Here is a 72089-nt window from a genome sequence, read left to right on the forward strand (position 1 = left end):
AGTTACCTTACTGTTGAATGGAAAATCAATTACTTTTCTTTGTGATACTGAAGCATGCAGGACCACCTGTAGAGAAACAATCCCAAATTCCAGACTTAGTGATCAGCAAATAACAGTAAGGTCAGCTAGTGGGAAATTGACACGAGTCTGTGAGTCTGAACCAGTTTGGATAAGAGATCCCAATGGACAGTCGTGTCAGCTATCTATTCTAATGTTCCGAACAAACCACCCCTAGACATAGGGACAGCTTTATTAACAGAAGGAAGAAATGTCATTACTCGACTACAAGATCAGATAACACCAGATGATCTACATATTACCATGTGGCATAAAAATACTCCTGGACCAGATAAAACTTATGAAAAAGCATTAACTAAAGTAACCCCTACCAAAGTCATGGTAACTTAAGTTTATGCAGATGGGAAGAGTACGTCAGTTGCTGAAGTAGTGTTAGCGGAAGACACTAGGAAGCTCTGCAAAATGTGGACACCTCCACACATATCTTTATTCAAGGATAAAGAACTCAAGTAGCAGGACATGGGAAGAATAGTGCAGAGGGGAAAAGATGCCACAGACTGGTTTTGCAACAACAATGAATACAGAAATCAGTACATCCACAGGATTAACTAGGAAGCCATTATTCTGGACAGTGACAGTGCAGGAAGGGATAAATTTGCATATAAAGCAACAATGAGAAATATTCCTTACTGAACAGAGGAACAGTTCTTGAATAAAGTCCCTGATAAGTTATGGTCAAAAGACCCTACTGATGTGGGTTTAGTAAAAGGAGCATTACCTGTCCAAATCAGGGCAAAAACAGAATACAGGCCCAGTGTAAAACAGTACCCTTTGAAACATGATGCACATGAAAGAATAAAACCAGTAATAAAGGATTTAATAACTCCAGGGGTGATAATAAAATGTGAGGATTCACCAGATAACACCCCCATTTTTCCAGTTAAAAAACAAGCTCCATCAACAGGATGGTGCATGGTACAAGACTTACAGGCAGTTAATAATGCAGTTGTTCAGAGAGCACCATGTGTTCCTGATCCTTATACATTATTAAATTCCCTAAGACCAGATGATAGAATATTTACTGTAGTTGATATAAGCAATGCATTTTTTCTCTGTACCTATAGATAAAGATAGTCAGTTCTGGTTTGCATTCACCTTTGAGGGACAAAGATATACTTATACCAGACTACCTCAAGGCTACTGTGAAAGTCCAACTATATACTCTCAGGTAATGAGTGCAAGTATGGCCAAGTTTGACCCTCCAGGAAGTAGTCAGGTTTTACTATATGTTGATGATGTGCTATTAGCCTCTCCTGATGAGGAGATTTGTAAAAATGACACAATAGCATTATTAAAACATTTAGCAGAAGAAGGACACAAAGTCAGTAAAAGTAACTTCAGTTGTGTAAAAATGAGGTTAAATACCTAGGCCACAATCTTAGCGCAGGGGGACACACAATTGTAGAAGAAAGAAAGACTGCAATATTACAAGTTCCAAAACCAGTAACAAAAAATCAAATGGTGTCCTTCCTTGGACTAACTAATTATTGTAGAAACTGGGTGCCAAATAATGCAGAAATAGTAGCTCCATTAAACAAACTAATGTATGAGGAAGAGCTGAAAATGACGTCTGAACTGAAATGGAGTGTAGAAGCTGAAGAAGCATTTACCAACTTAAAACAAGTTCTAGTTTCCAGTACTGCTTTAGCATTACCAGATTATAGTAAACCGTTTGTTTAGATGGTAGATTCCAAGGGACATTTTATGACTTCAGTTCTGGTTCAACAACATGGAGATAAAATGAAACCAATAGCTTATTTCTCTTCAAAACTAGACAGTGTTGCATGTGCGCAACCATATTGTGTGAGAGCTGTAATTGCAGCCTCAATGCCAGTTGAAGTCAGTGCTACAATAGTGTTGTTTCACCTTTTAACTTGAAGAGTTCCCCATGCAGTTTCAGCAATATTACTGCAAACAAATATGACCTTTCTATCACCTGCTAGACATTTGTCCTGCATGTCAACCTTACTGTCACCACCACACTTAACTATAGAAAGGTGCACCACTTTAAACTCAGCAACATTGTTACCCACGCCTGAAGATGGAATTCAACATGATGGTCAAGAATTAGCAGAAAAAGAAGCAAAAACTAGAAGTGATTTGTAGGATCAACCTCTGGTACAGAGCGAAATACAAAACATAATCCACAAGGGAATTTTTACTAAGGGGACAATTTCCAAAATCAAGATACCCCTTTCAAACAATTCATATGGATTTTATTGAGTTAAATCACAGTGAAGGGAAAAAAGTTCTGTTTAGTCATTATAGATGCATTTTCTAAACGGATAGAACTATTTCCAACTAAACATTACAAGCACCTCAGGGTTAACACCCTATGAAACGTTATTTGGAAGACCATACAGATTACCACAGTTCAAAAAATCAGTGGGAGTTAGATGAAGAAGCTAACCTAGTTGATTATATGAGGAGTATGTTAGAAAAGCAACAGAAACAAAATCAAACTAATGAGAAATGTTCTATTTCCCAGCAGGAAAACCAACTAGTGGAACCAGGAGACTGGGTGTTAATAAGGAGTGTAAAGAAGAAGTATTGGTATTTCACCATGGTGGGAGGACCCATATTAGGTATTACTAACCACTCCTATAGTAGTAAAAATAGCTGAGAGATCAACCTGGATTCACCTTACACATTGTTAAAAGGTCATTTTGGTTGAAAGCTCCATCAGGGGAAGTGATTTATAGACTGATAATAGGGTGGACCCAGACATTTAGAGGCTGGAGAGACCCGAAAGTCAGTGAAGGAAATTAAGGCACTGGAACCACTTAGAGTAACATTTGAGCCAAAATGACTCTTAGATGGATGAACAATGCTTCCTGATGCTGGGTGGTTATATTTTTCCTCATATTGATTTTCTTATTTTTCTGGTATTTCTGGGAACCAGTCAAGATAAATCAGAATGTAACAACACCTGCTATGAGTCATATGAAACAAGTAGCGCTAAATCAAGGAAGGCAAGATAACCTAACTATGTGTACTAAACAAACTTCTTATACTTATGGCATTCAAGTGTTCGTGAAATCTAAAACCATAGCTGTAGTGCTGATCCCACTCATTAGCTTGACCAAACGAGAAAGGAAAGGGCAGGATTATAGGAGTTATAAATGGTACTTAACTAATGATAGAAGAGACACCTCATGGTCCATGATAGTAGCTGATGAAAGAAATAATTGGACACCAGAGCGGTGCACCACTGCTTATGCTAGTTATTAAAAGAAGTTGTTTAAGTTCCATAAAGCTGATAATGCAATCCAGGTAACAAAGCGAAGAGAGTAAAAATTATGTTAGGAAACTTAACCACAGATGACTAGTTCCAGGTTATTACTGGAATATCAGGAACAAATAATAACTGGTTATTGATGGTAGAGCAAGCGGCTAACATGACTAAAAGAGATTGTGTTGTGTGTTTGGATTCAAGGCTTTTATTATAAATAATTCCAGCTGTGATACCACAACCCTGCATGATGAAAGTAATGAATCAAACTAATTTTAATGAAATGTGTCAGCACTGGGATTTTGTTTTTCCTGTAATTAGAGCAGATAAGGATAAATCAGTTTTCCACAAGCTAATCACCACTGGAAACTACACATGTATAAATATGACAGAGAGAGGCAATAAATTAGGAAATCTCACTGCAGTATGGTGTACTATAACTGTAAAAGTAAATAAGTATTTTAAACCAGTCTCTAGAGGAGACATTTGGTGGTGGTTGTTTGATTGATTACCTTCAAAATGTAACGGGAGTCTGTGCTCTAATTACTTTATTGTTACCAGTTTTAGTATATCCTATGTCAGAAGATGATCTAGTGTAATCCCACATGATTGGCGTGATAGAAAGTGCAGAGCAGTAGTTTAGCAGACTGAGGGAGACTCTACATACATAAATGCTGTAGATGAAGATAAATTAACTGATCAAGTAGCTGCAAGATTTGAATCAAGTATCAGTAAGTGGTGTACGATGAACAAAAACGTAGACAGGATCAACTATATTCACTACAATGTGCAAAAACTAGGAAATTGGACACAAAGCGGGTTTGAAGCTGTCCATGACTAATTGGCTTCAACTTCCCTGATGGCATTCCAGAATAGAATTGCTTTGGACCTGTTGTTAGCTGAGAAAGGAGGAGTTTGTGCCATTTTTGGAGAAAAATGCTGCACATTCATACCTGACAACACTGCTGCTAATGGCAGCCTCACTAAAGCCGTAGAAAGTTTGAGATCTTTAAATGGCAAAATGAAGGAGCATTCTGGAGTAGACACCTTGATGTGGGACTCCTGGCTGGATATGTTTGGAAAGTATAAAATTTTAGTATCATCAGTAATAATTTCCTTTGCAGTGTTTGCTGCAATTTTGACATTGTGTGGATGTTGTTGAATTCCCTGTCTTCGTTCTCTTCTTAACCATCTCATCACCACAGCTATTTCTCCTACTGAAGACAGAGTTACCCAACTCTATCTTTTATTTAAACATCAGGATGATGAAGATGATGAGGATGCAACTGACCACTTTTCTGGCCTATACCCAGATCCATTTCTATATGATTCTGTGATTTAAATGTCAGTAAGTGCCTCTGAGTATAATTGTCTTTGTACTCATGAAAATAATCTTATAGTTAAAAAATCTGAAAGAAGTGGCTGTTAAGTGATATGAGAATATGAGCAAATATAAGATAAACAGGGAGGAAATGTTGGAATAATTGAATATAGATTTATTTTATATATTTTCCTTTTCTTTAACTTGACTATTTGATCTTTATAATCTTTCATGATGTTTGTGTGAGTATGAGTTTGTCTGCAGGCAAGGATCAAAGGTGGAGCTGGGAAGGAAGCAGTCACAGATGAGGAGGTCATAAAGATAATGGCTGATTGTGCTGAACAGATGACACACTGATCTTAAGATGGGGGGAGACTGTGGAAGTGTGTTGTTACAAGATAATGGTTTTTATGACCTGTTTACGATGCAGCTGTTTTTCCCATCCTTATAGAATCCTTAGAGAGCGACATTCATTGTAAATAGGGACCCACTAAAGATAATAAAAAGAGAGGTACGGACAGATGGTTTTCAGAGCGGTAGGAGATTTGTAACTGGAAGCACATCCCTGTCCGTTCTCCTCGCGGCGAGTAAAGTAACAAATTATTTGTCTTTCTCTTCTTTTTGTGATGTTATAAGTATTTCAGATTGTTTAAACCTGACACTGTAATTGTAAACAAAGGTTTCTTTACCAAATACTAAGTTCTATTTTTCTATACTATCAAATATTTTTAATTGCAATAAATTGTTAATTAATTATTTAAACAGACAATGTGATTTTCTCGACTTATTTTTAGGTTCTGTCTCTCACAGATTAAGTGTACCTACAATGAAAATTACAGACCACTCCAGAAGCAGAAAACCTGCAAAATCGGTAATGTATCAAATACTTATTTTTCCTGCTGTAGGTATATATGCAAAGGCTTTATTGATTTCTTTTTCCCTTACTTGTTTTCTGATCATTTTTATCAGCGTTGAACAATTTCTCAACTGCTGCTGGGAATCCATGTGTTCATCTGTTTGCCTATGTGCAAGCAGGAGTTGGACAGGGCAGTAATTGGGGTAAATGTGGGAGGTTGTCCCCAAAGCCAGGGCATAGAGGATAAAAGGAGGGCTCAGCAAAGGCTTGGTCTACTGGCAGCAGATCAGAACCAGGTTGGAGGATGAGAAGAATTCTGCTGCTGCTGGCCTCTCTGGCCTTTGCCTCCCTGGCTCCTCTGGCTGATGGAGCTAACCTGTAAGTATATACTATATATATATACAGTATATACAGGGATTGGACAATGAAACTGAAACACCTGGTTTTAGACCACAATAATGTATTAGTATGGTGTAGGGCCTCCTTTTGCGGCCAATACAGCATCAATTCGTCTTGGGAATGACCTATACAAGTCCTGCACAGTGGTCAGAGGGATTTTAAGCCATTCTTCTTGCAGGATAGTGGCCAGGTCACTACGTGATACTGGTGGAGGAAAACGTTTCCTGACTCGCTCCTCCAAAACACCCCAAAGTGGCTCAATAATATTTAGATCTGGTGACTGTGCAGGCCATGGGAGATGTTCAACTTCACTTTCATGTTCATCAAACCAATCTTTCACCAGTCTTGCTGTGTGTATTGGTGCATTGTCATCCTGATACACGGCACCGCCTTCAGGATACAATGTTTGAACCATTGGATGCACATGGTCCTCAAGAATGGTTCGGTAGTCCTTGGCAGTGACGTGCCCATCTAGCACAAGTATTGGGCCAAGGGAATGCCATGATATGGCAGCCCAAACCATCACTGATCCATCCCCATGCTTCACTCTGGGCATGCAACAGTCTGGGTGGTACGCTTCTTTGGGGCTTCTCCACACCGTAACTCTCCCGGATGTGGGGAAAACAGTAAAGGTGGACTCATCAGAGAACAATACATGTTTCACATTGTCCACAGCCCAAGATTTGTGCTCCTTGCACCATTGAAACCAACGTTTGGCATTGGCATGATTGACCAAAGGTTTGGATATAGCAGTCCGGCCGTGTATATTGACCCTGTGGAGCTCCCGACGGAGAGTTCTGGTGGAAACAGGAGAGTTGAGGTGCACATTTAATTCTGCCATGATTTGGGCAGCCGTGGTTTTATGTTTTTTGGATACAATCCGGGTTAGCACCCGAACATCCCTTTCAGACAGCTTCCTCTTGCGTCCACAGTTAATCCTGTTGGATGTGGTTCGTCCTTCTTGGTGGTATGCTGACATTACCCTGGATACCGTGGCTCTTGATACATCACAAAGACTTGTTGTCTTGGTCACAGATGCGCCAGCAAGACGTGCACCAACAATTTGTCCTCTTTTGAACTCTGGTATGTCACCCATAATGTTGTGTGCATTTCAATATTTTGAGCAAAACTGTGCTCTTACCCTGCTAATTGAACCTTCACACTCTGCTCTTACTGGTGCAATGTGCAATCAATGAAGACTGGCTACCAGGCTGGTCCAATTTAGCCATGAAACCTCCCACACTAAAATGACAGGTGTTTTAGTTTCATTGTCCAACCCCTGTATATACATATTTTATATATAATGTGATTTCTTTTGTATTTTCTTTTGCATTAAAACCTTGGCAAAACAATTTCCTGTGGGATCAATAAAGTTTTTATCTTCAGTAGATCTAGGGGTTTGAAGGGTGACAATAGTTAATTACCACATACATAATTAAAACCAGTGCTTAAAGATGTGGTTTTTCTGTTTTCTTGAATATCTGAAATTTACTGAAATTAGTTGGTACGTTTTATCTAGTATTTGTACCTTAATTTATATCTGTACATATCTTGTGTAAATCTCTGTGTGGATTTTATAGGCTTCGCTAAATGTTACTGGTAGTTTAGTTTTATCTTTAGTTGTTTCGATAATGGAATGCTGTCCATTTATCCCCTTTTGTTACTTAAGGTTTTAGACTTAAGTGGTGCCAGAAAGGTGACCTAAGTTTTTTTCTGTGTTTGCGTAGCCTTGCCTTGCTCCAGACACAGCAAACAGAGTCAGTTGTCATATGATCAGTAGCTTCAATGATCCACTGCTGGACCTTAATCAAGATAATCAATGGCTCATTCATTAAGTATAAAGTCCAGTCTGCAGATCACAATCCTTTACTGAACAAACAGGTTAGAAAACATTGCACAAAACTAAAACAACAAACAAAACAGTTTGATCAATTCTCAATTTGAGAGTTGTCACCCTCTACAGTTTCCAGAGTTTGAACTTAAACAAGTGGAAAAATTATGTTAAAGCAGTTTTGCATTCTGTCTTTTTCTTAAAAAATACAAGATTTTTTTTTTTTTAAAGGCCAGGAAATATTTTTGCATTTGCAAGGTCACACACAAGTGGTGCATGCAAATCACTCTTTATTTTTTTCTGTTCATCATTCTATCTTATATTCTAAATTTATGAAAACGGGGATAACTCAAGTATCACTTTTCTGGTATGTATTCTGCTGCCTAAAGCAAATGTAGGGGAAATTATTGTTTTGATAGGTTGCCTGTAATACAGAGATTTGAACTTTAAAAATAACCATGTACTTTTTCATCTGCCTGCAGAAAAGTGATGTCTGCCCCCAATCTGATGCGAGTGGGAACAACAGAAAACATCTTTGTTGAATGTCAGGACTGCGCTGGAGGGAACATTGATGTCAACATTAATGTGATGAACCATCCAACCAAAAATAAGAAGCTGGCTGGGACTGCTGTGACCCTCACAAGTGAGAATAGTTTCCAGGGTCTCGGAAAAGTAACTGTAAGTGAAATACTCTTGCATTATGTTTCTGCCAAAGGGCCTTGAAGCAAAAGTATGTTTTGCATGATATGCTCCCATTACAAGTTCAGAATTAAAATCATCAATTTTATTTATTTAAATGACAGATCCCAACAGGAGATTTCAGCAAGGATCCCTCTGTCAAACAATATGTTTATGTGCAAGCTCAGTTTCCAGATCGATTGCTGGAAAAAGTTGTCTTGGTGACCTTCCAGTCTGGGTACATCTTCATACAGACTGACAAGACGCTCTATACTCCCAACAGCAAAGGTGAGTATAGTGCTCCTTTAAAAAAGCAAGACAAGGCAGGTACACATCTTGGGTCAAATGCACTGAGGGCTTGTGGCAATAAATTTTAGCTTCACAAAAATTAAGCATTGGACTTATAATGTTTAATATTTGTCAGAATGTAAAACAATTTACATGAAAACCAATAAAAAACAATAAATATTAAAACAGTCATATGGACATTTGGACCTGTGCTGCCCCAAATGCATATTTTTTAATTTCCCCACCAATCTTTTAAGGCTCAAAATTTCAACATTTTCGACAAAGGCTTCCTGCTGAAATCTTAACCCCCAACATAAGAGTTTAAATCATAACATATCTTTTTTATTTTCTGAAAATTGTTGAATATGTTCTTCAGCTGCGTTGTAACTCTCAACTGAAGCACCAAATAGATTTTAATAAAGAAATACAAATACAAAGAAATACAAAGCATACATCCCTGGAAATAAATTATTTTTTTCACTGCCGATAACCTGAGGCATAGAAAGTACAAATCCAATCAGTGTATTTGAATCCATTATTGTACATATCAAAATAAGGAAAATGAGTTTGTATTATTTAGAAATGCTTCTGTTTCTTTCACTTTAACTATTACTAAAATATCACAAAAATATTTTTTTCTCTCTGTCAGTTTATTACAGGATGTTTGCCTTGACACCACAAATGGAGCCTGTGGAAAGAAATAATCAGAACCAAGTTGACGCTTCTATCGACATTGAGATTATGGTATTATGTTTCATTGTTTTAGAAAGCCTATTCCCCACAAATGGGTCCCTTTGGTCAATCAGTTCTACATTTGAATCCTGCTGCTCCCTTGTGGTGAAAACTGGGAATGCACATATTAGCTAATGTGATTTGTTAGGCCAGTTATTTAATAAAAGATGTTGGACTGACAGGTAAAAGTTGTTCTTTGTTTTTATTTTGCATTTGCTTTAGACCCCTGAGGATATCATCATACCTGTCGATTCAGTCGCTCTTAATGCTGGTATGTTCTCTGGAGATTACCCACTTGCTGAAATTGTTAGGTGAGTCATTTTTTGCTTGTTTTTTGAAAATCAAAAGCCGATTTAAGTAACTGAATGACATTTAACTGTATAATTACTGTTAAAAAGCCATGATCTATATAATTTTGCTTTACACAAGAATAGGAATTATGATTTAGGAATCAACTTCAGAGCTTTAGTTTTTATTCAAAAGGGATATTGGAGCACTTTCTCATAATGAATTGAATGTGTGTGCTCTTTAAATTGAACACAATCTTTTTTGTTATTATTTTGATGGTTAAAACCTAATAATATGCAAATTTTACTCAGCCTTCCTCATACATTTTCATGAACAAAATGAAACAGAAATTCATTAGCTCAGGAACAATGGCATTTATTCACTGCGCTCAGTAATTAATAAGTAGCAAAAGCTTCTGTTTCATATTTAATTCTCAACTGATTGTTGTAAATTGTGTGCATGTCTTTCCTTAGCACTGGACTGTGGAAGGTGGTGGCAAAGTTCAAGAGCAACCCACAGCAGAGCTATTATGCTGAATTTGAGGTCAAAGAATATGGTAAACATCTGTTTTCACACCTGTACATAATTCACTTACTTTTTGCCAGGTGGAAAATAAAATAAAATATTTTCATTTGGCAGTGCTTCCCAGTTTCGAGGTTAAACTGCTGCCTGAGGTCCCTTTCTTCTATGTCGACAGTAAACAACTTACCGTCGACATCAAAGCAACGTATGTAAAAGCTTGTCATTAGTTGCAAAATAAAGTAAAAGGAGGGTCTTTTTTTCCTCACAGTATGGCCTTAAGAGTGTTTTTCTTTTGGTTGTAGGTATCTGTTTGGAAAGGAAGTTTATGGGGCTGCCTATGTGGTTTTTGGTATCATGGAAGAAGGCAGAAAGAGAAGCCTCCCAAACTCTCTCACACGAGTCCCGGTGAGCGCTTGTACTTTTTCGTATTTAGTTACCCGTTAAATATACTTTTCATATAAACAAAAAGCCAGACTGACCATAATGTTGGCTGTTGGATCACAGGTTACGAATGGAGAAGGGCAAGCCACACTGAAAAGGAATCAGATCACTCAAACCTTCCCTAACATCAATGATCTTGTGGGAAAAGCCATCTTTGTGTCTGTCAGTGTGCTGACAGATAGTGGTGAGCAACAGCGACTGGATTTACGCACTCTAAATAGTTTTGATCTTGAGTTATGTTCATTTATTAGCTATACAAATTGGCTAGTCAATTGCATTTAAAAAAGAACAACAAAAAATGATTTATTTCAATTGTACTTAAAGGTCTTTCTTTAGACCTGATGAGAGACAAAATTGTGCACGTTACCCAGAACCAAGTAGGCTTTTTGTCAGTGGAATGAATCCGGTACATTTTGGTTGTTCTATATTTAATAAAACCATGTTATCCCAAATGACATGAGATAAAGCAGCACTGCTCTCTCCATGTGTTTGTTTTCTTTATTATAGGCAGTGAAATGGTGGAGGCAGAGTTCAGAGGCATCCAGATTGTCACGTCACCCTACAAAATCACTTTCAAAAGAACTCCCAAATTTTTCAAACCAGGAATGTCCTTTGATGTTGCGGTACAGAACCAAATCTTATTTTTCTTATTTTACTGTTTAAATGTTAACTAATACCTCTAAACTTTAGAAAATAACTCCTATTCAATGACACATCTTAATTAAGATGCAACTTTTACACTGTACTCCTACTGCATGCTATTGCAACTATATGCATCGCAGATTTAATGCCATTTGAAGGATAAACCAATCTAATGCTGTTAAGATGTTCAGAAACTAATTTATTTTCCTACATTGATTGGCAGGTTGAAGTGGTAAATCCTGATGGCAGTCCAGCAGTACGTATCCCATTGGTGGTCAATCCCGGTCAAGTAAGGGGATTCACAGCTGCCAATGGGATGGCAAGACTTACCATCAATACAGGAGGAACGGATTCTAAGCTGAAAATCACTGTAAGCAGGCTCAAAGAATACAGATTTCAGCAACGGCTTAATGAAAAGTCAAACAAATACAGATTAGATAAATATAATTTCAATGCAGTCCATCTCATCTGTTTATATTGTGTGTCTTGCCAGCAATCTTTTTAAGCATTTGATTGTAACTTCTAATACCAGCAAAAAACGTTTTGCAACACCAATAAAAAAACTCTAAAATATATCAACAGTTGTCCTCCCAAGTCTCACCAGGGTTGGGATCTCTGTTTTGTGGCTGATACAATACGTATCATACACGTAATCCAACAGATGAAGGATACTTGAGTGGTGAACACCAATTCGAACAACATCAATAAACACTCAAGTACTATTCACTCCAATTTATTGTTTTGGTTCAACAAAATGCAATACAATATGATGTGATATGATAAAATACTATTTAATGTTGACTAAAATAGTTTTAGCTAAGCAACAGAAACAACGTTGCTGGGATGTAAATTGTAGACAATGATAAGGACCAAATTGTAAAGCTTAAAAATGGCCTGTGTACCTTTTTAATTACAGGCAAAAACGGATAGACCTGATCTTACAGCAGACAGACAAGCATCAGCTGACATGGAGGCTTTACCTTATTCATCCAATAGCAAGAGTTACATCCACATAGGTGAGTCATACTATAAAACCCCATCTGTCCACGCAGTCAGAAAACAACATGTTGACAGTGGAGAATAACTGCATGTTTTCAACCTCATCTTTTAGCTCTTAACACTCTTGGCAACTTCCTAATGCAGGCATAGACACAGCTGAGGTGAATGTAGGAGACAACCTCAAAATAAACCTCAACCTCAATAACCCACCTCAGGCAAAGGATATCACATACCTGGTGAGGGTTTTACATAGGTGCTAGTTCATCTGTACATATTTGATATCTACTAATGTGTTATTTTGTGAACCCCAGATCTTAAGTAGAGGCCAGCTGCTAAAATCTCAGCGTTACAAAACAAGAGGCCAAGCACTCATTTCCCTGATTCTTCCCATCACTAAAGAGATGTTGCCCTCGTTCCGCATCATAGTCTACTACCACCTAACTGATAATGAAGTGGTGTCGGACTCGGTTTGGGTGGATGTCAAAGACTCCTGCATGGGTTCGGTGAGACTCTGAAGCTGCAAAGCAAATCTTGCCAAAGCCTATTGTGTAGATGTTTGGCGTTTTGAGGAAATATTTTGTGCCATTTTCTTTACATGTAGTTGACCTTGGAATCAGCAAGACCGGTTTCGTCCTATGAGCCTCGCAGGATGTTCAGCCTGAAAGTAACAGGAGATCCAGGAGCCACAGTGGGACTCGTCGCAGTCGACAAAGGCGTCTACGTCCTAAACAACAAGCACCGTCTGACCCAGAAAAAAGTATATGCTACAGTATCTAGAAATGTTGAAATTGATTATGTGTGTTTGACTTTAACTCTGTAACTCTAAGCCTGGTCTTTACTTCTGTACCCTGCAGGTGTGGGACATCGTAGAGAAGCATGACACAGGCTGCACACCAGGTGGTGGGAGCAACAGTATGAACGTGTTCTATGATGCTGGTCTGGTTTTTGAGTCAAGCACTGCTTCAGGAACTCCCTATAGACAAGGTGACTTCATTTCACCTTTTAGGAAACATGTTATTTTTTCTCATTCCAACCAATTTCAATGAGGTTATACCAACAGTTTAAGAATCAAATTGCTAAATTATATTTTATGTTAAATTATAGTGTTGGGCATATTTATTGGCAGACATGGAAAATATTTGTAAAAGAGCTTAAAATATATCAATCTATTATTACAGGAGCATAGTCTCACACTAGTAATTATTGAAAAAAAATTACTTTACAGTTAGAAGTTAGTAAAATACAACCTCTAATTTGAGTATAGTTATTCAGTGACTGAATCAACTCTATCACATAATCGTTTTTAAGAAAATCACCAGTGACCCAATTTTTGTTCCCTTACTTTCAATACTTTGTAAAACTCTCAAAAGGACAGCAAATAGTCTTATCCTGTAACAATTCGCAGGGTTAGGGCATTCAAAGAGGGGGACCATTCCAATTTGCACAATTTATCCACGTGGTCCTGAGTCCTGGTTCCTCTTACACTCTGTTTTCTTTAGTTCACCTTCAGGTTTTCTATGAGATTTGGGTCTTGGGATTGTTATGTCCATGAAAGAAGGTTAATTTTGTGTCTCTGGTGCACCATTAGCTGTTAGCTGTTATAGAGGATCATTATACTGTTAAAATCCTGAATGATGACCTATTTTCAGTTTGCTGTTGGAGACCAGCAAATGTGTCTTTAAAATCTACTATCTAAACGTTTATGAGGTTATGTACGTAAGGAAGGCTTCCAGGGCCATTGAAAGAGGAGCAGGCCCACAGTATCACAGATCCGCCACTATACTTAACAATAAGTAGGAAGGGTTTTCCCAAATATTCACCCTTTGTTACATGCAAAACCAACCGGGAATATTTTCTTTAGCTGACTAACAGTGAACTTTAAATATACTAGTTTTGGTTGCAAGATAAATAGTTTTGGCTACGTCCTGTTTATACCTTCGAGAAACAAAAACTCATCAATTGTAATCCAAGAAAATAACTTAAAAGACCATGATATGAATAAAAGGTGGTTCTGTTTAATTTAAAGGAATTGTTAGATGTGTATATTAGTGCGGCTGATGATTTAGTAAAAAAACCAATAATGTTTCATATGGGATTTCATTTCTACTCCATAAATGTACTCAAATTAACAGATGAACCTTTCTAAAAAAAGTTTGAAGATTATGATACTGCAACTAAGGATACATTTATTCTAAGGCTTTTTAAGTGCATGAGTGCATATAAGAGTTACTAGCACTGGAAATTTGATTACATTAACTTGAAAAAAGTCTTAAAAATTAGCTTTTTGTAATATTTTTTTGATTGCAGATTGTTTCTGTGGGCCTCCTAAAGATTTAGTTTGTGTTCTCTTTTAGACTTGAAATGCAAGACGAACTCCAAGCGGAAACGAGCCACAACTATCATGGAAGTGAGAACTACCCTATGTAAGAATCCCAGATCTAAAGCAATCAGTAATATTTATTGTATTGTTTATTCAGGTATCACAATTTCAAGCCTTGCCAGATGTCTTTGTTCAAACTCCGTTGTTTTTACATATATAATCTTCCCTTTTTAACGCTTAACCTTTCTTGGTTTTTCACAGTGAGTCAGTTTAATAATGACCTACAGAGGGAATGTTGTTTGGATGGCATGAAGGAAATCCCAGTTTCATACACCTGTGAGCAGCGTAAAGAGTACATCGTGGATGGTGAAGCCTGTGCTGATGCCTTCCTGCAGTGTTGTACTACTATGCAAATGCAGCAGTCTGAGAAGAAGGAAGAAAACCTCAAATTGGCTCGTAGTAAGAAACAGGAACAAATCATTGGGAAACAATATTCTTAATTTCGTACAGAAAATTTAATGATCCCATATATAACTACACTTCAGGTGAATCGGATGACAGCTACATGGACAGCAATGAAATTGTTACCCGAACCAAGTTCCCTGAAAGTTGGCTGTGGACAGACATCCAGCTTCCTCGTTGCACAGCACAATCCCCCAACTGGTGAGCCATTTGAAACTTGTACAGATCCAGTACACTATAAAAGGACAGTTTGGTCTTTTAATTTGCTCAACCTTTACATCTCTTTTTGCTATTCTGTGTTTCAGTGAGGCCACATCGTTGGTAAGAAATGTTCCTCTGCAAGATTCAATCACAACCTGGCAGTTCACCGGCATCAGTCTGTCAAGAACACTTGGTAAAGACTCTGAAGCTACATTTTATGTTTTCCTCAACATTTCCGCTTTCTTTTGGTGTTTCAACTTTTAGTTTCTTCCATCTTTAAGGAATCTGTGTCAGCGAGCCATTGGAGGTAATTGTCCGTAAAGAATTCTTCATTGATCTCCGGCTGCCGTATTCTGCTGTCCGAGGGGAGCAGCTTGAAATTAAAGCTATCCTTCACAATTACAGCCCCGAGCCTATCACTGTAAGTTAAAAGGCAACTAAAAAAGTAACTGAAACACTCAGTCATTTAGGAAATTAAGGATTACAACAATTTTATTAGTGAAATTAGTTAACAAGATCAAACAGTTCTTGTCAGATTAAAGTATTTTCATGAAATACTATACTACAACGTTTGTACAATAGTTTGCATTTCCTGTATGCAGTTCAACTCTATATTAGATATTAGATAGATCTAATTCTCCTTCTTTATTGTGTTCTCCAGGCTCGTGTGGAATTGATTGAGGAAACAAATGTGTGCAGCGTTGCCTCCAAGCGTGGGAAATACCGTCAGGAGGTCAAAGTTGGGGCTGATACTACACGATCTGTACCATTCGTCATCATTCCCATGAAGGAAGGAGACCGTCGGATCGAGGTCAAAGCAGCTGTTAAGGAATCATCCCTTAATGATGGTGTTCAGAAGATGCTGCGTGTTGTGGTAAGAGAGACAAAAGGCTTTTTTGGCTGAAGCTTTTGACAGTTATCTTCGAGCTAAGACAGGGTACACCTCAGACAGGTCATCAGTTTATTGTAGGGCCAACTTTGCATGACTTTACTCACGCCTAATGGGGCCAAATTACTTGGCATGCCTGTTGGAAAGTAGGATGATGCTGGGGTAAACTGACACATGCACAGAAAGAACATACATATTCCATCTTCAACTTTCTGAGACAAACCACTGTGCCAGAGCTTTCAGTTCCCTTATAGTAAGATCTCAGTTTTGAGTTATGTGCCAAAATCCTACATACCAGAATAAGTATTTAGTCTTTTGTTTAAAAAAACAACAAAAACTGCCCACAAACCTGTGTATAGGCTGATGGTAAATAACATAAAATAAAGTTTTTTTCTATAAAAAAGACAAAATTTGGATTTTCAGAAAATGTTTACTTAATTTTATACAGTCCATTACATGTTTTAGTTAAAGGGCATATTTCTTCATTTTTACAACTTTTCCTTTTCAGCTTTTTTTTCAGGCGTGTACTTCACAATAGTTATATTAATTTCCACAGCCCAAAGTCAAGAACTTTATAAAAAAGTGTGAAAAGAAAAACGTTAGCTCAAGTTAGCTAAAATCTAAAAGTTGAAGAAGAGCGATGATGTTATATTTGAAAGGTTTAACTCAGGCTTCAGTGCATAATACAGAGTCCATCTCAAATAGACACGATGTAAAGTCTGGAAATACCAACCAAAACATCGAAACACCAGAATGAATGTAATAAACCTGAATGAGCTGAGATAAAGCAAGTGAAAAACATGGAAGGGCAGAGAACATAAACAGAACACATACTCAGAACCCCAAACACAAGCACATTATAACACACGCTATAATTACATCAGCTTACATTACATCAGTGATCCATGCACAACATATAATCATTCCTGGTTTTACTCATAAGGGTTTATCCACCCTATACTAATGTAGCTGTAACACGTCTGTTTCAGGGCTCAAACTGTATCAGCCTGCCTGCAGTTAATTTCCCCCTAATATGTTGTTAGGTCCTAAAACGTAATTGCAAGGTACTAATAATATACATGTGGTGGAAAGAAGAAAAGTAAATTACTTACATATATTCAGGCCATAGCTTCAGTCAAACACTCTACTACATTTGGCAGAGACAAGGTGAAAAAAAATTTACAAAGTTGAATCTAATTAGTGCTACCAACATTGTTAGCACTGTTGCCTTGCAGCAAGAAGGTCCTGGATTCAACTCCCAGCCGGGGGTCTTTCTGCATGGAGTTTGCATGTTCTCCCTTTGCATGTGTGGGTTCTCACCTGGTACTCTGGCTTCCTCCCACAGTCCAAAAACATGCCTGTTAGGTTAATTGGTCACTCTAAATTGCCCTTAGGTGTGAATGAGTGTCTGCATGGTTGTTTGTCCTGTATGGCTCTGTGTTGCCCTGCGATGGATTGGGTGCACCCCGTCTCTCGCCCGTAGACTGCTGGAGATAGGCACTAGCTCCCCCGTGACCCTCTATGGAATAAGCGGTATAGAAGATGAATGAATGAATGAAGCTAATTATCATGGCTAAACATGCAGAAAAAATTATTAGAGAGAGGGAACCTCTTTCTAAGGATATTTTCTACTGATAGAGGAAACATAAAAATTATAAACACAGTGAAAGAAAGTTTTTTTTACCCAATTAACTGAATGCTCACAGACAGATGGGCCCCAAATTAGCATCCATATGTGTAAGTGTGACCCAACAGGCTCATTTTGCTTTAGCAAAGTAAATTTGTAAAATGAGTTATGTGTAAAACAATGCAAAGGCAGGTTTTGATTTATTTGTGTCATGCTTTTAATATTTTTAGATTTTCTGGCTCTAAAATCTGATGCTTGTATGTTTTTTTTTTGTTTTGACCCACCAGAATCATTGAATTAATATTTGTTTCTAATTTCTGTTCTGATTTACTTTTTTAGCCTGAAGGAGTACTGATTAAATCTGCACAGAGTGTAACTCTAGATCCAGTTGAAAAAGGCCAAAGTATGTTTACACATGTAGTTTCACACAAGACATTAACATTTTCAAGGTTTTAATGTTTTCCTAATTGCATGCACTTTTCTCTCTTCAGGTGGTACACAAACAGAAACCCTGAACAGTAATATTCCCAGGAAAGATTTGGTACCAAATGCACCCACCAGCACCCAGGTTTCTGTGACTGGTGAGAGATACTGTTACACTCATACCAATTATGCAGAGATAGTGTCTTGACAATTAAATAAGTATTGACTGTTTATCATCTCTCTGTTAACTTCCCCATTTTATTTTTATGCATGCAGGCAGAGAACAAGTTTCTGGACTTGTGGAGAATGCCATTAGTGGTAAATCCATGGGTACTTTGATCTACCAGCCTGGAGGCTGTGGAGAGCAGAACATGATTCACATGACCCTGCCAGTCATTGCAACCACATATTTGGACAAAACCAACCAGTGGGAGGCTGTTGGTTTCCACCAACGTAACGTAGCTCTTCAGCACATAAAAACTGGTGAGGTCACGTAGATGAAAAGAGAAATGGATTTCACTTGAAAGAATTCCTCTTTCTATTATTGACTGAAAAAATGTGAGGGTATTTGTAAATAAATGGATAATTTTCTATCTATTTAGGATACAACAATGAGTTATCATACCGTAAAAGTGATGGTTCATTTGCTGTGTGGGCTGATCATGCAAGTAGTTCCTGGTAAGCCATGCAACATTAAAGGATTGTGTTGGAGAAAATACTTAACTTCAGTATTTATTCTACATGCAGTTTGTTGAACTAAACTATTACTTCATTTATTTTCTCCACAAGGCTGACAGCATATGTTGCCAAGGTGTTTGCTATGGCTAACAATTTGATAGCAGTGCAAAGTGATCACATCTGTGGCGCTGTGAAGTATCTGATCCTCAAAGCTCAGCAGCCTGATGGCATGTTTAAAGAGGTTGGAAAAGTACACCACAGAGAGATGCAGGTTAGTGCACCACTAATAAGCCATACTGTACATGATCATAGCAGCAAGGGAGTGAGGCGACTTGTGTTTGGTCGATATTTTTGCTTCTTTACAAAAACGTATACTCCTGAAAGGCCTGTTTATTTCCACTAACACTATGTCACATTGTAAGGAAATTGCATTTGTGGGTGGAAAAGCACAGCGGAAAATGTAGATCTAACCCAAGGAGTTGTGAGACACCAAGTAGGGGTTCTCCTGATGATTTTCAGAATCATCATGATATGACCCCTGAGGTGTATGGAGAACCAAAAGGGACAGCATTGCATAAATATATCTTGAAATAAATGTGAATGTTCTATTAAATTAATTAGTGTACAATTTAATAAATAAATGTACCATTAAATAATGAAATGTATCATTTATTTGTTTAATACATTACGGATTAATTAAATATATCATGAAATTATTAAACTGACCTTATGATTGAGAGGCTTTAATTTCCTCCTCCAGATGAACACAAAGTCATCTGGAGTCATCAATTTAATAATGCCCCAATAAATGATTAAATGTTTGAGAATCCCTGGTCCAATCAAAACCTTGCCAAGTCCTCTGTTCTAATGGTGGAAGCAATGTAATCGTGCGGGGCAACATCTCACTTCCTGGAAACACAAGGTTTGTCACAATTGGTGGCAATCTCAAAATGGAGAGTTTTTAGTATGAGATTGTACAACCAGTAGCAATCCCACATCTCCATATTTAGGGGCCAAACTATACTCTCGAAGGGATCATGATTGCCCACACAGAATAGGGTTTATCAAAGAGTGCTGAAGTTGAATTAGGTGTTCTTCAGTCCTGACCTGAACCCCTCTAAACACATTTGGGATCCGTTTGCGTGTGCTGTTCATGCCAGAGTGGCCAACATAACCAAACTGGCTGAGCTGCGACAAATGCTGGTTGATTTCTGTTGCCGCTATCCCACTGCAGTGTGTGACCAAAATGGTGTAACTGAGGCCCTTCTTTGTTAAATGAATAAATGGTTCCAATTTCTATATTAAGTCTTGTTTTTTTCCAAAATCAATCGCCCAAGTCAATAAATGACAGCAAACAAGAGTCAAGAGCAGAGAGGATATTACATGTTTTTATAGGCACATCTCACATACTCAGCTCTGCTGCTCATCATGGCAGCATTTAAAGCAAAATAAACTGTCGAACAGCATAGGATTTATTACCAAGAAGCAATGTTACAACAAAAGAATAACAACAAAAATGTCCTTACTTTTTGTGCCAAGCTTATTACCTCCATTACAATATTCCCTACCGCAAAACTGAGCATTCTCTTCTAAAACCAAACACAGTGTTTTTTTTTTTTTGGATGATGATGAGGACTATTTTCCCTGACATGTTGGCTTTTGCATATGCACTCATGTAGGGCGATGTGCTTGGTGGAGACTCAGATGCCTCCATGACGGCCTTCTGCCTAATTGCCATGCAGGAAACACGCCCACTATGCACAGAAACTGTAAATGTGAGTACCTTACCAGCACATTGTGTTTTCTAATCGCCTGCTTTTAACTTCTTCATTTAGCTCATCACTGTTTTTAGAAAAGGTTTGCCAAGGAATCAATGTAAGAAAACTATGATATAACTGAGCAGGAGGCAAAATCAAAGGTTCATGTCTTCATATTGATATATCTAGATATCTAGATTTCCAATAAACTATTGCTTTCCCATGTTCTGCTTTTTATTTACCTAGAGCCTCCCATCCAGTATAGAGAAAGCAGTCACCTATCTTGAGAGACGTCTCCCGAGCCTCACCAACCCTTATGCTGTTGCCATTACATCATATGCCCTCGCCAATGAAGACAAACTTAACCGGGAAATCATCTACAAATTTGCTTCTCCTGGTATTAGCCTTGATCGATCGATCGATCAATCAATTGATAGATATTGCAGAAATATAAAAAATTGCAATTAATTAACTGTGTCAGAATTACTTCATAATCTTACATCAAGTTTTTGTTTGTCAGCATTAAACCACTGGCCTGTACCTGGACAACGGACATTCACACAAGAGGCGACAGCTTATGCTCTTTTGGCCCTGGTCAGAGTGAAGGTGAACGTTTGTTCCATAAGTATTGAGCCATTGTTTTAATCTTTGTTTTATCTTTGCCTAATTTTAAACCTAAACGCATAGGCATATCTGCTATAACAATAGCTTTCTCAAGTTCACAGCATCTCTGCGGTTATGCCAGACGCCCACATTTGAATGAGACGTCATGCATGCATTTAGAGAAAACCCTGTCCATATATATGTGTATTCATCAGGGCCAAAGCAAATAACTTCTCACTTGACAGTTGTGCTGCTAGCATTACAAAAAACTGATCAGGGAGCTGATTCTGGCCTCCACAGAGGTTTTTCTGTTATTTTGTTTTATTATTTTCTATTTAAGTAGGTTGTCAAAAAAATTTTAAGATTTTTGTTTTACTACCATTACTAACTTCATTCCTCAACATACATAGCAACTTTCAGTTAACTTTCAGAATTTCAGTTTTAGCTTTTAAAATCTCTCCCTCTTAGCAGGCTTAAATCCTTTCTTGTATTCTTTTAATATAGGCCTTTGAAGATGCAAGACCGGTCGTTAGATGGTTTAACCAACAACAGTTTGTGGGTGGAGGCTTTGGATCAACTCAGGTAGCTCACAACCTTTGTTCACACAAACCTCTAGACTCGTTCTCGCGGAAACGTCACTTGTTTAGTTAAACTAGAATTTTTTACAATTCTTCTCTCATTTGTGATTTTTCTTTATTCCCAGGCCACTATTATCGTGTACCAGGCTATAGCAGAGTATTGGAGCAAGGCTAAAGAACCAGAATACGATTTAAATATTGACATCTTGTTGCCAGGCAGAGCAAAGCCTGACAAGTTCAACTTTAACAGAGAAAATCACTTTTTCACAAGAACATCTAAAGTAAGACCACAAACTCCTTTTCACATTTAAACCACTCTGTGTTTATCACCTGGTTTCTTCTCAATAAAAATAAATACATTTTGACAGATTAATGACATCAACCAGAATGTGAGAGTAACTGCCACCGGAACCGGAGAAGCAACAGTGAAAGTATGTGACTTTGATTTTAATTCCAGATAAGTTCTATATACATGTAGTATGTGAACATTGGATCATTAAGAATAAGTTTGAAATATTTCAGACATGAAACAGTTTTACATTTTCATTCTGATGCATTAAGAGTCTGATGCATTTATTTCTTTAAAAATACCTATTAGCAATAATGACAGTCAACAAAATACCAAGGTTTTCTAATTAAAATGATTTTATATCAAATTGGTTGTCAGAGAAAAATTAAGGTATTGGTGAACATTTTACAAATAATATAATAATGCTTAGCTTTAGTATTTCTTTTGTTAAATTGCACCATTATTTAAATATTGCTAAAGGAAAAATTTGCATTGCTGTCATGATGACACATATTTCTAAACTCTGCAGTGTGTTTGGACAATTGTAACTCATAACTTTGAAAAATATAGAAGAACACATACTGGGCTCTTTGCTTATTCAGATAAATAATATGGAGAAGGAGACATTTCTATATCTGGGATATGGGGACCAACAGGGGTGGTGTTGTGCTAGACAAAGTGATTATAATTTGTTTGGTTTTGCTTGCAGTTTAGAGATAGAAACACATCTGAAGAGTATGTTGTAACGTACTCAGTCAGTTTATTATGTTTATGTTGGTCAGCACCTATTTTTGTTGATTTTTCTTTGAATTGAAATCTAAAGAGGGCATTATATGGTCTAAATTAAACATCTGTAAACTGTTTAGTGTAGCCCGTACAATATTAATATTTTCAAGAGCTGTTAATAATCTAAACTCTCAAACATATTCCATAAAGTAGTTACAATTTTTTATCAGTTATTTTGCACGTGAAGCCTAAAATTTAGACAGATGGCAGATGTTTTGACATTGCAACACAAAAATCCTACTGCCCTGACGTTACAGATGGTGTCGCTTTATTATGCCATCCCTAAAGAAAAGGAAAGCGACTGCCAGAAGTTTAATTTATCTGTGCAACTAATCCCAGGTAATTTGATATTCATTTGTTTTGTTTTTGAATTTATTTTTCTATTTATGTAAATGGTTAAAAAAAAAAAGCATGACGCATAAGAAAGCATAATTTATGTGGATTTAACATTTTATTTCTTTAGAAAAATCGGATTATGATAGCAAGACATACATGCTTAGGATAGATGTTTTGTAAGTACCTTACACCACACCTCAGGTTATGTTAAAAAAGTATGTGAAAATATCTAAATTATTCATTGAACATTTTGCCCACAGGTATAAGGACAAGAACAGTGATGCCAAAATGTCAATCTTAGACATTGGTCTGCTAACTGGCTTCACAGTGAACACAAAGGACCTGGATGCAGTAAGAGATTGAATGGGATATTTACAGTTGGACATACATATAAAAACATTACCCTTTTTACTGTCTGACATTAAATCAGACTACAGTTTTCCTGTTTTAGGTCAATTAAGATTACCCAAATTATTTCAGTTTGCTAAACGCCAGAATGATGTGAGCAGGGTTTTTTTTTTAACTTCAAATTCAAAAGGTTTTAACACATTTCCTTTATTTTTGGTGGAATTCCTTTTAAAAATTAATAACTTAGATCAAACGTTTTGGATGTCCAAAGTTTGCAAGAAATTGGCCATTCCTGACAGAAATGGTGTAACTGAGTCAGGTTTGTAGATTGCCCTGGTCACACACACCTTTTATAGCCATGCCCCTAAATGTTATGATTGGACTGAAATCATGGTTTTGTCATGTGTATTCCAAAATATTATCTTTGCTGTTCTTAAACCACTTTGTAACCAACCATATGGGTCAGGGAGACACATATTGCCCAAGGTTTAACTTCCTGGTTTATGTCTTGAGATGCTTCAATTTTCTTCAGAGTGTTGCTTCCTAATGTGCATGTTCCTAACTGCAGCAGTCACTCTGCAGCAAAATACCCAAATTGCATGATGCTGCCACCACCTTCACGGTTGGGAGGGCATAATCAGGGTTTCAAGCTTCCTCCCTTTTCCACCCAATGAAATGATGGTCATTAGAATAAGACAGATCTACAAAGAAAGATTATTACCTCTGTGTGCATTTGCACAATGCAAACATTTTATGTGGTTTTTGGATTAATGGCTTCTTCCTTGATAAGCCTTTCAGCCAATGTTGTTTACAGGACTTTTTCAGTGTGGATAATGATACCCTGGGGCTTCATCCAGCATCTTCATATTATTTAGCTTTTGTTCTGGATTTAATTCCTTTGGCAACAAAACCTTTTTGTTATCAGATCACAGAAATTGTCCCCTTTCTAAACAGCACAATGGCTGGACATTACCCTAGGATTTATTATGATTCATTATTAAATTATGTGAATGTGAATTAGATTCTTAAAAGGCAATGGGATCAATCTCTGGATCTCTCCAAAGTGTTTAAAGGCATACTAATTTTAGTGTATGTAAACTTGTGAATTTAAAGAAAACATTAAATAAATTCTCAAAAAACTCTCTCTCGCTGATAAATTATGCATGTTGGAAATCTATCCAATACTGGTAATCCTATGTGACCTAAAACAGGAAAAGATTAAGATGATTTAATTATATTTCAACTAATTTAATATTTTAACTGTACCTCAATGAGACTTTAGCATTTAGAGTTGATACTTTTCAGTTATTCTAAGGTCTGTTTAGCAGTATTAAAGATGACTGAGGGCATGCGTTTACATGTGTGTGCAGTTGTCTAAAGGACGAGCCCGCACCATTGCGAGATATGAGATGAACACAGTTCTGTCAGAAAGAGGCTCGCTCATCATCTATCTGGACAAGGTAAAAATTCAGTCATTTTCTTTAGTTTTTTCACTGCATATTTGCTTGTTCATTAGTGTTCCACCCTTATTATAAATCTCCCACCAGGTTTCTCACACACGACCAGAGGAAATCAGTTTCAGGGTCCATCAAACATTACAAGTTGGAGTCTTACAACCAGCAGCTGTTTCTGTTTATGAGTATTATGAGCGTAAGTTTTAGAGGAATAGGCTTTAGGGTTTTTCATCTTATGTTTGTGTGAAATGGGCTTAATACTATTCCTCATTCACTAAGAATACATGTGTTTTAAATATATATATTTTTTTCTATTTCAGAAATACCTTGTGTGAAATTCTACCATCCAGAGAGGAAGGGTGGAAAACTGCTACAGCTCTGTAGAGATGAGGAATGCACCTGTGCAGAAGGTAAACTAGAATGGTCTGCAAGAAGATTTTAGGATGAATAACGAATCATTTACTTCCCTGCATTCCTAAAAACCGACAGGTATTTGCAAAAGTATCAAAGCTTTTCTCTTTTACCCCTAAATAAAACCCAGTGCAACTAACTGCCCTCAAAAGTAACCTAATTTTGAACTTTCGTTCCATAAAGGCCTTGTAGTTTGACATTAGAGAAGTTCAAAGCACAATTCGGTTATGGTACCTCTGGAGAAGCTGTAGCAGTCCACCGCTCATGTTGAAAAATCTGTTAATAGGACTATTAGTCATTAACTCCAAAAATCTGGCCTTTATTGATGAATGGAATATAAAAGTCACTGTTAAAAGAAAGCCAAAAAAAATTCAATTTTCAGCTTGCCACAAACAACAAAGGAACACAACAAAGAGGTTAAAGAAAAGCTTTGAATTAGATGAGACCAAAGGTTTTAACACTGAACACATTAAAGCATGGCTGTTGTAGCTTCATGCTGGGAAAATGTTTTCCTTCATCATGGACTCAGAAGATGACCATATTGCAGAGCTACAGTGGATTAGTTTAGATCAAACCATATTCTGGAGTTAGAATGTATTTAGTATTAGGTACAACAAAGAGGGCTCTGCTAAGCATTGTCTTAAGGGCACTGAATACATATGCAACACCTTTTAAAAGGTGATTTGTAAAAATGAAGAATACCATGTATAATTTCTTTCTACTTCATAGTTATCCACTATTTTCTGTTGGTTTTGTCCATAAATTTGAATAAAATGTATTGATGTTTTTACACGTTGAATAGTTTTGCAAAGCACTGTAAATTATTTCACCATACGACTACTTCTATTTTATACTCACCAGCCACTTTATTAGGTGCACCTTGCTAGTACCGGGTTAGACCCCCTTTTGCCGTCAGAACTGCCTTAATCCTTGGTGGCATAGATTCAACAAGGTACTGGAAACATTCCTCAGAGAGTTTGGTCCATATTGACATGATAGCATCACACAGATGCTGCAGATTTGTTGGCTGCACATCCATGATGCAAATCTCCTGTTCCACCACATCCCAAAGGTGCTCTATTGGATTGAGATCTGGTGACTGTGGAGGCCATTTGAGTCCAGTGAACTCATTGTTATGTTCAAGAAACCAGTCTGAGATGATTCGTACTTTATGACATGGCGCTTTATCCTGCTGAAAGTAACCATCAGAAGATGGGTACACTGTGGTAATAAAGGGATGAACATGGTCAGCACCAATACTCAGGTAGGCTGTGGTGTTGACACAATGCTCAATTTGTACTAAGGTGCCTAGAAAATATCCCCCACACCATTACACCACCACCACCAGCCTGAACCGTTGATACAAGGCAGGATGGATCCATGCTTTCATGTTGTTGACGCCAAATTCTGACCCTACCATACAAATGTCGCCGCAGAAATCGAGACTCATCAGACCAGGCAACGTTTTTCCAATCTTCTATTGTCCACTTTTGGTGAGCCTGTGTGAATTGTAGCCTCAGTTTCCTGTTCTTAGCTGATAGGAGTGGCACCTGGTGTGGTCTTCTGCTGCTGTAGCCCATCCGCCTCAAGGTTTGACGTGTTGTGTGTTCAGAGATGCTCTTCTGCATGCCTTGGTTGTAACGAGTGGTTATTTGAGTTACTGTTGCCTTTCTATCAGCTCGAACCAGTCTGGCTATTCTCCTCTGACCTCTGGCATCAACAAGACATTTGTGCCCACAGAACTGCTGCTCACTGGATATTTTCTCTTTTTCGGACCATTCTCTGTAAACCCTAGACATGGTAGTGCGTGAAAATCCCAGTAGATCAGCAGTTTCTGAAATACTCAGACCAGCTCGTCTGGCACCAACAGCCATGCCATGTTCAAAGTCACTTAAATCACCTTTCTTCCCCATTCTGATGCTCGGTTTGAACTGCAGCAGACCATCTTGACCATGTCTACATGCCTAAATGCATTGAGTTGCTGCCATGTGATTGGCTGATTAGAAATGTACGTTAATGAGCAGTTTGACAGGTGTACCTAATAAAGTGGCCAGTGAGTGTATATGTACATTCATTTTGACTTGCGGTCACCCTTGTACTTTCACATTTTCATAGATCTGCAACATGCTTAAACAGAATCTCTTTTTTTTATTAGAGAACTGCAGTATGCAGAAAAGTGGTCAAATTAGCAACGATGAGCGCACAGCTAAGATTTGCGAGAGCACAGAGACCAGCAAAATAGAATTTGGTAAGAAACAATAAGTGTACTGCAAATCCTGAAAATTCCTACATGACGAAAATACATTTTTCTGTTGAATTATAATGAGAGCTCAAACCTGTATATTGTCTGTCCACAGCCTACAAAGCTAGGGTGGAAGGCAATGACATTGAGTTGTCTACAGACTCTTACACAATGCGCATTGTGGAAGTTATTAAAGAAGGTGGGTATTGTTTTTAGCTTTTTAGCCACGGTGACAATGGCATGAGAGGTTTAAGAAAATACTGATATGTACTTTGTTAAACTAGTATTACAACATAGCTTCCCTCCTCTCTCAATAAAAAGAGAAATATAATTAAAATTATTTTTTTAGTGTCTTCATACAGATTTGAACAGTTTGAAGGGCTCTAAGATTGATTTTGGAGTTACTGTGTGTGTCAAAACTGCATATTTCTCCTTCACACCCTTCTATAACCATTGTCTCTCTCTCCTCTTGTTTAACAATCTACCCACAGGAAGTACTGATGTCGGTTCTGCTAACAAACTGCGTACATTCCTCGGTTATCAGCATTGCAGAAAAGCTTTAAGTCTGGCAACAGGCAAAACATATCTCATCATGGGATCATCTAAAGACATTCACAAAGATGAACAGAAGAAAACGTAAGTGGTTTCTTAATGCAATGGAATCCCTGAAAGCATTACTGCTCATTAAGAGCTACAGTCCCAGTCAGAGGGTTACACATACTCAGTGCTCTGAATGTCAAAAGAAGTTTGGGCTTTTAATTATTTATTTGAAGGGCTGTTTGTGTTTCAAGGATAGACTGACAATGAAAGATATAATTTATCATTTTTATAAATATGAATTAAGTGCACAACGTTTAATATAAATTTCCTCCTATCCACACGGGTTGTATATACATTGATCCACACTAATATTTGGACAAATGTTCCTCAGCAAGTTGCAGAGAAACCATATGTTTCTTGTTGCCATCAACAAGCTTCAGGGGGGTGATTGTGGATCTGTGTCAGTAAATAATATGAAGTTCATTTATTTTTTGCGTTGGTTGCAGAAAATCAGTAATAAGACAGGAAACCTCTGCCTTGTTTTGAGTATTTAATATTAAAAAAAGATGGACAAGAAAGGATGACTACAGCTGCTCATGAGGCTATCCTTACAAGAATGGGCATGCACAAAGGATGGATAGTTATGAGCAAGATTTGTGCATATTTATTCTTGAAATCAATTGACTGACATTTTAGGCATCATGTTATTTGACTTTATACTGCTTTATCTGTTTTTCACAACATGTAGCAGGACATATCAAAATGGACTCATATCATTTTATAAAAGCATGTCTTATTTTGTCTGTGAAACTGCTCACTTTACATTTCTGTGTATTTTTGGCCTTGCTCTTCTTAGGTTTCAGTATGTGCTCGGGGAGAGGACCTGGATTGAGTACTGGCCCTCAGAAGAAGAATGCCAACTTAATGAATATGGATCTACCTGCAGGGGCATGGAGGAGATGGTCAATCAGTACACCATTTTTGCTTGTCAACAGTAACTCAAGGAACTCAAGGAAACAATTTTCATATGTCCAAATTTTTTTCAATAGTTTTTTTGCAATATTTGAAAAGTTTGGCTGGTATGGGTTGTATAAAAGACAAAATTAAAGTTTATTAATTAAACTCTAATTGTACTTTTTTTTTTGTCTCAGAATCTTGACCTTTGATGATGTTCACATGCATTATACATGTTTAAAAATCTTTTCTTGTTTCCATTTACCTGATTTGTTTATCTATATACTGTATTTCACTACTGAAACATACTGAAAAAATTACATTCTTAAGTATTACTACGACTAGGGAAACATCTAAGTAACAGAGCAAACAACTCCAGTACAAAAACTGAGTTAAATAATTTCTTTCTGATTTACAGTTAATACATCAAAACGTAGACATGAAGAGGATTATTGTAGTTAAAGAAAATGCATAGCTGAACGATAGTGTCATAAAACGCTGAGATTTGCTGGATCAAAGTGCAGAAAAGGGTTAGGGAGAAGTATGTTTAATATTTAATAATAGAATATGGACTATTATGGAATATATGGAATATGGCCGAGGTCATGGAACAGAGGTAGGGTATCAGATGTGGAGCAGGTAAACAACAGTGGCAAGGCACGGGTAGCAACCAGGAGGAACCAGTGGAAAACAATGAAAACCAGAGAGTAAAAATGCTGAGGAAGGGTTGAGAATCGACTAATGAACACAAGGAGCAAATTAGAGGCAAATCAGGAGCAGCTGGTGAGATACACACTCTACTTTCACCCCTGGTTGTAAGAGTTTTAAATTCTTGCCGGTACTTAGGGGCGGAGCTAGAGGGGGGCTGGGGAGGCACTTTGGGCATGTATGTAAATATATATATATATATAGATAGATATATATATATATATAGATATATATATTTATATATATATATTACAAGCGGCTGAAATGAGCTTCCTACGTAGGGTGGCCGGGCACTCCCTTAGAGATAGGGTGAGGAGTTCGGCCTTCCAGGAGGGGCTCGGAGTAGAGCCACTGCTCCTCCACATCGAGAGGAGCCAGTTGAGGTGGCTCGGGCATCTATACCGGATGCCTCCTGGACGTCTTCCTCGGGAGGTGTTCCAGGCACATCCCACCGGGAGGAGGCCCAGGGGACTATGTCTCTCGGCTGGCCTGGGAACGCCTTGGGCTCCCCCCGGGCTCCCCCCGGAGGAGCTGGAGGAGGTGTCTGGGGAGAGGGACGTCTAGGTGTCTCTGCTGAGTCGTCTGCTGCCCCCGCGACCCGGTCCCGGATAAAGCGGAAGACGACGAGTACGAGTACGAGTATATATATATATATATATATATATATATACATATATTTCAATTATTAAAGAACTGCCATGTATGAAACAATGATAAAACATTTTCTGATCCATAACTTTTCACCTTCAGTTTCCGTCTTCTCTTTTGAACAAAAAAGCTATTGATCTCTGCACTGTGTTCAAGTTTTGATTTCATATAAATTAAAAATTTGACAGTTCGGTTGTTTTCGCGGTTTTATTTAAAAGCCTGTAGATGGTAAGTGATTTATTGATCGTCCTGTCCTAATGCATGCAGCGGTTTTTTATGTCTGTGCACCACCTGTGTAAAATCTCCCAGTCCATTAAATCGAACGCAGCGATCTCCTTGGCAACCGCTCTGTTTTGGAGGTAAGCGTGCATGCGCTCTCGTGTAGCGTATGTGAAATCTCTGGTCGTAAGCGGTGTTTTCGAGCTGTACTGTGTTGTTGTAATTCAGCAAAATAATATGAAACACAACTAGTTTCTCTCCCTTTGCTTTTAACTGGGGTATTTAGCAGTGAGCAGACAGACATTAAATGTAGCGGTGCTCGTTTTAAAGGCTGGCTGTTCACAAAAGCCTCGAGCTCCGAGCGGAGAGAAGCAAAGCAAGAGCATTGAGGCTCCAGCATAGCAGAACAGTTCAGAAACTATTTGGAATGAGGGGAAAAATCTATATTTATAAACAGATTAAGTCATGTTTTAAACTACCTATTGGTATAAGGTCTTTGTGTGCTCGTGAGTTTTTACAGCCGTGGTTCTGGGTGACGGCTTCATAGCAGACAGCCGGGTTCTTCCCTCTTCCCGGTACTGCATACCGGCGCAGAATCTTTTAGTGGGACGCAGTACCGGACCGTACCGGCTCACTTTTACCCCTGCTTACAACTGAAGGAAGGAGGCTAATTAAGACAGGTGAACAGGAAATCCAGGAGAACAACAAAAAATCGAAGTAAACAGAAATAAGTAACAATGAAACTAACAGTAGCAACACAGGCAGATCGGCCGGGAGGACGTCCCACGGAGGCCCAGAGTTCAGGCTGATGGGCAGGAGGACGTCCAGTGGAGGCATAGAGTTCAGGCAGCTGGCCGGGAGGTCATCCCGAGGAGGCACAAAGTACAGGCGGACAGCCGGGTGATCATCCTGATGAGGCACAGAGTTCAGAAGGCCAAAAGTATTGAGATCTTGGTGATGACGAGGACTGGGAGGCCGTCAATGAAGGAGCAGGAGCCTTGGAGGCCGCCAGCGGCTTAGAAGGAGCCTCTGACAACGGTGGTGGCAGAGCAGAGGTCTGGAGGCCGATGGGAGCAGAGACGGAGGCTTCAAAGCTGGCTGTGGTGGGTCAGATGTCAGCTATGATCCAATGAAATCTAAAAAAGAATAATAGCAGCAACTCTCAGACTGTTATTATTGCAGTCATTGCAAATAATTTTAAGCAGCTGAAAATATGAATTCATGTAAGAGAAGACTGTTGCTGTGCAAGTTTTTTGAGATTTCTTTCGACTATGTGCACTTATCTTTACACAGTATCCTGATGTTTATCAAAACTAAATAGATCAATCAAAGCATTAAGAGATATTGCTAAGAATACATATTTTTGAAAAGAGATTGATGAAAATGTATTTTATTTCCTAAAGCTTCAGCAAGTCACTCAGTAAATTTGACTTCAAAAAATGATATAGTAAATTTGATATTTATAATTTGATCAATGATAAAATCTTGTCTCTTTGTCTCTGTCTGCAATGTTGTTTCTTTGTTGGAATAAATGAATGTTTGTTCATGCGCTGCGTGATGCAATAATTTATATTTAGAAAAAAATGTCCTTACCCTAGATTGATTAAATCCTTGAGTTTCAGGAAGCTTAGAAGCGGCATGTTTTTTAGGTTAGTAGATGCCGACAGTTTTGCAGTCTGACCTGCACTGGGATGAAAGAAAGACAGCACTGCTCCCATAGGCTTGTACAGTAAGCACTAGGCATGATGGGTGCATCACTTCACCTGCCTCTCTTCTTACCCCGATGCGCCCATCACTCTGGAACAGAGTAAATCTGGACTCATCAGACCATATGACCTTCTTCCATTGCTCCAGACTCCAATCTTTATGCTCTCTGGCAATTTGAAGCCTTTTTTCCCAGTTAGCATCACTGATTAGTGGTTTTCTTAAGGCTACACAGATGTTCAGTCCCAGTCCCTTGAGTTCCCTTTGCATTGTGCATGTGGAAATGCTCTTACTTTCACTATTAAACATAGCCCAGAGTTCTACTGTTGTTTTTGTTCGATTTGATTTCACCAAACGTTTAAGTGATCGCCAATCACGATCTTTCAGAATTGTTTTCCAGCCACATTTCTTCCTCAAAGACGATGGGTCCCCACTATCCTTCCAGTTTTTAAAAATGCATTGAACAGTTCTTAACCCAATTTTGGTAGTTTCTGCAATATCCTTAGATGTTTTCTCTGCTTGATGCATGCCAATGATTTGACCCTTCTGAAACAGCAACAGGAACTGCCTCAAGCAGGGGGACTGGCCATCCTTTTTCTATAAAGAGAGTGTAGGTATGAATGTCAGTTTATGTTTCCTTAGATTTCTGTTTGGTTTAACTTATTAGTTTGACAATATGCCAGTTTAATTGAAAGCACTCACCTCTTCTTGGTTTGGCTCCTCAGCAGCGCGTGGCAGCAAAAGGGAGAGACATGCTCCAGGTGTTGCATAAAAGTTATTGGACCAAACCAAAGAGATAAGTAGGGTAGTGCATGGAGTATTTATGCTAAATTTGATGTATTATTTTGATTGATTTTAGATTTGTTTAGTTGTAATGATTTGTATTTATGTAAATTTTTATTGGGTATTATTAATTATTTTGGTGTTAGTTTTGGGTAAATATTGTTTATTTGTTCTTTTCTGATTATTCCCCTTGTATGGTGTCTTTCTGTAAATTACTCAGGGCAGCCTAGCTATAAAAGGCAGATAGCTGCTTTCAGTGTAAGTTGGTGTTGGTGTACACATGGCCTGCACTTGGACAATAAATCCATCTCAAACCTAATTTTATCACTATGCCTCTACATTAACCATTGAGCCTCCACCGGTCAAAACTGACAGCTACCTGTTGCTCAAACTGTTTCTATTTAATGGAGCCATGTTGACAAGTACCTCTTAGGATTAGAATTCCAATAAACGGTCGACCAGGACAGGCACCAACTAGAAAAAGAAGTAGGCTGACCCTGAGGAAACACACAGACATAAACTTCATACGTGGTTCATCCTCTTGAGGAACAACCACACTTCACAACGTCACATAAATCAAATCTAGCAGAAACAGTGATATTTTCCTGAACTACAATTGTCACTGCTGGGGTGATAACAATACTTAGTTCCCGTTGCAGACATTGTAGGGCAGGCAAAGGATTGCCTAGTAGCCACCGAATAAAAAAAAGAAATTAAGGAGAATGAAGTTGGTGGTGCATTCTTGACATGTTCTTTGCTGCATATGTCGCAAGTTCATCATGCTGAAGAAATGTTATGTGCAATGTGTAGAGGCCTCTCCTGAATGTTCTGAGTGAGTCTCTCAGTGTCATGTGTGTGCAGTGAGGCAAATGACCTTATGATTCTAACTTTCAGGCAAGGCAGCGGGGTCTTCAGTATGTTCTGGAACCTTTTCTTTCAGTGAGATGCAGGAATTCAACTGGCAGTGAATAATCCCTCTGAATGGAATAAAGTTATTTTAGGCAGAAATAACATTTCATGGGTCACAGAACAAGCCTTGAGCAGTTTTTGGCAAACAAAATAGTGCAATATTTTTCATTTTGTGTATTTTATTTAGTGTGGAATGGGCAGTGTTCAGTAAGATCAGTAAAATATAATTTCTCAGACTGAAGCAGAGAACTTTTAGGCTGAAATTACATTTCAATGGTCAGTGAAAAAGGCCATAATAAATTTTTGGCAGAGGAAAAAACCTAGATTTTGACTATTTTGGCAATTTTGCACAGCGTGCATTCTGAGAGGTCTGTGAAATTCAGCTCATCAGTAAAAGTCATTTAGGGCAGAAATTACATTTCATTGGTCAAGACATATTGGCCATAATAATTTTTTAGCAAAGAAAAACATCGATTTTTGGCCATTTGTGACTTCAATTCAATTCAATTCAGTTTTATTTATATAGCGTATGGGGTAAGAACGCTGTCAAAAACAATGTGGATGTAAAGACGGAAATGTGTGCATATTAGTCAATAGTTGTGCATAAGTAAAATCCAAAAGAGGTATTGTATATTTTCTCTATAAGAATACAAAATAAAATGTTACAGCTTCAAGAAATTACAAACACAACGTTCAAGTTTACAGTTGTGGTTTATTCTTTATGAATACAATATGCTGGAACAGTTTGTGAATACGATTTTCTTTCTATGAGAATACGAATTTACATCAGTGACTTGGCGTCACATGATCTCAGGCTGGTTAGTGGAGCACAGAGTTAGTCGATTCGCGTTGCGCATGCGCTGTCACACTCCTCACCGCCAGTAAACGTAGTGCCAGAATGGGAGATAATTCAGTCTAAAAGGAATATTAGGAACAGAGGGGAGATAGGGAGGAAATCAAGAGTATTATAAATAAAGCATTGTTCTTATTTTCATGAAATACAAAACTAAAACATAGAATATAGTGCGTGGAGTTATACAATGATGTACAGTAGGTAGCGGTATGCACCTCTGAATTTGTTGTGAACCGCCAGCAGGAGAAGAAGCAGCAGCAGCACTAGGGCCAAGATGATGGACCAAGAGCATATATTAACGACATTAAGACATGTACAAACGTTTTAACATTACCTGGCTTTGTACCATAGTTTCATGGTCTGTCATCTTGGCGCGGCCTCCCATTCTACTTCTAGAGACTCTAGGAACCACCAGTAAACCTGCAGTCTGAGAACGAAGTGCTCTGTTAGGAACATATGGAACCATCAGATCTCTGATGTATGATGGAGCTAAATCATTAAAGGCTTTATATGTGAGGAGGAGAATTTTAAATTATTTTCTAAATTTAACAGGGAGCCAATGAAGGGAAGCTAAAATAGGAGAAATATGATCTCTCTTTTTAATTTTCATCAGAACTCTTGCTGCAGCATTTTGAATCAGCTGAATACTTTTAACTGCATTTTGTGGACATCCTGATAGTAAAGAATTACAATAGTCCAGCCTTGAAGTAACAAATGCATGGACTAGTCTTTCAGCTTCACTCCTGGACAGGATATTTCTAATTTTGGCAATGTTCCGGAGGTGAAAGAAGGAAATCCTAGAAACCTGTTTAATATAGGATTTAAATGACATGTCCTGGTCAAAAATAACACCAAGGTTTTTTACTTTATTACCGGAGGTCAATTTAGTGCCATCCAGGTTAAGTGATTGACTAAGCAGTTTCTTTTTTAAAGACTCCGGTCCAAAGACGACAACTTCTGTCTTGTCTGAATTTAGAAGCAAAAAATTTAAAGTCATCCAAGTTTTTATATCTTCAAGACATGCTTGTAGTCTATCTATCTGATTGGGTTCATCAGGATTTATGGATAAGTAAAGCTGAGTATCATCAGCTAACAGTGAAAATTTATCCCATGCTGCCTGATATTTTGACCTATTGGAAGCATATATATAGTAAAGAGAATTGGTCCAAGTACTGAACCCTGTGGTACTCCACAATTAACCTTGACGTTTAAACATGATTTATCATTTACATGAACAAACTGGAATCTGTCAGACAGATAAGATTTAAACCAGCCTAGCGCTGTTCCCTTGATCCCTACAGCATATTCCAGCCTTTTTAAGAGAATATTATGGTTCACTGTATCAAATGCAGCACTGAGATCTTACAGAACCAGAACAGACACAAGTCCATTATCTGAGGCCATAAGAATATCATTAGTGACTTTCAGCAGAGCTGTTTCAGTGCTATGATGAGTTCTGAAACCTGACTGAAACTCTTCAAACAGGTCATTGATGTGTAAATGCTCACATATTTGATTAGCAACTATTTTCTCAAGAATTTTAGATAAGAATGGATGATTGGATATAGGTCTGTAATTTTTCAAGTCATCTTGATCAACCAAAGGTTTCTTAAGTAAAGGTTTAATTACAGCTAACTTAAAAGCCTGTGGTACATATCCATTTACTAAAGATAGATTAATCATACCTAAACTGGGCTGGTAATCAGAGGGAACACTTCCTTAAATAATTTGGTTGGGATTGTTATGGTTAACTTGATATTGGACCCCAGAATGCAGACGAGCAGGCATCGTGACGGTAAGTGCAAAAGATTTAATAACAAAAAACTCACTCACAGCAGGAGTCAGGAACAAAACAACAAACGGGCAGACATGAGCAAAAAACAAGACATGATCTGAGAACAAGACATGAGCATGAGAAATGTTTCCGTCATGACTAACTGAACAGGTGTGTATATATGGAGCGAAAACCAGGTGGAGCAAGGAGACAGATTAACTTGAAGCAGGTGAACAGAATAAACTTAATTGACAGACAGAACAAAACGTGGCGGTGGCAAAAACAGAGACTCTAATATGCAAAAAAAAACAAACTTGACAAAACATGAACAAGACGACAAAACTGAAGCATGACCAGGAAAATAACAGAAGCATGATTCAAAATCTAAGAAGAATAATAACAAAAGAACAAGTCAAAACCTTAACTGTGAAAAACATGAGAAAAAACCAGAAACCAAAAACCAAACAACCCCAAATCATAACAGGGATTGGGTCTAACATACAAGTTGAAGGTTTAGATGAAGCTAATATTTCTGATAACTCAGGAAGCTTCACAAGATCAAAACAGTCCAAACTCAAATCAGGTTCTGCAGTTACTTCCAATGTTGTCTCACTTGCTGAGGATGAAGTAATCATCTTCGGGAGTATGTCAAAGATTTTATTTTTAATAGAATCAATTTTATTTAAGAAGAGTCCCATAAAATCATGGCTGCTAAGAGCTAAGGGAATGGATGGCTCAACAGAGCTATGACTCTGTGTAAGTGTAGCAACTGTACTAAAGAGAAACCTAGGATTATTCTTGTTCTCTTCTATTAATGATAAGAAATAAGCTGATCTAGCTTGGCGAAGTGTCTTTTTATACAACAGTAGGCTATTTTTCCAAATTAAGTAGGAATCCTCTGGGTGTGTAGAGCGCCATTTTCTCTCCAATTTTCTAACATTGTGTTTTAAAGTATGCAGCTTTGAATTAAACCAAGGAGCTAGCCTCCTATGAATAATTACCTTCTTTTTCAAGGGGGCTGCATTGTCTATTGCATCACGCAATGATGAAGAAACACTATGAACAAAAGAATCAATTTGTGAAGGGGCAGAAACAGAATTATTGCCCTCCATTGAGCTTTTCAGTGATAATGAGGAAATTAAAAGTGGAACAGATTCTTTAAAGGTTGTTACAGCATCGTCTGATAATTATCTACTATAATGAAATGTTCTTTCAGGTGTGGAATACTCGGTTAAATTAAACTCAAAGGTTATTAAGAAGTGGTCAGACAGGACAGGGTTATGAGAAAATATTGTTATGTCTTTACACTCAATGCCATATGTCAGCACAAGGTCCAGAGAATGAAGACAAAGGTGGGTTGTTAATGTTTTGAGCAAAGCCAATTGAGTCTAAGATAGCATTAAACGCTATATTTAGGCTATCACTTTCAGCGTCAACATGAATGTTAAAATCCCCCGCTATAATAACTTTATCTGTATTTAACACTAAATCAGATAAAAGGTCTGAAAACTGATCTAAAAATTTAGAGTAAGGGCCTGGTGGACGGTACAAAACAACAAATAGAAGTGGTTTTAGTGCTTTGCAATTTGGATGAGGAAAACTAAGGATTAAATATTCAAAAGAGTTGTAGCTATTGATTGGTCTGGAACTAGTCAATAAATCGGACTGAAAGATGGTTGCTACTCCTCCTCCTCGCCCAGTATTTCGAGGAATGTGAAAACTTAAATAATTAGTAGGAGTTGACACATTTATAGTAACATAATCCTATTGCTGCAGCCAGGTTTCTGTGAGGCAAAATAAATCAATCTGATTGTCACAAATCAGGTCACTAACTAGCAAAGTCTTTGATGAGAGAGACCTTATGTTCAGTAGGCCACATTTAATTGTTTTATTTTTCTTTTCGGTCTGAGTTGTGTTTATTTTTATGAGATTTTCCTGATTTCCTCCTTTTAGATTATTTTTTAACCTATTGAATTTTGGCCGTGGGCGAGACACTGTCTTAATAGGGTAATGGCTGGGTAGCAGTACAGAAGCTGCAGAGAGGAGTGTTAAACTACAACCCTGCTTCCTGGTCTGAACCCTTAATTCATGACTTCACTGAGATCTGTAAAATGTAGTTCCTCTGAGTGAAATACAGTTTATAACTTTGAAATTTTGCAACGTTTTCATTGGGCACTACCTGTTCTATTTTGTTATTCAAAATAAATGAATAATAGCTACCTTAAAAAAATATATGTCAAAAAACATTTTTTTTAATTTAATTTTGTCTTTTATTAAGTTACATCCATCACAGTACAGTTGCGTGACAGAGTGGTTCTAAATCCAAGCAAAGTTAGTGCAGATAAATGATCAAAAGTTTATTTTTACTGCAGATATTTATGTCAAACGACAAAAAGGTGAAACCGACACTTTCACAGTGAGAACGTCGCAAGTTTTATAAGAAGAAAAGGATAAACGAGACACCCCTCTGTTGTAACATTGACCATACATATATATAACTGTTTTATTTGTCTTTCTTTTGTTGACTTTAAGAGCTAAACCAACAAGAAAGAAACTCTCAAAACCAGACACTCAGCTGACAGGCTGGGTGCACTCCTGCAGCAAGCTCCTCCCCCTCTCGCTGCTCGCTCCTTCGCGGGGACGCGCCCGATCTTACCCAATCAGTTTATGGCAGACCATCATTTTACGGCACAACACCGGCGCAGAATCTTTTAGAGGTACGCTGTACCGGACCGTACCGGCTCACTTTCACCCCTGACTCCAATGCATTTACACAATCAGTATATAAAACCTAAAGCCTCTCAAACACTCTCTGCAAAGCAAAGGCCTTCTTCAAAAACTGAAAATATTTCCCACCACAGTACCAAATTTTGAAGCATGCTTTTCTTTTTAACTTGAAACAGATTTTTTTGTTGTTGTTTTTTTACTGTTGTCCAAAGCTCTTTATGAACTCTGGGTTAAAAGCAAATATGTATTCGTACTCGTCGTCTTCTGCTTATCCGGGACTGGGTCGCGGGGGCAGCAAATTCAGCAGAGACACCCAGACATCCCTCTGCTCAGGCACCTCTTCCAGCTCCTCCGGGTGGAGCCCAAGGCGTTCCCAGGCCAGCCGAGAGACATAGTCCCACCAGAGTGTCCTGGGCCTCCTCCCGGTGGGACGTGCCTGGAACACCTCCCGAGGGAGGCGTCCAGGAGGCATCCGGTATAGATGCCCGAGCCACCTCAACTGGCTCCTCTCGATGTGGAGGAGCAGCAGCTCTATTCCGAGCCCCTCCCGGATGGCCGAGCTCCTCAACCTATCTCTAAGGAAGTGCCCGGCCACCCTACGGAGGAAGCTCCTTTCAGCCGCTTGTATCTGGGATCTCGTTCTTTCGGTCATGACCCAAAGTTTATGGCCACAGGTGAGGGTAGGAACGTAGACCGACTTCACTATGTTAACAGGCATTATCAGTGATCTGCTTCATTGCCAATGTTAATTTTATTGTGATTAAAGAAAGCACAAATGCTTAATAAGCATAAAATGTAAAGAAGTATGCTTTGCTCATTCTGCCACTCATCATTTGCTAAAATCAGTAGCTGTGGTTTCTAACTATAAGCTTTATCAAAAAGGAAAGTTTTAAGCCTACCCTTAAAAGTAGACAGGGTGTCTGCCTCACGGACTAAAACTGGGAGCTGGTTCCACAGGAGAGGAGCCTGATAACTAAAGGATCTGCCTCCCATTCTACTTCTAGAGACTCTAGGAACCACCAGTAAACCTGCAGTCTGAGAACGAAGTGCCCTGTTAGGAACGTATGGAACAATCAGATCTCTGATGTATGATGGAGCTAGATCATTAAGGGCTTTATATGTGAGGAGGAGAATTTTAAATTCTATTCTGGATTTAACAGGGAGCCAATGAAGGGAAGCTAAAATAGGAGAAATATGATCTCTTTTTAAATTTCATCAGAACTCTTGCTGTAGCATTTTGAATCAGCTGAAGGCTTTTAACTGTATTTTGTGGACATCCTGATAGTAAAGAATGACAATAGTCCAGCCTTGAAGTAACAAATGTATGGACTAGTTTTTCAGCGTCACTCCTGGACAGGATATTTCTAATTTTGGCAATGTTCCGGAGATGAAAGAAGGAAATCGTAGAAACCTGTTTAATATGGGATTTAAATTACATGTCCTGGTCAAAAATAAAACCAAGGTTTTTTACTTTATAACCAGAGGTCAATTTAATGCCATCCAGGTTAAGTGATTGACTAAGCAGTTTCTTTTTTAAATACTCCGGTCTAAAGACGACAACTTCTGTTTTGTCTGAATTTAGAAGCAGAAAATTTAAAGTCATCCAAGTTTTTATATCTTCAAGACATGCTTGTAGTCTATCTAACTGGTTGAGCTCATTAGGATTCATGGATAAGTAAAGCTGAGTGTCATCAGCGTAACAGTGAAAATTTATCCTATGTTGCCTGATAATTTTACCTATTGGAAGCATATATATAGTAAAGAGTATTGGCCCAAGTACTGAACCCTGTGGTACTCCACAATTAACCCTGGAGTTTAAAGATGATTTATCATTTACATGAACAAACTGGAATCTTTCAGAAAAATAAGATTTAAACCTGCTTAGTACTGTTCTCCTGATCCCTACAGCATATTCCAGCCTTTTTAAGAAAATATTATGGTCGACTGAATCAAATGCAGCACTGAGATCTTACAGAACCAGAACAGACACAAGTCCATTATCTGAGGCCATAAGAATGTCATTAGTGACTTTCAGCAGAGCTGTTTCAGTGCTATGATGAGCTCTGAAACCTGACTGAAACTCTTCAAACAGGTCATTGCTGTGTAAATGCTCACACATTTGATTAGCAACTATTTTCTCAAGAATTTTAGATAAGAATGGAAGATTGGATATAGGTCTGTAATTTTTCAAGTCATCTCGATCAAGCGAAGGTTTCTTAAGTAAAGGTTTAATTACAGCTAACTTAAAAGCCTGTGGTACATATCAATTTCCTAAAGATAGATTAATCATATCTAAAATGGACTGGTAATCAGAGGGAACACTTCCTTAAATAATTTGGTTGGGATTGGGTCTAACATACAAGTTGAAGTTTTAGATAAAGCTAATATTTATATTTATATTTATATTTATATTTCCCATACAAAGTACTCCTGGATCAGTGCTTCTTTGTTCTCTTTGTGTCTCTGCTCTGTTCTCTCAAACCCCCAGTCGGTCGTGGCAGATGGCTGCTCACACTGAGCCTGGTTCTGCTGGAGGTTTCTTCCTGTTAAAGGGGAGTTTTTCCTCTCCACTGTCGCTACATGCATGCTCAGTATGAGGGATTGCTGCAAAGTCAACGCCAGTGACTGTCCACTGTCTCTACATGCTCATCCAGGAGGAGTGAATGCTACAAATCTCTGACTCAATGCAATCTGCTGGGTTTCCTTGGATAGAAAAACTTTTTATCCAATTTGAATAAATAACTGAATCTGACTGCACTGTTCAATGGTTAGGATTAATTTGAATGTATGTACCTGACTTTTGTGAAGTGCCTTGAGACGACATGTGTTGTGAATTGGCGCTACATAAATAAACTGAATTGAAATTTAATTGAATTTTTTCAAGTACATTTACTCCAAAAATCAACTGCCACGGTTGTTAGCACCATTGCCTTGCAGCAAGAGACAATGAAAATTGGGGGATGACCCCATGATTACAGCTTTTTAAATTTGTGACTATGTTAACTTCTAACATACGTTAATAATCTCTGTGTCATGTGAAATTTATTTTAATGCTTGTTCAAATGAGAGTTTATAGAGACATATATCTCTACCAAATTCGATGCCATGGAACAAATGCTTTTCACGTATAATGCTTGTGTCGTTTTTACGTCTTTTTATTGTTAATAATAGGCCTGTGTTCGTGTAAAGGTGTGCTGTTTACAAGATTCTCAGATTATCCCACATAGATCTTTAGCTGTTATTTACCAAACGAACACTGGAGGGCACCAGCACATTATTCGTGAATACGTCATTACGGGAGAAGAAGAAGAAGAAGAAGAACAAAGTGACGCACTTCCTCTTGCCAAGCCGCGGTTGGGTTGTGAAGCTGTTCGCTGAGAATAAACGGCTCGAACTTTAACTTAACAGCCCGACCAGCAGCTTTAGAGCAGCGATAGACCAGTGCTCAGTAATAGTTTAGGTTTATTTACAGCCAAATCAGTCTCCGAGGTTGAAGTGCGTCTTAGTTTTTTGTCATGGCAAAGGTCCAAGTGTTAAATGTTGCTGTTCTGGACAACCCGAGCCCATTTGGAAATCCGTTTCAGTTTGAAATAACGTTTGAATGCATGGAAGACTTATCTGAAGGTGGGTGTTTTTTTTTTTGTTAGTCAGTTAGATGACATTGTCTCTGTTAGCTGTAGCGTTTGGGCGCTTTTAGTGTTTGGTGTGTTAGCTTGACTGTGAGAAAGTGTGGCGACTCACTGTTTTGCGTTTAAGATTTTCTCTTTACTTATAAATAACTGTTAGCCGATGTTTTATACGGGTTCATGAATTTCTTTATGTGAGCTATTGAAAATTGGCGCTGGCGCGTTTGTGTTGTCAAGCCCGCCTTCTCTGCTCGCTGATTGGCTCATGTACCAGTGGGTCATTGTTTCCCGACAACGTGATTGGCTGGATGCATTGAACTAGTATGCTCAACGAGTTGCCGCGAAACATAAATACTTGATGTAAAATGATATGGATTAATATCTCCAGAACTAAGTTTTACCTTCTTTTCGATCAAAGCAACGTAATATATCCATTATTGTTTAAATTATGTGTTTTATTTTATGTTCCTTTAAAGCTCCTTTTCTGTTCTGTCTGCTGCTCCTTTCCACAGCAGGCATTGATCAAATGGAGGAAATGTAGCCGCGAAAACCAAATTGAAATGTTTGTTTTTAATAAGGAAGGTTATCAGCAAAGTGTTTGTAATAAAATGTTCCTGTTTTGGGATCATGTATTACAAGTAAAGGCGTTATTTTACTGTTACTATAATCGTTTAACTTTATGTTTTTCTTTCAGAGGAGTAAAAGAAGGCTATTACATTTTCTTTAAAGAAAGAGCTGTTACTCTAAAGCTAATACTAAATTCAGTGGATATTTCGTAAATGAAGATTTTGTCTATGTAACAAAAAAGAAACAAATAAATGGTGTATATAAACCATAATAAAACAACATTTAATGTTATTTTTGCAGCACAAAATACTATTATATTCTATAAGAAATCCATTGTGGTTCATGCTTAGTGGGTAAATAATAACTATGAAAGTCCACTATTTCTGCTTTAGGAAAATTATCCATTTGTATTAATGCATGTTTAGCCAACTTCAGTGCTTATTTTATCAGATTGCATATCCGAGTACAGTGCTGAAATCTGAGATATTGGATTTTAAAGTTTTAACTTTGCGTGCATGTCCTACCACAACCATCGACCTTTCTTCTTCTGTTAGATCTGGAGTGGAAGATCATCTATGTGGGTTCTGCTGAGAGTGAAGAATACGACCAAGTTCTGGATTCCGTTTTAGTTGGTCCAGTACCAGCTGGAAGACACATGTTTGTGTTTCAGGTGAGTTCTCAATAGAAGATGTTACTTTTCTAACTTTATGCTACAGGTGGCCTACAAACCATTGAAATCCCAAAATGATACAACCAGAGATACAGTACAACAGGATATCATCTGGCTACCAGAACTGGCTGATATTCAGCTTGATCGTCCCTGAAATTTACCCGCTTGTTGGAAAACTGAAAAATCATTTATTTTTCCAAACAGTGAACACAACACAGTCAGTGCCGGCAACACCACTCTTCAGTTATATTCAGTGTCAGCAATATGTTTAAAGTCCAAAGAAGTACAAACATAAGACGCTATTTAAAAAGAAGCTATTGTCTAGAGGTGTCATGCCTGCTTTTCGTTCAAGCTGCAAGAAAATGAGAGAAAGCAAGACTTTTCAGTTGATATCAGGTGAATATAGTGCAGAAAGGTTGCTCTGTTTTATCCTTCTTGAAAATGTATACACAGATGTTACTGTATTGCCAGCCCTGCTAACAGGGCCGATTGGTGTCTAAATTGTGAACAGTTATCGTTTTGTGTTTGTTTTAAAATAGTTAAACCCTTTTCTAAACCTGCTCTTCCCTCTTACGTTGGTGCCAGCCCTGCTTCTGATATAAGCAATTGATGAGTGCTTTCAGTAAGGAAGAGTAGAAATAAATATGGTAAAATCTGTACAATCTATACATGTTCGTCTTATAGTTCCTAAGAGAAAATAAAATTGCTTATCAGCAGATGGGAGCTGATAAGCAATTCCAATTGCAAAACCCAGAGATCAGAAATTGTCTACAAAACTCTCATCGTGGCATCTCTAGATACAACATATGCTTAATTTGTCCTTGTTGTTATACCAGAGTACTTTATGCTATATTATGGGACAATAAAGTTTAAGTTAATACTTTGGTCTGTTCTGTTTCAACCCAATAGGCTGATGCTCCCAATACAGGTCTGATTCCAGAGACCGATGCGGTGGGAGTGACTGTAGTCCTTATAACCTGCACCTACCGTGGACAGGAGTTCATTCGCATCGGTTATTACGTCAACAATGAATACACAGATCCAGAGCTACGGGAAAACCCACCTCTAAAGCCAGACTACTCTCAGGTAATAAGAACAGGGATGGCATTGTGTGTTAGGCGGCACATAAAGTGCATTAAATAGGCCATTGCTCTAGAAAAAGACCTAGTAAAGAGTAGTTTTCTGCTGGTCCTCTAGTGTTTCCAAAAGTGAAATGTTGTATGAAACAGTTCATATCTCGCTTAATGTGATATTTCCATGTTCAGTGTTATCATGCCCTTACTCTGAAGAGGTGTCTGTTTTAATGCAGCTATTAGCAAGGTTAGATTTTTGGAAGTTGTGATTTTGGCTGATCTTAACTGGAACTGGTTGGAACATGTATCTAAAAAAATATCAAATCTCACTGTAACTCCAAATTGACAATCCCACAAAACTAAATATCAAATGCTTGACTGTTTTAATGGACATTTTATAGCTTCTGGTTCCCTGTTTGTGTCAATCAGTGCCTCTAATGCGAACTCCTCAGCAGCTTCTCCTTTTGCATTAAATCGGTCTTTTAATTTTATTTCTTTAACAAACTGTGAGGTACATAAAGCCCTTAGATTCTGGGATGTTAAAAAATCTGCTGGTCCTGATAAATTGGAGCTTTTTCTATGTTTAGCAGTAGATTTTTTTTTGCCCCTCGCCTTGCATGTCTTTCAATCTGTCCCTGACCACTAATGAAATGGCTCATTGATGGAAGTCAGCCTCCTTTACCTGTTTAAGGGGGAGGCCTCACTGCTCTAAATAACTACAAACTTATTTTCACACTCTCTGTCTGAACTTGACGTTTTAGAAACTCAATAGTTAACAAAAAAACAGTAACAACATCTGATTTGCAGACAATTTAAAGAAGTACGTTGCCTATTAACTGCAATGTTCTGAAGTAAATACACGTTTATTATGTTTTAATAGTTAATCAGATGTTTTAATGAACAACTGAATGAGGAACGACAGCAAATTAATAAAGTCTGAACATTGAGCGAACACTGGGAGCTGGATTTTATTTTGAAATCCTGTCTACATTCCAGTCTGGAAAGACTTGCTTTATTTGAGTGTGCAGGGCATAATCAACCACGGCTGATTTCTCTATTCCTTTCTGCTCCACCTTCTTCAGCAATATTCATAAAATAAATTTTAGAAATGAACTTGACGGTTGGAGGAAATGGGCTCCACGCCGCCACTCCATTAAAACTACCAGTGGGAACAATGAAGTGTCTTCATGTTCTCCCCTCCATGCGCCTCGTGCGTGTCTGCATATCGCAGCTTTACAGGAGTGTTTCCTCTGCCTAAATTGGTACGGTGTGAACACGTACAGACATTTAATAATTTACTACATGTCGTGATTTTCTTGAGGCGGTGGCCGGTCCTGTTGGTGGGGAAACACCCTCCTTGCATAATAGTAGGGGAACACTGTGGTAATAATGAACATTGTTCAGCAATTTTCATGAGCTTTCTGGAGGACTTGATACTTAAAATCAGTGGTTCCCGGCCTTTTTTGACTTGTGTACCCCCTGAGCCATTTTGCTTTTCCATGGGTACCCCCTCCAGTATGTCCCCTAGGATTTTGGTGCTGGGCTGCGGGTTTTAACAGAAGGCAAAAAAAATTAAGATAATTATTAAATCAGCCAGAAAATCCAGTGCTGCTGAGTATATGTTTTAACATTGACGATTTACATCAGTGATTCTAGTGGTATGTAAACACATTGCAGGGGGGTACGTGGAAACGTATCTTTTAACAACCAAAACGTCGCGAGCGATTTCTGTCCCTGCATCGTCGATGTCCAAACTTGACAAAAGCCGGACGAAAACACACTCCTAATTAATATCTTTCTTACATAACATAGTGTGACACTGGCAGATGGTGTCACTTGTCGGCCCCTCACTGTAGCAAACGGTGTCCCCCAGAGATCATTGTTAGGACCACTTCTTTTCATTCTCTACATTAAATAGTGACAGTGTATACTTTGCAATTTTTCGTTTTTTACATTGATGACACAGTAATATTTAAGCATTCACACCCAGCATAGCTCTTTGAAGAAAGTGTAATTTATTTACTCGCTGCTTTTTAATCCATAGTGTCCCATTATTCTTAAGGATTTGTGTGTATAGTTTGAAAATTTTTTGAAAATCAAAAGGGCTTAGTTGAAATGAATATTTATTTATTTTCTTTCAGTTTGTATTGAAACAAATGCTATAATAGAAACTGGACGTAATTTGAAACCATGTCGTGATAATTGTTAAATCTGTTTAACTCAGATTGTTTTGTGATCAGTTATTGGCCGTATTGCCCTGCTCTGCCAGTTACCTGAAATTACATACCTTTCTTTTTATTTAATAAAGTCCACAAGAATAACAAGTCCCTGCTCTTTCTTTCCTTCTAGCTTCAGAGGAACATTTTGGCTTCCAACCCCCGCGTCACCCGCTTCCACATCAATTGGGAGGGCTTGGCCGACAAGATGGAAGACGGCGAAAACGTGGACCCGTCCCCGAACATCAGTGGCATGTTCGCCCCGTCCTGCATACCAGGAAAGATGCCAGCTCTCGGACAGATGCCGGACAACTCCATGGACTGCTTGTAGGAGACATAAGATTCATGATGAAGGACAAGGAGCTTTTCTTACCTTTACATTCATACACATCACAAAATGTTATAATAAGACCAGGGATGTCCCCTATGTGGACATTTGAAGGACATGATGACATGGGATGTTTTTTCTCTTCTGTATGGCCGAATTTACGGGGTGGGTGTTGCCAGCTTAGGTTCCTCTCTTGTACAGCCAGAAATGCTTTAATTTATTATTTCCTTCTCATACTTTAATTTTTTCCCTGAGAAACTCTGATTCCTCTTTAACCCCAACTGCATGTTTTATTTTGTCCTTGTCAGCACATTTTAAAGCCTTGGACACCGATATCTGCCACGGCATGTGTGTATCATAAGCTTCACATAGTTCAAGCATTTCATTATTCAGATACGTGGTTTCAACTGGTGCTTCTCTGTGGATTCAAGGAACCCACCATGCAGAGCACAACTATGTCACAAGTTTTAGCTCACTATAGTAAACCCACATCTTTGAGGGGGCCCCAGGTAATTTACCGTTTGTTGATATGCTGAACAAAAATTCTCAGAACATGAGGTTTAAATGAGAAATTGGTCCCATGTTGCTGTCAAGTTCAAATAGCTCTTTGTAAATAATGTGTTCCTAGCACTTGTTTTGCCTTCTAAATGAAAGGGTGTTATTTTTTGTACTCCATATATATATTCTATACCTCCATGTTTTTTTTTACCATTGGTGAGGTCAAATAAAGTTTCTTTTTCTGATTATCACGGTGCCTTGCTCTTCTTTTCTGCTTTGAGTCATGGGGAATAGAAAGCACAGCCATGAGGAGGGGGGGGGGACAAAACTCATCCCACTCTTCTCCCCCTCCCTCTTCTGAGTGTTTCCATTTTTCCAGTTTCATTCATAAAATGCAGCAGCATCACTTCACCATTTCCACTCCAGCCTCATGTTGCTAGGAAACTGCAGCACAAAGCGGGAGGAGGGGGTGTCTCCTCTGCTTGTTTTATCTTCGTTGCATCGAGTGACTCCCCCATCCATCCATCTGTTCCTTCCACTTGATGTTTGCAATGTTTAAGATGATGAAAAGCAAGTTAGATACACAAACATACAGGATGCTATAAGAAGAGATGACTATAAAAACCATTTATCTGATCAAATCTAGACTAACTGCTTATTGCAGCTTGCATGTTGCTGCATTTCTGTTCAGCTGCTATTTATGTTATGATTTTATTTACCAATAAACCTACAGAGCATTAAACTGAAGTAGTAGGTATTTATAGATTTACTGTTTGTTCATGAACAATGCACTTACAATGTGAAATAGTTCAAAAGGATATTCAAATGCAAATCTGTGTAAAATTAGCCTTTTGATGATGCTGGATATAAAGAGCTCTTGGTCGTCTGCTCCACTCTCCCAGTGGGTAATCCAGGTGCTGGGTTGAGGGATGCAGATGGAGGGGTGTTTGACTGACGACCTGGCTGTAGAAGCACCTGGCGTAATAATAATAAAACTAAAAGGGAAAAAAATCCTGTTTATTCAGACTGAGGTTTTTTTTTTCTTACTAAAAATCAATCCAAAATGTGCAGATGTCCTTGCTTTCACAGTGCTGTGTGAGTATGGCAAACCAGGATATCATATAATGTCAATTCTTAAAAGCAAACATAATTCGTTTTTTTTCTAGTAATGGTGAATAATCAGATATTGAGAAGGGCTCTTTGCTCTCCAGAATGAACATTTGAAATATGTGTGATTTATTACATTTTTTTTCCTGTGACAAATAACATGTTTTTGTTTGTTTTTCCACTTGGGGTGGATAAATCTCAGATATATATTCAAATATATTCCTCCTGACTCAAAGGAATATTGCTAACATCTGGAGAAAGAGTTTGTTTGTGGACAAAGTTGATATTTAGAATCCAGACATTTCTGATACAGTTTTGAATATAAAAAAACTGAACAAGTGAAAATGTAGTTAAGGATGCAAGCCTTCGTAATTTTGATCCACCATTTACTGCAGAAATTACTTGAACAATGTAATTCTAAACACACCCTTCTTAGGAACTTGATAAAATGCTGGTTTACATAGCTGAAATAAAAAAAATAGATTTTACAAAATCTGCAAAATGTGAGTTCCTCCTAGAAGAATGTGTTTCAGCCAAATTAACATTCCTAAATTGTTGAAAAGCACAGTAAGTGTATGTAAACTTAGTTAGAAATTAAGTTGCTGGTGTAGCAGAGTAATAATAGAAAAGCAATAGACTCGACAGTTATGACATGCGTCCTGCCGATTCTGTGTAATTGAATCCATAATTGAAAGGGGAGGCATGTTGAAAATAATGGCAGTTTACCATTCAGTCATTCTGTCAAGAAGCAAAAGGGCCCTTATTTAAGGAAGAATAATGTTGTACATGATGGTTATATTGTGCATTCTTCTTATAAGGAATGTCTGACATATTTTATGTCAGACATTGTAATATTTTCAGACTTTATACAGAGGAATAGCATATTTGATTCTTGAGGGGGAAACATTTAAAGATGTGCAGAGGTCAGTAAGCTGCTCAGGTAAAATGAGAACCTAAACCAGAAAGATATGGAACAAAAACAGAAAATTACCATTTTTATAGATCAAAAAATAGCCAAAATAGCAAATACTCAGCCAGTAAGCAGCATTAGGATAAAAAAAAAACAATTAGAAAATGTTTATATGAAGCCAAACTATCTGCAAAGTCCCAGTTTTGAAAAAACAACATAGCCCGAAGAGGTTATAATTTAACAAAGAACACAGAGACTGTCCTTAAAACATATTACACATTTTGTACACTACTGGAAACAAGATTGTTCTTTTTAGGTCTAGGGGTTGCAGACAGTTTACCATATAACCCCCCACACACTGATTTTAAGCCACAATACACTGTGAAGCAAGGTGGCTCATTCATCATGGTATGGAAATGTTTCTCACAAAATGGTTTTGGGCTTATTTTTTTCATACCAAGGATCTTGTATCAGTTTAAATTCATAAATAAAACTCGCAGAGCTATTGCGGTCTTATGTCAAAGAAAAAACGCCTTTGAGATACGTGTTTCAACAAAACAGCAACCCATCCATCCATTTTCTATACCTGCTTCTTCTGCACAGGGTCACAAAGGAGCTGGTGCCCATCTCCAGCGGTCTAGAGGCGAGAGGCGGGGTACACCATGGATGGACAGGTCGCAAATCCATTGCAGGGCAAAACAGCAACCCCTAACACACAAATAAGCAAGCGGCATCTTGGTTCCACACCAACAAGACTAACTTTATGAAGAGGCCAGCCCAATCTAAAGACCGTCATTTAATATATAACCTGTGTGGAGACATCAAACATGCAGTTTCTAAGGCAAATCCAGGGAACACAGAGGAATCATGGGCACGAATACCTGGTCATAGGTACCAGAGGTTGGCTAATTCCATGTAATACAATGTGACCTGCATGTAGTTCTCAGAAACAGTGGTTAAATTGCTAAATATTAGTTCAGTGATCTATTACAAAACTTTTGTTTTAAGCATTTTTTAATTTATACAGTAAATTGTTGAGCTTGTAAAGAAGGAAGTCTAGACACTGCTGTTCTTTGATTAGATTGATATTTCTTTTCGTCACTCTCTGTAGAGTGACAAATTTAACTAGTTTGTTTTTCATGTTTCACATTTAGAATATAATCTGCAGTGTTCCCAGTAGTTTTGCATGTAGGAAATTAAAAGGTATTATGATCATTTTTACCTTTAGCCACTTTTCTAAACACACTGCTGTTATTTTGAATACAGCTCTATGTGTTTCTAATTATAGTTCTTACTAGTTCGAATGACAAAGTGAGTACGCCTAAATTAATACAAACAAGAGTGAAATGTTGTTTGATTATGTATTAAACGTCCTGCCATACCAGCGTGCGTTAAATTCTGACCAACATATTTAAAAATAGCTCGCGGTTGACGTCACTCAGCCAAACATGTATCAGTCGCTGGATGCTGGAGGGGACGGGGGTGGGTTTTTTTTTTTTTTTCTTTAAATGGGGGAGAAGGTGGGCGGGTCTTCTTGTCAATCACTGCTCACAGCCAATCGACACCTCGCCCTCACTAAGATTCCCACGGTCCCTCCGCATCAAGCCAATGGAGGACAGAGACCAGAGACAGTGGTTCGCGTACGTGGTTGAGAAGAAAATAATCTGTGACGCTCCTTTCACTCGCTTTTCTGTTAGGGCTGTCAGACTGTTTGATGGATAGCATAAGATAACCAATCAGAACACTCCTGAGCTTACCGCTGTGACGGCTTAGCCAATCCTCAACCTGATTTCAGCTGTCAATCAACTATGATTCGGTGAGTAGGCGGGACGTTCGCTCGGCTGTAGTTCCGTCATCTCGCTCGTCTCCGAGGCTACAGGGGGGTGGGGGTGGGGGGTGGGGGGTGCGATGTTGATTTGGATGAATACCTGCCGTTGTCGGACCCAGCCTAGGTCGATCGTTTTTTTTTTTTAAAGCTGGGTTCATTACCGGAAAGTGTGACGCTTTGGACTGAGAATATTGCATCCTCGCTTCGGGTATCGTTGTTTTTCTGGACTGAGGAGAGGTGGGGAGCCGGGGGTGGGGAGGGGGGCTCGATCGGCGGGGGCTGCAAGGAGGGTCAGACGAAGACTATCCTCCGTGAACAGGCCATCTGCGCCGAGCTCGGCCTGAGGGTCCGCTGAAGCCCTAACCGGGGGGCTCGGAGAGGATTTTAACCCGGCATTGTTTGTGGATGACGGTAAAGGGAGTGGAGTCGCTTTTCCAGCCTTTCTTCGCCGTGGCGCCGCATTAGCAGCATCTGTCGGGGCTTTTTCTCCAGAGCGGGTTAACGCTCCTTTTCTGCTGGATACAGGAAACACCGACCAGATCTAAGCGAGATTAGACCGGCTTGAGGAGGCTGCAGGGCGGCCAGAAAGCCACGGATTGCCCCGTTGACAGGTTGTCATCATGGGCAACGCGCCCACGGCCAGAAAGGGCAGCGAGATGGAAAGCGGTGGGTATGCTCCCTTTGACGACCTGATTCCCCCCCTGGTCTGTACATCCTAATGAAATGATCAGAAACAACGTGACACAGCAGCCTGTTAAAGCTTCACATCACCTGCAATACGCTGTAAAGAGGCCTTTCCCCTTTTTATTTCCATTCATTAATTGGGCTTTAAACCGAATGCTTGCTGGAATCACGCAGCAATGTTCAACTCCTTGTGCATTTAATACATCTAGATCAGAAATGAATGCTTTACTACTCATTAGTGGGCATGGACATGTACAGCAAAACAGCTGTAGTCTATCATTATTTAATGAAACGGGAAAACAGCCAAGAGCAAATGAAGCTGCAGTAATCTTAGCATCTTCACTTCCTCTTGTGCTCAGATCTTGGCGAGATCGCCAACCAGCTATGTGTCAGATATTTCCTGAACACTGGGCCGGTTGCTGTATGGAAATTGATGTTGTTGACACCGCTTGCATGCACACAGTCCTGGCCCGAGGGATACGCAAACTACCAAGCTCCATTCTTGGCCAGCCTGTTGTTTTTGGTGGGTTCTCCAACAAAACTTTAATTAAATTCACCAGTTGCACACACACACACACACACACACACACACACACACACACACAAAGAGAAACATTTATAGTTATGTTGGCATTTATATTCGAAGCTAGATTAATAATGTCTGCTGCTTTTGTCTGAGCTGGGAAAATTATTTTCCCAGCTCAGACATATTTTAATGTTTGGCAAACTTATCAGTGAATATTATCAATTAATGCTTTTCCTGTGGTTTCATGAGAACACACTATTAGGCTTGGCCCTTCTTCCCTGTGTAGAAATAAAAAATAAAAACAAGTATTTTTGACACATTATAATATAAAGTGCATTTCTTTTGCGTTATAGAACATGTTTCTGCTAAGCTTTTGTTTCTGGATATTATATATTATCATATTTATGTACTTTTCTCCTCAACATTACTGTAGAAGTTAAGTAAAACTACTCAAAATTGTGTCATATATTTTTAACTATAGTAACCAGACCCAAAAACTTCTTCAATCCACTATTTACTTTAAGAACAAACAGAAAAGGAAATCTGATCATTTTAAACATTTTGTAAGCATACTATTATATATTATAAGCTCATAAAAGCTTTATTGAATACTAGGTGGGCCTCAAAAGTTGAGCTGCAGTTCCAGTTTGGTGTTAGGTTGTATTTGGGCCCCAAGCATTCTTAAACTGGACCTGCACACTCAGTACCTTTTCTTCTTTTCTTTTTTTTTAAATGCTGTGCTATAAATTGAATGCAAATTTAACATTAAGCCAAAAATGTGAGAGCCTCTATTTTATGCATTCTAATATAAAATGAGGCATCAAAAATTGATTTGCATGTCAAAACGTTAGTTTTAACTAACAACATATGCCACGGTATAACCGCTAAAACAATGTCGCTGTACAACACGGATTAGTTAGACTCGCCTCTGCCGTGTCTTTGCAGAGCAGATGTTTGCTCAGCCCATTCTTATATTTATATATTTTCTGTGCCCTGAAGATTATTCGTCATGCTGGATAGAAAGAACCCACTCCATTTCTGATTTTAGGAAATCAGTCCTTAGAGTCTCCAGAAAGTATAACACGCTTGTTACCTTTTTCCTGTTTTAAAATAAAAATGGTTATCTAAATAAATGTGCTTATTGAAAAACACGCATGGCATATTTCTGACCAAAGTTGAAACACTTAATTAAACATGTAGTTATGTTGTCTTTTTCAGGAGTGCACGGTATTTGTGAGCATAGTTAAAGGTTTCACTAGGTGCGTGTCTGCAAATTGGATTCATATTATTGTTTGGGACTGCTTTGCATGTTAGTCAAAGTTCTGAAGTAATGCTACAAATCACAGTGAATCAGGGTGTAAATTTATTCATGCTTTCTGCAGCTGACCTTAAAATATAAGCAGCTTGTTAAATATTTCTGTGGTGACTTTCATCATCATTTGCAACAAACCACATGTTTCTTGCTTTCTCCTGCAGTCAAGGAGTTCCTTGCTAAAGCCAAAGAAGATTTCCTCAAGAAATGGGAGAATCCTTCACAGGTTTGTATCAGTTTGTTTGTCAGTCCATCTTAATCTATAGTAAGTGGAAGAAACTCCTGCACTTATCTTTTGCACAACTCATCAAAACACGTGTGCTTTTGGACAATTTCTGTCTGTCAGCCACACTTAATATAAATGTATAATTAAACAGTATATAATTACAACAAGGTTTAAAATGTTCAATGGTCGGCTCGTTGCTAGGAAGCAGCAGCATCTGAGTATATAAAAATGTTTTAGGACAAATATGAATATGTAATACAGTTGTTAAAATAGTCTTTTATTGTACACCACTGTGTTTCCTCTACATCATATTAAGACTGTGCTCTGCCAGACTTTTAAAGAGTTGTTCATTTTGGAAAAATACAAAACTGTACAAAATTGTAGCCCCCTTCCTGGTAAAGATGTGTACAGAAATAATCCGCCTTTTTCTACTTTAGCATAATCACGCACAGAATTGCAACAACAAAAAAAATCCAACATTCATTTGAAGTACTTTTATTAATTTGAGAGAAAATCTCACCTTGAGAAATAATTGTTTTAATAAAATCACCGGAGGCACAATAGGTGGCATTTCTAACATTGTCTGTTCAAATAAATGTAAATGAAGCATTTTTGTGACTTTAACTCTGCTGTTGTAAGTTGGTCAGAGTGTTGAGGAACTTTTCATTTGGAATCCACAGCCTTCCTGTTTCCCTGGGGGGTAATATGCTGTGACACTTAGCCATTACTCAATATGGGAAAGACAAGAGAACATGCCATTCAGATCAGGGAGATGTTTATTTATCCTCGTGATTCAAGTAGTAGCTACAAAAAATCTCCATTGCTCACTGAAAGATTAACTGCAGCGATCAGGGCCATTTTGGGGGTTACCAAGGTCCCACGATGAGCAAAAGACCTCCTCAAAGAGCTGCCTGGTATTCTAGGAGACATGCAGGGAAACACGTTTTGATCCCACCATCACAAACAATGCAGAGATTTCTAAACACGCTACTGGGACAGGGTCTCTGTTGAGACAGAGTTTGATCTCTTTGACAACAGACACTCCTTGGTGGGTCTGGCAAAACAAATGACGAATAAACAAAAAGCACCACATGCCCACTGTTAAGTATGGTGGAGGATATGCGATTCTGTGGGCCTGATTATCCTTCACAGGCCCTAGGAACTTTGTTAGTGCATTGCCTCATGCACTCTTTGGACATTTTAAATAGAAATCTGGTGGCTGCTGCAAGAAAACTAAAAAAGGTCAGCATTAGGTCTTTTAGGAGGTCTTTCAACAGGCCAAAACATATGTCCTAATCAGCACAGCATTGGGTCACGAGAAACAAAATTAACCTTTTTCCATGGCCATTTCAATACCCAGGCCTGATAATCTAATTGCAACCATTACCATTACTTTTTTGAGCAATGACTAGAGATGCACTGTGGCCAACTTAGTAAAACTTTGACCTACCGTTTCCAAATTTCCCTTTAGAAACTATACTTAGAATCAGAATCTACTTTAATGGCCAAGTTTGTGCATACAAACAATGAATTTGGCTTCAGTTAATTAGTTTAATAAAGCTGTGTGCATTTCACTTTGCTGCTGAGAACGTTGAACTTCCATTGATCAGATTCATGAGATTCAGACTGGCCAGTCATACTGAAAAGGGCCCTATTCTGGTCACCTTTCAATTTCTCAATGCATCTATTGCCCCTTTTCCACTGGCTCCATTTAGCCCAACTCTGCTCCACTTGGCCCACTTTGCAAGTGTTTCCATTATTGTTTTCCACATACCTGTACTTACTTTTTTGGTCCCTGCTCCTCAGGAGGTCCAACCGGGGCTGAGTAGGGACTACATGTGACGTGAACAGACTGCTGTTTACTGATTGGACATGGGACCAGGAGAAATGAGAAGGTTTTTGAGGAGGTAGTGCAGGGAAAAATGTACTAAAACTCAAGAGCGACTACAATAATATTAAGGACCACAATGGCTGGAGCAGATCAAACCCAAATATAATTGTAATCTTTACAAATCATAAACCAGCCTGAAGGCTGAAAGAGAAGAAAAAGGACATCCTAAATCAGTTGATCACACATAAAATCAGCTGTTCAGACACACAAACATTTCCCTCAAAACACACAAAACATTACCACCATGAAACAGTGTGTTTGGTTCGGAAATGTATTTATTGTCCGTAAGAGAACCAGCGTTTGCAGAAGGAGGGAGAAAGCAGCGAGCAGCTGCCTATAATCAGACCACCTGCATCGGACCAAATGGGAGGAAGATCCCACTAAATCTGCGGAGCACCAATATCCGATATCCGACCTAAAACTAACTTCACCACGGTCAAAAGTCCGCAATTTTGCGCATTAAAGTCCTTGTCCTCATTATTGGCATTGCTTAGACAACAACTTCTCATAAAGCCAAAAATTGTAACTTCTTCAGACAAACGTTGGAGCTTCACCATCCAGACAGCAGCTCTTCTCTCTGCTTCTCCTGCCACACCACCCTCACATTAAAACCCCTAAGCCTTATTTAGGTTCTGGCTGGGATGTGGTCCAAATAATTATCCAAGTGGATCATGAAAAAAAGACATCCTTGCATATAAAATAATCCAAACTTTTTTTGTATTTCGCTTAGTTATGGTTTTTATTTTCTGTTTATTATTATTGTTTCATGCAGATTACTTTAATGTCACAATGTCACATAGTAACGTTAATGGCAGCACAACACACTACTACACACTACTGATGGCTGGAGACGGGTCTTCGGTCGCCATGGCTCCAGTCCCCATGGTTCCAGTCATCAGTGGGTCAGTGGAAACACAACAGGTACCGTGCGGAGAAGAGTGAAACCGAGTGGAGTGCAGCTTTGAAACCTAAACAGAGCCAGTGTAAGGGGGCATTCAGCTTTGTCGCATTTCATGAAAAGTTACAGGTCTACTGATTGGTGGAACAACTAGTCATAAATATACTCCTTAGTTTGTCTTAAATGGTGTAAAAGCCTCTATTGTTATTCTGAAAATGTCATCCTTTTTACAAAATGTTTAAAAACACACCTAATCTTAATATGTAAGTATAATAAATCATATGATGAATAATCAACAGAATTACATGTATTTGGAAACATTTAATACAAGTTTTGACAATGGTACCTCCACCATCCTTTATTCACAAAAATGTGCTGTTTCTTTTTTTCATGTCTTCAGAACACTGCTAGCCTGGAGCAGTTTGAGAGGTTGAAAACTTTGGGCACGGGCTCATTTGGCCGCGTTATGCTGGTGAAGCACAGAGAAACGGGGCAGCATTACGCCATGAAGATCCTCAATAAGCAGAAGGTCAGTCTCAGCAAGGGGGTCATCAGGGACACAGAAGGAGGGAAATCAGTGTGTTGAAAATGTTATTGTCTTCTGCAGATGCTTATGTTTAATATTCCTGCTTGTTGCACCTAAATGTTTTCTGGGGGTGTTGTGAAAAGATCCGGTGCTCTTTCAAGGAGCCTCAAATACAGGTGCGAGCTTCATCTCAATCCACTCGTGCTAAAATGAGCATCATCCGGAGATGTTTTTTCTTTATTCAGACTACAGATAGTGGAGCAATTTAGAGCAAAGCTGCGCCTGCATTTCCTCCTACGACATCAATAAAATTCACAGATTTAGAGAAATTAATACTTCCTCATATAATTTTTCTAACAGACCAATCTAATTTCCCGACCAGTTTTACTGATTTATAAGGCTAACTCATTGTGTTTAAACCGCTAAACTGTTGATGTACATGTAAATGATTATGATGGACTGTTGTTCAACTGTAAGTCATTTTATATGATGACGGGGTGATTAATTTGTTTTCATATACCTTAAAATATTATCAAAGCCATGTAATTAGGCTGTTGTTATCTGCAGACAACGGTTTCAAACTGAGACAATCAAACCCATCTTAACATAACATAAACATGGACAGCTTAAAAATAGGCTTTACACTAACATGAACTGGTTTTCTTAGTTTAAAAGGAATATCGGTGCAGTATTTTTTCGTTTGTATTGATTTGAAAACATCACCTTTTTGACTGACCTTTGGTAGACTTTGATAGTCTGCTTGTTGCTTTTAATTGAACGATAAAGTTGCTGTCTCTGTAATCGCTTCAGAGCTGCTGTTAGTGTGTTTTTGGTTTTTAAAATGGTTTTAGATACAAACAGATTGTAAGCAGATAATTAGGATTAATTGGAATGTATATACCTGACTAGAAATCTGTATGATTGGATTGAATTGACTTTGTGAAGTGCCTTGCGACAACATGTGTTGTGAATTGGCGCTATATAAATAAACTGAATTAAACTGAATTAAGTGCCAAAAGAGTATTGGTGTAGACCACATCAGGTTAATGACGTTGAAGTTGGCATCTGAGTTATACTTGTAAAGGTCCATTTCACATTTTATTTTAGGTAATCTGGACTAAATTTGATCATTTCTAGTTAAAATCTAGCATATTTGAATTGGTGAAATCTGAGATTTATGAAACGATTTGTAAAAACAAGAACAGCATTTTTCACTGTATTTATTGGCATTAGAGCCACTTCACTGTGAAACAAACAGGACAACCACAAAGTACTGTATGTACTGGTCAGACCAGGCCTGAATTATTCTACAGCTGGCAGGTGCCGATACATTTAAGGCCAAAATAATTCGCACCCTGACAGATTGAGATTTAAAATTACTGTCATTTTACCAAGAAGCTTGTTTCTGATAGGAAATGAGAGTGTTACTTTTGAAAAGTATGACAAATCGGTTTAGTTATCATTTTAATACAACAATGCATGTTGGAGAAACCTTTATTGGCATTACAACAATCAAACCATTCTTTTTTGCATGTCCCCACGAATGTTTTGACGATTTGTCTTTGCTGATGAGCCCCAAGTCTTTAAGGTTGGAAGGCGTCCGTACATCACCCTAATCTTTAGCTCCCTCTACAGCTTCGAAGTCTATTATATTATAATAATTTGTATTACACCCTATTTCCTATTTTCCCTTGGTTCTGATTGCTTTTCAGATGGAAAGTAAATGAAATACGGTTTTCATCAAACCAAAATGGGCAAAGCGGCTCTGGCGCAGCTCGTACCTTCAAATTACCACTTCGTTAATTTTGTATACAAAAATAAATGATCCACCTCTTGAGAACAGCGTGAAATGATAGCAATCATTTGAGAAACATTGAGAATCGCGTTGTTTCTCCTTTAACAAATAAATTAAATGATATACAAATCAAAGAATTATGTTTTAAAGAACATGTAATTGTTGTAAAATAATCCAGTCCAACTTTGAGTAGTGTATATTTTGTTTGTCACACTCTTAGGTGGTTTTGTCGTGAAAAAAAGCACAAAAATAAAAACCATGTTCTTTGTTTTTACAAACACAAAAACTGTAAATCTCTGTGTTTAAATTAATCTTTGTTCCAGTTCATTTTTTGATCAATCAAAGTATTTTAGATTTTGCATTAGAGGTGACCAAATGCAGTCCAGAATCATGAAAAAACTAGCCAAACACGCTACAAAGCAGGTGCTAGCTTTAGCATTGCTAGCATTCTAACAGTTAACCAGTCATGTTATTCTTGTAGTGCTTACATATTACCTGTATTTAATGAGTTTTCTACCAAGTTTCTCAACAATGTGGCTCAGCCCGAGGAGTAGGCTGCTGACTGCATCAAACAACAGTCAGCAATGCAAAAACAACTTCCTTTGTTGCTTCAAAACACGAGTCTCCAACTTGGAAATTGTCACGTCTGAAGAGCTTACCTTCATTTCCAGGACTAACAGTAGCTGACACTGGTTCAACAACTAGGTAGCGCTTTGTGAGACCAACTTTACTTTGATAAGAAATATAATGTGGTGTTGTGAATTTTCCAGATCTTACACCAAGAGTCCCTATTACACTATTGTACGGTGATTTCAGAGTCCTTTAAATGCAGTTTCTGATTGATGAAACTTTTAACCCTAACCCTAACCTAAGGACAAAAGAATAGTGAGTTATTCCCAAAAATAATCAAAATCTCATCATCTTATTCTCGTAAACCCACTTTCAAATGTCTCATCTACTGAACTTGAAAAGGGTTACATCCCTACTTACCATAGCATTTAACTGTTCAGAGAATGTTAAGTTGTGTTTCAAAGTGTTAAGGCAGTTAATTTTACAAATTTGTATGTTATCAAATGTGTTTACCTCTGTGTGACCTTCCAGGTGGTGAAGCTTAAGCAGATCGAGCACACCCTAAACGAGAAGAGGATCCTCCAGGCTGTCAGCTTTCCTTTTCTTGTGCGGTTAGAGTATTCATTCAAGGTACGGAGGACGTCTGAGGGTGTCTCTGTTTATAGGTGTGGGTGGTCATGAGCTGATCTCTGGGTGAATGGTTGGATTTCTGTTGTTCAGACTGATCCTCATCCACTACTTTTCATCTGCTCTGACATGGCAGGCCCACTACTTCTTCCCAAAACAGTCCAGAAAAACAAGTCAGCTTCAAGCATTAATTAAAGCATTTCAGACCATAAAATAGACAATGATGAGCTAAAAACAAGATGGGCGCGCGCTGTTATCTACCTCTCTGCTGTGCGTTCATGGAATCAAACTGTGATAGTTCTTGTTGTGAAAACCTGTGATGTTTCTGCACAGAGCTGACCTGTCCTCCCAGTTTATGTCCTGTCAGTCGCCTCTTTGAATGCAGAGGCATCATCAGGTGTGAATTTGTTAGTCGCTGCATTATGAAACGAATGTGTGGCACGCGATCGTTTTGATAAGTGTGAATGCTTGTGGAGGCACGGTGTATGAGCATGGAGAGTCCTAATGATCCAGCTGCTGACCTGCCCAGATCCAGGCTTCTATTGCTGCTCACCTGATAACTTTTTATTCATCTTTTCTTTGTAAGATAAGATTTTATAAGAGTGACAACTACTATAGTACAGTTTCTGTTTAATCACATGAATGGTAGAAGGGACCAATCACATATTTCTGGCCAATTTTGCATCATTGCTTTTATAAAGTTCTGACCTGCCATGTTTATCCGATTCCCATTTTTCTTAAAGAGCTATAATTAAACAGAGTTAAAAATAAAAGCCTTGGCACGGCGCTGGTGGTGTAGGGGTTTAGCGCGTGACCACATATAGAGACTATAGTCCTCGACCTTTGCCAAATGTCTCTCCCTCTCTTGGCCCCTCCTTCCTGTCTGTCTACTGTCAAAAATAAAGGCCTCTAGTGCCGACAAAATTCTTTTAAAAAAAATAATAAAAGCCTTTCCACAATGATTATTAATATTAATAAAAGAAACGGATGATCTCACCACGTTTGGGAGTCACAATCACAGTTAAATAGAGTTTTACTGATTTGAAATAAAGACTAAATGTTTTGAGGTTTTAATTTGGAAATGTCCTCATCATCCTCTGCTAATAGCATTGTTAGCATTACTAAACATCAGTCTTTGTGTGTACTTCCTAGAAATTACTAGTCCTTATCTTAAGATTTCTTCCAAAATGAATCCAGTCATCCATATTTACTGGATCCGGTTCCTAGAAATTGTTTGAGCTTTTTGGCAGCTGACTCCCCTTGTTGGTCTTGTGGAAAAAAAACAAAGGATGACTATGTAGAAAAAACACTGTTAAAGTTAGGTCGCTAATTATTCCTAACCCTGTCAGATTTAGATTAAAAGCAATCTTTGAAATGTGCCCACATGTTTCTTTAGACCTAAAGTAATTTTAACATTTAGGATGGGCCCAGCCAGAGTCCCAGTTTGAATCGGATAGAGGATCTGTGTCCCGAGCTAAAAACTAAGGGTGATGGCACGGGGAGGTCTTCCAAACCAGAAACACCTGGAGCTCATCACCAAAGATAAATCATCAAAAACACCAGTGGAAACATGCTAAACACTGGTCAGCAATTATATACTGCCTTTTATTGTTGCTTATACGTACTTGCAAGAAAACCGTATTTTAGTTGGTCAGACTTTATCTTTCACCCTATTTCAATCAATTGGTTGTGGTTCTGATCCCCATTTGGGCCAGATCAGAACAACACTGAGTGACCTCCCACTAGTGAATATTATTTATTGGTGGGGCGACAGTGGTAGTAGGGGTTCGTTCGGTGGGTTGCCGGTTCAAACCCCTGGTCCATCCGTCTCAGTTGTTGTGTCCTTGGGCAAGACTCTTCACACGCCTTGCCTGCTGATGGTTGGTCAGAGGGCTCGGTGGCGCTCATTGTATGGCTGCCTCACTTCTGTCAGTCTGCCCCAGGGCAGCTGTAGCTACGATGTAGCTTACCACTGTCAGTGTGTGAATGGGTGGATGACGGATTGTGGTGTAAAGCACGTTGGAGTCCTCAGACTTGATAAAGTGCTTTACAAGTACAAGCCATTTACCTCTGGTGACACGTGATTACATTTCCTTACAGAGCACTATGAGTGTATTTATAGATTTACAAATCATTAGAGATCTCTGTCAAGGTTGCAAGGCACCATGCACATAAAGGGACCTATCCTTACTTTTAACACAAAATGACCCCATCTATCACAGGACAGTCTTTAAAGGTTTGGACACTCATATCTGGAATTTATTTTTATCCATTTCCAAGTCTGGGTAAGTATGGAAAAAAACTGTTTATGGAAAAATGTTTTTCAGAATTTATTTATCAAAGATAAAAATCAAGATTTATTCAAAATAAAGTACTTTTTTTTTATATTCATATAACTTCCTTTATTTCTGATTTACATAAACAAAATTTGACTTTTTTTTCCATCTCATTAACCAGAAAAGGATAAACATTTAAAAATTCAAAATGCCCATGGATTCCCTACTTTTCCAGCCTCTAGGAGTCCTTTCAGAACCTGTGGTTCTTAAACTTGGTCTAATTTAGATGTCAAACAAAGCAATCAAACTCCTTGTTCTACAAACAGAATACATGTATGACCAATCACAAGCTGTGATCTCTTACACTCTGACTTGACAGTCAAGAGTCTATATTTAATTTGAATAAACCAATCCAAAAAGAGACAAACAGCCCTTTACCCATATCCCTGAATTGTACGCAGACTTTAGTGTTGTTTCAAGAAATAAGAAATTGTGGAAATAATAAACACCAAACAGGCCAGATGTTTTACTTGCATATCCTGAATGTTGTTAAAAATGTTAGAAAAATCTAGAAATTTCAATCTGGAAAAGAATGCAATGTTGAAATGGGAATTTGTAAGGAACCCTGCCACCATTTTAACAGTTTCTTCTGTGCTTTTCTTGTTGATTTTCTGATCTCTGTCATATCGTCGCTTCTTTCATGACTGTAAAACCTGCTTCAGCAGAATACAGTCGATCAAGTTGGCTTTGACCACCACATGAACAGGTGTCAGCAGAACTCTGTGCCTGCGCAGACTAACCCAGATGAGGGCCGTACTCCAATTATGTCGGGTTAAGCTGTTTAGATACACCTGGTTGGCCAGGCATTCACGATCCTTGAGGCCTTTAAAATAAACCTATTACGGCCCATGTGTGCTGTCCTGCACACTGATGGAAGTGGCACCATTGAGCACAAATCAATGCTGTATAAGTCATTCTGAGAGCTCTATTAGTGAAAAGTCAGTATAACATTAGATACAACTGTATTTTATTCTGTATTTTACTGTGTTGAGCTATTATACTGCAACCCCAAAGACACAAACTGGCTCTAGAGTTCAGCTTTGAAGCTGGTAGGAGGTTTTTAGTTTTTGTGATACTATCTTGTGTCTGTATGTGTTACAGCTGGGTCATTTAAGGTTTATTTCAACAGAGCTTAGAAGCAGCCAGGGAACACACATTAACTAGATAGCATCAATGTCAGAATGCAACAAGCTTTATGCTTAGATTGCCATGTCTTTATGTTACATTTAATTGAGTCCAGTTTATTGTTTTTATATCTGTGTGTTCCTAATCTCCATCCTTTTTTATCCAGGACAACACCAACCTTTACATGGTTATGGAATATGTTCCGGGTGGAGAGATGTTCTCCCACCTACGAAGGATTGGCAGATTCAGGTCAGTGTCTTCAAGCATTTATGTGTGCAGCAGGAAACATTCTGTAGCATCTGATTATGGTCATATGGAGGTTTTGGTACCTTACTTCACTAAAATTTCACCAAACCACTCGCCGTCTGTTCCTCCTGTGTTTCTGTGCGAACAGTGAGCCGCATGCTCGGTTCTACGCTGCTCAGATCGTGTTGACCTTTGAGTACCTGCATGCTTTGGACCTGATCTACAGAGACTTGAAACCTGAAAACCTGCTTATAGACCAACAGGGCTACATACAGGTATGTAATACAGCCTTTTTTAGTTTGTTTCACATCTTGATTCTTACCAAACCAACGGTAATTCACAGGTTGAGCATTGGACCTAACAGTTTCTCTGCAGGTACTTGACTGATCAACTTGCACTCATTATGTCAGGCTGCTAGGCATTGTCTGGTTAAATATATACAAGTTTTATGCTCTAGACCAAAGATTTAAAAGCTTTGGTTTCAAATCCGCAAATAAATCCTGATGAACTCAGCTAAAAGTCCTTTTAATGCCAGAAAAAGTGCTCCAGTGACCTTTTTTTCCATCTAAATAAAGCATAGAGTAGCACCAACCTGCCTCTCCCCTTCATGTTGCTGTGGAGTGCCGGTCAGCTGGCTGAAATAAGGATCTTACACTTACACTTACTTATTACTCGCTTACAAAAAAGACAAATTTGGCTATTTCCAAATGTTTCCAGTAAGGAAGAAACACAGTCATTGGCATGGGACCTAAAGTAGCTCCGCTCATCACTGTAAGTCAGGGGTCCTACACCTTTAACTCACTGCGGACCGAACTTGACCTCCTGAAACAATTGTTGGATCTGGATGGTGGGGGATTCACATGTTTAATAAGAGTAAGGCGTCAAAGGTGGGGAAAGTAACCATCACAATTAACCTACCAGAATGAATGGGCAGCCGTCTAGTTAACCAGCGGATATTGCCTCATTAGACTTCCAGTTTTGGTGCATAAACAGCAGAACATGATAAAGGTATATTCCCTGCATTAAGCTCTTGAGGGCTATTTCTTTATTGTGTTTCCATTTTAAATAAAAGTAATTAGACCATGTTATGAATTTTTTTTCTAAATTTACACATAAAATCGTGTTGTATTTCAGTACAATTTCAACGTTTCATCTTCTTCTGTGACTTTCTTGTCTGAGAAATGTCTTTTCTTCTGGTCTGAACAATTTGACTCTCAGAGACAGACAACACACATTTATTGGCACTGCTGGAAAAGATGTGAAAAAGCATCAAAATATATTTAACTATTATTTCAATATTTTCCCCAATCTCACCCTGCAAAATGTGGCAAAATCTGCCTTTAATTTGACTTTATTCATTTTTTAAACAAGTGTCTTTAAACAAGACACAATCATAATCATTTTTACATGTTTGTAATTGCATACTGAGATTTAAATGAACTAAGATCATCCATTCCAGATTTTTCTGTATTATAGCTATAGCTGTTCTACATTTGTTAAAATACCCCATCCCCAAAAAGTAAAATTTCCCATTATCACTTTGCCCAATCAGAGGCAGCTCCAACACCAAGTTGTTTACTAACAAATCAGATAATAAAACCAAGACCAGAAGAATGTTTTGTATCCACATGTTCATAGTTTCAAAAATGTCTAGCAAATCTAGAAAATAGTTTCTGGAAAAGGTTGGAATTTTTAATGATATTCTTGCAGTAAAACTGGAAGTCTTGAATAGTATTAATAGAGGTTGTGTTTCCCCCTTGTGGTTAAATGTGAAATAACAGCAAAAAAAAAAAAACAAATGTCCTTGCTGCTCCAAGGTGTTTTCTCTTCCATCTGTCTGTGTCCATTTTATTTCTGTTAGTTCTCTTCCATAAACATCTGTCAGCTCTAATTTTTCTCTTTATCTCTCAGGTTACAGATTTTGGCTTTGCCAAACGAGTAAAGGGCCGGACCTGGACACTGTGTGGCACCCCGGAATATCTGGCTCCAGAGATTATTCTCAGCAAGGTTACCTGACCTTTTTTCTTTCTTTGTTTGTTTGTTTATTACTCAAAATCTGGTGAGGCAACCTGAAAACGCATTAAAACACATAGTGTTGTTAGAAATGTTTCTAACAAGAACTAAATAAAATGGAAAAGAGCACCTATAATAAGAAAATCATTTCCATTTAATCTCATGCAATTTTTTTTATAACATTGAAATATTTCGACCTGTTTATGCTGGCAGGGATACAACAAGGCGGTGGACTGGTGGGCGCTGGGTGTTCTGGTCTATGAGATGGCAGCGGGGTATCCTCCTTTCTTTGCCGATCAGCCAATTCAAATTTATGAAAAGATTGTATCAGGGAAGGTGAGTTTAACTGTCTTATTGTCGTTTTGCTCTGACAATTAAAATGTAAGGTGTATTTGACTGAAGAGGGACTTTGCCTGTCTATTTTTTCTTTTTAGTCTTGTGCTTTTGACAAAAAAACTTATTGCCCATACTTTTCTTCTTATTAAAAACCCTTTTATTCATGGGGACTTCAGTGTGTAAATGTTTCACATATGGGCAAGCAAAAAATCCAGATGTTTTATGGTACATAATTTATTGATCCTATTTAAACAAGTCATGCAAATCAGAAGTTCATGTATGTCGTTCGTTAAGTTTTCCAAACACTTACTTTCAAAGCCTTTTAGCGCCACACGCTAATATATATAATTGCAATAATTTTTGCAGTGTCAATGTGAGCAATATCACAATTCTAAAGAACTGCTTGGACACAATATTTCATAGGATGGTATATTTTAAGGGCAATCCATGCAAGTTCTGCATTCCAATAATATTTCTGGCCTGTTGAGACACTTTCAGTGCCTCTTCAGAGCCTATACTTGATATAAACGTTCAATGGCCGAGATGCTACAACTCATAAAGGCTACTTCACACAGCAACCCATATCTGACTTTATCGTGGCGGTAAGAAATAGTTCACTGCCCTGAATGATTTAGGTTTAAAGTATTTTTTCTTTTCCCAAAAAGTTTTTTTGCAGACAGGAAGTGATATTAACATTTTGGTGTGGTCTACCTAGACTCCCGTGAATCCTGTATTAAATCTGTAGAGAGATTAGGGTGATGAAGACGAGGCCTTCCAACCTTCCAAAGACTTGGAGCTCATCATCAAAGATTAAATATCAAAATTCCAGTGGAAAGAGGAAAAAATCTGGTCGGCAATTATAAAAAGAGTTTAATTGCTGTAATACCAATTAAAATTCTACTGTCCTTTCTAGCATGTTTATTGAGTGTAGTGCTTATACAGTTTTTTTTTTTTTTTAATTGTCCATAATGTGTCGTGCCTGGTTGAATATAATGGAAAAAAAAGAACACAAACGTACAAAGTGGTCATATTTTTTATAGAAAAGGGATCTGTAAATCATTGTGTGTCTGAAATGTACCTAATTAAAATTCAGATTCAGATTTGTTTGTTTAAAACAGGGATAAAGCATATTACAAATAAATATGCCAGACTGAAGCTCATCTGCTTTGAGGGTTGAAAAACAAAGGCAAACAGTTTTCCTAAAGTTGTTGGGCCATTTGTTTTTTCTACGCCTAAAAATAGTTTTTAGTCTGTTGTCTGTAACAAGAGCAGGATGTGGGTCAATCTTTCTATGCAAACCGCCGCTGTATTTCACGAAGTTCAAAGAAAAGGTTAATCCAAGTCTGCCTCTGAGTTACAGTCACTGGGATGTTTTTTCTCCAGTTTACTATAAAATTAAAATTAAATTGTCAGTAAAAGATTTATTCTTTCTTTTGTTTCTAACATTTCTCATTTTAAGATTTTAATTTGTCAGAATTGTTTTGCGTCAAAGCAGCTGGTCGATGTGTGATTTATGGTGTGCATATTTAGTATTGCCAATTGATCAATTGATCTCCATGATGGTGTGAGAGATTCTCATTGGCACTGCAGTGGCGTGGTCCCATAGCTGCTTCTTCTTCTTCCTTGTCCTCAGGTGCGTTTCCCATCTCACTTCAGCTCAGATCTGAAGGACCTGCTGAGGAACCTTTTACAGGTGCAGGCAAAAGTCTGAATTTACAGTAAGGTGTTATTTTTCTTTTTTCAAGATGTCAGAATGATGAAAACGTGCTGCTCTTACTCTCAGGTGGATCTCACGAAACGCTTTGGGAACCTCAAAAATGGAGTCAATGACATCAAAGGGCATAAGTGGTTTGCCACAACTGACTGGATTGCCATCTACCAGAAAAAGGTGTGCCGCTGTTTATATATTGTATACGTTTGTGACTCTGCTTGCATAGGATCTGACTGTGATTCGGGGCCTTTCATGATTTGGGTTTTTCCAGGTGGAAGCTCCCTTTGTTCCAAAGTTCAAAGGACCAGGCGATACCAGCAACTTTGACGACTATGAAGAGGAGGAGATCCGCGTCTCCTTCACTGAGAAATGTGCCAAGGAGTTTGCTGAATTCTAGAGTTAGAGAGGAAGAAAGAAGGAAATAGGGAAAGTCTAAGGTAGGCTGGTTCACAAGGGAGACACAAGAAAAGTGTACTGTCTCCTGTCCAAATATAAGCACCAGCTACAAAAAAGAGAAAAATCCAATAGAGGTGTGAAAAAGAGAGAGGAGACTGATAACCAGCAGTGTTGCCTTTTCTGTTGTGTTTCTGTTGTATTTTATTTATTGTCGTCTTATTTATGAATCCCTTTATAATGACGCTGTGTTTCATGGGTGTCGGGAACGCCACTAACTTAGAGTTGCCTCTGTTCATTTTCATCCGAGATCTTCCCTGCTCTGCATTCATTTCTGTTCTGTTTATTTCTGTGCCACAGCAAAGAAACATCATCCAATCAGTCCGCTGGTCATTACTTGAGTGCGCACTTAAGATACCATCAGCTTAAACTGATAACAAGCTGAATTGAGAATAAAACACCACACGTTAAGATAAGTGCCCCTATGTTATACTTTATCTTGATTTCTCCTGACCTTGTCATAGATAAAATACTTCAAAGGCACGAGGGGCCAAAAGAAAGATGTAACAAAAAGTCAGGTACGTCTATCGTATAAGTCCATCTATGGCTCTTATTATTGTTAATATATACAGACTTTGTACATATCTGCAGTACTCCATTTTTAAATGTTAGTTGGTACTTGGTGGCTCCAGTGAAATCATATCCCGCTAACACACAATGAAATATGAATAAAAAGAATGGATTTCTCTCAGTTTTAATGGTGTTGTGAGAAAAACACCAACCGCATAACGGAAACTCAGGTTTGAACATATCACTTAACAGACATTTATCTCCGTGAAGCCTAAGGATCAGCAGGTAAATCTTGCAGTATAGATTTGGGAATTTGAAGTTCTTGTTTAAAAACATTTTAAAAGCAACAAAAAAGGGACTTTTTAGAGTTTTAGTTGGCGTCTTCCACACTTATCCCTTCCAGACGATTTGGTCAGTTTTGATAAAAGCATTTCATGTTTCAGCTCAGAGCTCATTTACCACACAGGATTATTCTGCTTATTGAAACAACCGCTTGGGCCCCTGAGTTTGACTTTTAGAGACCATGTGAGGCTGAAGACCTCAGACTGCTTCTGGCAGAAGGTCATCAGCGCTTCAATCTGTACGGATGGCGGTTGGGATCGTATGCTTTACTTTGACTATCACTGTTTTTTCATTTCCCAAAGGAGGACCACGCAGCTCATCATTTTTGTGTTTAGAACATGCACTATTTTTGCTAAGTTTCTTTTTATTTGCATATGTATTCTTGATCTAAAATGATTTGTACTCTGTTTAACAAGTTTACCAGGAAGTGAATATACAGCAGGGGAAACTAGTATTGAACACGTTTACTCAATACATTTGTTTCCAATGAGGGTATTGACATAATATTCTCACAAGATGCTGGTAACAACCCAAATTATCCACACATACAAAGAAATCAAAACAATTTAGTGTATAAATCAGGTTAGATGTTATAAATTTGAAATTTATTAAATACAAGAATAGCTTTAGTTAGCAATGACAGCTTTAAGACGTCAAATCTCTGTAGAAACTAGCCACATTTTTTAAGTGTCATTTTGACCAATTTCTTGATACAAACTGTCTACAGACCTTCTCGCGGGCCTCTTCTCTGGACTCTGATCACCAGGTATTTCCATAGTTTTGCAATTAAATTCAAGTTGGATGACTGACTGGGCCATTCTAGTAGCTTTTCTTCTCTCTTCTGGTTTCTTTCTGTAACACCAGATCAGCGTTTCCATTACTATGTTTTTGGGTTCAGTGTCTTGCTGAAACATCCACTCATTTAATTTTCAGATGCTTAAGCTGCTGTCATACTGTTTCATGTCTTGTCTTGTATGCTGGCATTTTAAAAACCACCTGTTAAATGAGACTGAACTTGAGGAAATTGAGGATACATTGTGGATTTTTAAGTTGTCAGGTTGTGTTTAGCTTAGTCTGTCTATACTGGAGAGCAAAGGGTTGGATTTCACTGTGTTCTACAGCGTCGTGACCAGGGATATTACTTTGTCATAACATCATACTCTTGTTTTATTTTTTCATGAGAAGGATCAACAGACCCTCTAGAATTAAATGTCAGTGCCCCTAATTGGTCAAATAAGTCAGTCAGTCAGTCATTTTCTACTGCTTATTCCATAGTGGGTCGCGGGGGAGCTGGTGCCTATCTCCAGCAGTCTATGGGCGAGAGGCAGGGTACACCCTGGACAGGTCTCCAGTCCATCGCAGGGCAACACACAAACAACCATGCACACACTCATTCATACACCTAAGGGCAATTTAGAGTTACCAATTAACCTAACAGTCATGTCTTTGGACTGTGGGAGGAAGCCAGAGTACCTGCATGCACGGGGAGAACATGCAAACTCCATGCAGAAAGACCCCAGGCCAGGAATCAAACCCAGGACCTTCTTGCTGCAAGGCAACAGTGCTACCAACTGCGCCACCGTGCCCGTGCAGCCCGTGGACTGACTGG

General features: G+C 38.3%; 3 protein-coding genes across 3 annotated transcripts; all 3 read left to right on the plus strand.

The window, feature by feature from the left end:
• Positions 1 to 5711: 5711 nt before the first annotated feature.
• Positions 5712 to 29379, plus strand: LOC124868563 (complement C3-like). The gene is made up of 43 exons (XM_047365967.1): positions 5712 to 5865; positions 8200 to 8395; positions 8521 to 8683; positions 9333 to 9427; positions 9638 to 9726; positions 10177 to 10259; positions 10343 to 10430; positions 10528 to 10630; positions 10730 to 10850; positions 11174 to 11289; positions 11532 to 11678; positions 12225 to 12324; positions 12452 to 12543; positions 12619 to 12810; positions 12909 to 13064; positions 13162 to 13291; positions 14662 to 14730; positions 14889 to 15086; positions 15173 to 15290; positions 15395 to 15483; positions 15572 to 15711; positions 15952 to 16164; positions 18146 to 18209; positions 18298 to 18387; positions 18506 to 18712; positions 18832 to 18907; positions 19019 to 19178; positions 20587 to 20682; positions 20911 to 21061; positions 21185 to 21270; positions 21772 to 21849; positions 21971 to 22126; positions 22214 to 22276; positions 23178 to 23259; positions 23384 to 23432; positions 23517 to 23607; positions 24975 to 25064; positions 25152 to 25254; positions 25379 to 25468; positions 27625 to 27717; positions 27827 to 27910; positions 28203 to 28347; positions 29108 to 29379. Exons 1-43 carry the CDS (start codon positions 5792 to 5794, stop codon positions 29247 to 29249), a joined length of 4968 nt encoding a protein of 1655 aa, XP_047221923.1. The 5' UTR covers positions 5712 to 5791; the 3' UTR covers positions 29250 to 29379.
• A 13464-nt stretch (positions 29380 to 42843) lies between these two features.
• On the plus strand, positions 42844 to 48756 carry asf1bb (anti-silencing function 1Bb histone chaperone). Its single transcript, XM_047364639.1, has 4 exons — positions 42844 to 43154; positions 44278 to 44393; positions 45303 to 45479; positions 47816 to 48756. The coding sequence occupies exons 1-4, from the start codon at positions 43046 to 43048 to the stop codon at positions 48011 to 48013; spliced, it is 600 nt and encodes a 199-aa protein (XP_047220595.1). The 5' UTR covers positions 42844 to 43045; the 3' UTR covers positions 48014 to 48756.
• A 3854-nt stretch (positions 48757 to 52610) lies between these two features.
• Positions 52611 to 71765, plus strand: LOC124869187 (cAMP-dependent protein kinase catalytic subunit alpha-like). The gene is made up of 11 exons (XM_047366954.1): positions 52611 to 53019; positions 55040 to 55101; positions 58291 to 58419; positions 61313 to 61411; positions 65036 to 65118; positions 65264 to 65390; positions 67027 to 67122; positions 67342 to 67464; positions 69098 to 69157; positions 69248 to 69352; positions 69447 to 71765. The coding sequence occupies exons 1-11, from the start codon at positions 52974 to 52976 to the stop codon at positions 69570 to 69572; spliced, it is 1056 nt and encodes a 351-aa protein (XP_047222910.1). The 5' UTR covers positions 52611 to 52973; the 3' UTR covers positions 69573 to 71765.
• Positions 71766 to 72089: the final 324 nt, after the last annotated feature.

This window comes from Girardinichthys multiradiatus, chromosome 5, assembly GCF_021462225.1.
Source record: "Girardinichthys multiradiatus isolate DD_20200921_A chromosome 5, DD_fGirMul_XY1, whole genome shotgun sequence".
NCBI classification, from domain to species: Eukaryota; Metazoa; Chordata; class Actinopteri; order Cyprinodontiformes; family Goodeidae; genus Girardinichthys; species Girardinichthys multiradiatus.

What these genes read in the sequence shown, in the direction of transcription:
- LOC124868563 (XM_047365967.1), top strand. Translation starts at nt 5,792, where the DNA reads ATGAGAAGAATTCTGCTGCTGCTGGCCTCTCTGGCCTTTGCCTCCCTG. An exon ending in GGAAGTGAGAACTACCCTAT is followed by an intron (nt 14,731 to 14,888) that starts GTAAGAATCCCA and finishes GGTTTTTCACAG; the next exon opens with TGAGTCAGTTTAATAATGAC. An exon ending in TGTGGAAGTTATTAAAGAAG is followed by an intron (nt 27,911 to 28,202) that starts GTGGGTATTGTT and finishes ATCTACCCACAG; the next exon opens with GAAGTACTGATGTCGGTTCT.
- asf1bb (XM_047364639.1), top strand. Translation starts at nt 43,046, where the DNA reads ATGGCAAAGGTCCAAGTGTTAAATGTTGCTGTTCTGGACAACCCGAGC. An exon ending in CATGGAAGACTTATCTGAAG is followed by an intron (nt 43,155 to 44,277) that starts GTGGGTGTTTTT and finishes TTCTTCTGTTAG; the next exon opens with ATCTGGAGTGGAAGATCATC. An exon ending in GACACATGTTTGTGTTTCAG is followed by an intron (nt 44,394 to 45,302) that starts GTGAGTTCTCAA and finishes TCAACCCAATAG; the next exon opens with GCTGATGCTCCCAATACAGG.
- LOC124869187 (XM_047366954.1), top strand. Translation starts at nt 52,974, where the DNA reads ATGGGCAACGCGCCCACGGCCAGAAAGGGCAGCGAGATGGAAAGCG. An exon ending in AATGGGAGAATCCTTCACAG is followed by an intron (nt 55,102 to 58,290) that starts GTTTGTATCAGT and finishes TCATGTCTTCAG; the next exon opens with AACACTGCTAGCCTGGAGCA. An exon ending in TGCTGAGGAACCTTTTACAG is followed by an intron (nt 69,158 to 69,247) that starts GTGCAGGCAAAA and finishes TCTTACTCTCAG; the next exon opens with GTGGATCTCACGAAACGCTT.